We start from the raw sequence: 72,089 nt of genomic DNA on the forward strand, positions 1-72,089 counted from the left end.
GTTGACAGATGTATCTAGTAATGTGTTAATAGAAATAAATCTTCGATAATCTTCAGGTTCTTTCCTACTTTTTTTTTTAGTTCTTTTTGCAAACTCATCAACTTTCACATGTGCACTTTCTATAACTTTGTGGGTAGACAAATTCAAACATCTATATGCTTTACTCTTGCAAGAATATCCCAAAAATATTCTTTCATCACCTTTCACATCAAACTTACCTTTTTCTCGATTCTTTCAAAATGTAACATTTGCTTCCAAATACTTTTAGGTAACTTACATTGGGTTTGTAGTCATACCATAACTTATAGAGGGTTTTGAATGAATCCTTCTTTAGTTGTACTCGGTTCAAGGTATGAACTGCAGTGTTGATAGCTTCCTTCCAGTATTTGATAGCAATGCTCTTTTCAATCATTAAGGCTCTTGCACACTCCATGATAGAACTATTCCTTCTTTCAGCTATTCCATTTTGCTCAGGAGTTCTAGGTGTTGAAACCTGCCTTTTGGTTCTTCTTTCAATGCAAAATTTATTGAACTCATGTGAAATGAATTCACCACCTATGTCTGACCTCAAGCATTTCAGTCTTTTGCCTATTTCTTTCTCTACTCTGGCCAAATAACATTTGAACTTCTCAAATGCTTTTCATTTCTCTCTTAGGTACATGACAGTCATCATTCTTGAGTAATCATCAACAAAAAAAATGAAGAATTTTTTACCAATATAGCTTTCATTTCCAATAGGTCTACACAAATTAGTATGCACAATTTCTAAAACTTCTTTTGACTGATAGTTCTTACTTTTAAAACTAGTCTTTCCCATCTTGCCAATTTGACAATTCTTGCATAGACCAACCTCAGGTTTCTTTATGTTAGGAATGCCTCTTAGTTTCCTAAATTTACTTATTTTCACCAAGTTATCAAAGTTCATATGACACAACCTCCTATGCCATAACCAACTTTCTTTGACTTGAGCAATAAAACATGAACATTCACCAAGTTCAAGATAAAACAAGTTACCTTTTATTTGAGTGCCTAATCCAATCAGCTTTCCTTTGCCATCCAACAGTCTTGCTTTTCCATGCATGAATTCCACTTTGAATCCATTATTGAGTAGTTGTGCCACACTCAATAGATTGTGTTTAAGTCCTTCTACCCAATATGCATTATCACATGCAAGTTCATTGGTTTGTGAGATTCTTCATTTTCCTTTTATGCAACAAGGTACATTATTACCAAACCTCACACTACCACCATCATAGTCTTCAAAATGTTCAAACTTAGTTTTATCACTAGTCATGTGATGAGAACAACCACTATCTATAATCCATGTATCATTTTTGCTCACATGAGAAATAAGTGTCATTTCCTCATCATTATCAAACTCATCTTTTACAGCAATGTAAACAATTTCATCTTCTTCTTCATCATTAGAATCATTAGAATCTTTGGCCATGAAACATGTTTTCTTACCTTTGTCCTTGAATGATTTGAAGTCTTTTTTTCCATTGCGCTTGTGACCTTTCTTCTCATCATTGTTCTGCTTATTTCGGCACCTAGCAGCAATATGTCCAATTTTTTCACAAGAAAAATAAATTAGAGAAACCTTACCTTTGTATTTCCCTTTGCCTCTTGAATATTTCCTTGCTAGCAGAGCTTCAACCACCTCAAGATCACTATCTGAACTCTGTTTAGATTCTTCTTCACTATCTGACTGAGAATTCTTTATCTTCTTGCCGTTTTCCTTGAGTGAAAGCTTGGCTTCAAATGATGATTCAATGTTCTTGGTAGCTGGAACATAATTATCATAGTTATCTAGCTCAAATGTAGTCAATCTTCCAACTATGGCCTCTAAATTTATCTTATGATTTGCTTCACATCTTCTTTCTTGAATTGTAGAAACTCTGATTGCATAAATGGGAAGTAGTGTTCTAAGAACTTTACTTATAATCGTTTCATCTTTGATATCTCCTCCAGAAGCTTTGATTGCACTAACACTTGCTTTGACTCTTTCAACATATTCTGCAATGTTTTCATCTTCTCTCATCCTCATTTGATCGAATTGACCTCTCAAAATTTTTGCTTTGGCTCTTCTCACATTATCATCTCCTCCATAGATTTCCTTTAGCTTGTTCCACATTTCAAAAATAGTTTTGCAATCCTTGATATCATCAAATTCTTCATAACTTAGGGTATATGCAATATCTATCATCATGTTGTTGTCAGTCTTCTTTTCAGCAATATCATTGATAGATAATGTGCCAGTAGGTTCTACATATGATTCATCTAGATATTTTAGTCATGTATCTCCAATGGAAGCCAGATGAAGTCTCATCAATCCCTGCCATGTTGAGAAGTTTCCCATGTTAAGTCTTGGAATTTCCCTCTTGTAAGACATCTTGATCTTTAGCTTAGATCCTTGAAATCTTTTCCTGCAAGCACCAAAAGCTCTGATACCAATTGTTGAAAATGTAGTTGGAGTAACTGAGAGCGGGGGGGGGGGGTTGAATCAGTTACTACAAAAAATAAATCAACAAATCCCTTAGATGTCAAACAAGTTATTTACTGTTGTCACTCGATAAACATTCACAAAAATGTTGTAACTCAGTAGATTAACTTGTTACTAATCTTTAAGAATTCATAATTATCAACATATATGCAAAAGTAAATAACATGAACACAAGAGACACCAGATTTAACATGGAAACCCAATATGAGAAAAACCACCAAGTAACTAGCTACCAATTTTCACACTTATGAAGTGAGCCTTGTTAGGAGCCAACCTTGTTAAAAGTTACAAAACACACTATTAGGTGTGACCCTATTAGAGGATTTAATCACCTGTTAGGAGTGGCCTTGTTAGAGGACTTTAGAACAATTCAATGGAACTGTCCACCTTGTTAGAGGATTTACGAAATGGCTGTAAAACCAACTCTATTAAGAAATTTAGGAATTATTGTTACAATGGTTAGAAAGTAACAATGAAATGACCTGAATAAGATGCAACTGAATTTGTTGATTATAGATCTTTATTCTGCACCATTAGATCCTCCTTGATCAAATATAGCTTTGTTGCTCCTTAATGATCTCTGATCATCCTTCAAAATTTGCTCTTCACAATAATCAGTCCACCTTCACATTCACATCAAATCCATCACACTTAAAATTCGCAACTTGACCTCTCATATATACCATTTAGATTATCAAGTTGGCTCAATTATAAGTCACAATCACCTATAATCATTACCATAGTCAACTGGAAATAATACTTAAAACAATTAAGCATTAAATCATAAATTAACAAATTCCTTTACTAGCCGACCCTCCTCAGTAAACACTGCTTCAGAAACAATTTCCTGCATTAACCATCTCAACTCGGTTAACACTGCAAATTCTGCGAAATCCTTTGGTTGCCGAGTGAACTCAGTAAGAACTGAATTTCCTTTGTTGACCATGAGAGCTCGATAGACACTAATTTCTGCCACATTTTCCTTTGATGACCAAGTGATTTCGATAAACACTGAATTTCCTTTGCTAACCTTGAAAGCTCGGTAACAACTGTCTACACAAGGTAAATTCTGAGAATGCTCGGTAGACATTGTAAATCTTCTTGCAAACCAGCTGAACTCGATAAGAGCCAACAGATGACTTGTATGACATTTGTGTAACATCAAAGACAACACACAATTGGATAATTGTATCCAGCACTAATAATATTATTTAGAGTTTATTATTAGAATAAAACTCTTATGTAATTATTATTAAATATAAATATACAAAAATTAGAATTTTAATTTAATCTTTTAAATTTAATTCTTTTATTTAATTAATTTTTCAATTAATTAAATATAATTAAATATTGAATTTTCTATATACAATTTTCATGCAACAACTTTAAGCAATTTAAATTAAAATATCTTTATTAAATTAATTTTCTTTCTCACTTTAATTAATTATGAGATGTTTTTAATATCATATTTATTAATTTAACTAATAATATTATTTAGAGTTTATTAATTATAATAAAACTCTTAAATAAATTATTATTAAATTAAATATTTATAAATATGCCAAAATTAGAACTATAACTTTATTTTTAAAATTTTATTCTTTTATTTAATTAAATTCATAGACATTTTTAATAATATTATTAACTTGATTAATAATATTATTTAGAGTTTATTATTAAAATAAAACTTCTAAATAATTATCATTAAATTAAATAAATATTAATAGATCAAAATAGAACTTTAAATTTAATTATTTTATTTAATTAATTCATGAGATATTTTTAATATTATATTTATTAACTTAATTAATAACAATATTTAGAGTTTATTATTAACCTAAAACTCCTAAATAATTATAATTAAATTAAATAAATATAAATACGTCAAAATAGAACTTTAGTAAAATCTTTAAATTTAATTATTTTATTTTATTAATTTTTCAATTAATTAAATATCAAATTTCTTTATAAAATTTACATTAAATTAAATCATTAAATTATCTTTTAATTTGATTTAATTATAACAAAAAATCACCACATACCCACAAAACCAAAAATGACAACACAACTGAAGGCAAAAAACATAATCAAACTCCAGGGTCAAAATCAGGAATTCATGTCACTTGACAAATTTTGATGGGTAAACTAACTCAAATACTTGTCCTATTTTCTAGGATAGTTGGCTTAGGGTTTAGGATTTGGACTCAAGAATTACCTCCTCACTTATATCATTGAAATACTGCGATAGAGTACACTCGTCCTGGCAATTCAAGGAAGTTGATACCCGGTATCTACAATCTGCATAAAATCCACACATGTACAAACACAATATTCTAAACTAAATAGGTAATGGTAAGAAGTGATTCATCGTGTAGATCCCGACTAGCAGGTGACTACGACTCCCTTTCTTAACCACATCAGAAACATTGAACATAAAGAAAATATACATGCACACCATACACATGCAAGTATGGAGTATCCCTAGAAACCGCATAAAAATTATTCATCTAACATACATCATTCAATAACTAAAATTCAATACATGAACATATATATCATCATCAAACATAATCATAGCACAGGCCTAAAAGAATCCGGTCAAAACAAATAAAAAAAGTCAAGTAGGGGTAAGCATTACAAGCTTTTCCAAATGGGGTTGCAAGCATAGTGGGTTTGACCATGGAGGAAACTCTGAAGTTAAGTGTGCTCAAGCTAGAGTAGTATTTGGTTGAATGACCTCCCCAAAAGTCTCAGTGCTTCACCTCTATGAGCATCACCTAGATCCAATGAGTGTTAAGTATTCTATTTATTCTCATGAGAGCTGGGTTTCTGTGAACCACCACTCATGAAACATGTGCCAAAGAGTTCGACTCAAAAACTACAAAGTTAAACCCTGGGAGCAATATCACAAAATAAACTATCCTTAAGTTTCAAAAAAATCTTAAGACGTGGCTCAAAATTAGGATGCCAATCTAAATTAGGTTGAATATCTGTTGACTAGATACACTTGGGTCATGTAATTTCCAATGGAAGAGATTTGGTTAAAACCTATTTGAGCACATAATGAGAACTTGGGACAAGAAATCACCTATTATTATTTGATTGAAGTTTTGGCAACTTAGGAAAATTATTATTTGATTGAAGTTTTGGCAACTTAGGAAAAGAATCACCTATTATTATTTTATTAAAGTTCAACCCTCCCAAATTTTACCCTAAGAATTTCTCAATAATCAAATTTTAAAAAATCATTTTTAGAAGAGAGACTTCAAATTTTCAATATGATGATATTTTGCTCATCAACTATATAAGTGTATATGAAACACAGAAAAATTGTTTAATTGTTATACAATACAATTTCAACAATCAATATAAAATTATTTCATCTCAGTTTTTCCACAAAAAAAAAAAATTATTTATACATAAATTTTGTTTTAATGTATATTTTTCAATTTTTTAAAACTATATTAGTAATTTTTTTGGCAATTCACACACACATATATATATAATTCATTATTAAATCAAAAACTCATAGTGATATTTTGTATAAGTTTTGCCTAGCCCAATTGGTGCAGTTAGGAGTCTGCAAGGAAAATTCAGGGCACTAAAAAGACCAATAGGTGTATTGTAGGGCATCTTACTATGCATAAAGGAGTTCTTAAGTTTGAATCGTAGCTGATCTATGAAAATGACAGACCCAAACTAGGAGCTCTAAGCATCAAAAGTGTGGCTTTGAAGGTGTTGGAGAAATTAGCCACACCCAAATCCTAATAAGGAGCCTATGAAAAAATCCTTAATTACTAAGTAGGCTGTTAACACAGTGGTAAAACACCTGAACATGCATATGGATAATAATTAATAACAAATCTCTATAAAGTAGCCTACCTTGAATGCAATACTAGATAACTACAGTTCGTCAAGTCCATCAATGATCAGAGTAGGGAAAATTTCTATATGGGAAGAACCAATGAGCAACTGGATAACTATAGTTGTTTGTAAAAACCCGTGAAATCTAGTGGGTAAAGAATAGCTCTGAGGAAAGAGCCAACCCAAGTAAACTTATCCTCCATTCCTTGAGAACTCTGTTATGTACATGCGCAATTCAAGAATATTAAGGCAAGAAGGTATTAATCCCACTAGAGGGCCTTCGTTTAGCAAATAATTGAGCACTTTCTGTAATATCAGTGGAATGTAAGCTTCCAATCATCACTCGATGGAGGGCGGGTAAGATGCCTCATATATGATGCTATTCAGCTTCAACAAATAGTCATGGCAGAATTTAAAAACAAGTGCTAACTGACAGGTTAAATCAAATCCACAACGAAACACCAGTATCAAGTCTTCAACCATTGCATAAACTGACAGAAACCATTTTTGGATTCAATTTTCCCTACATAACTAAGTTATAAAGTAGCCATCACATGCCTTCAACACATGAAATATATACAATCATAAATTTATAATATATCCCAGGTTGGTGCCTTAGCATCCTCATCTAACATTGTTCAGAGGTGCTTGTGTGCTTCAGAAGTAGCCTTGTGAGTACAGCCATTTTTTGTTTTTAATAACTTACAAGCTTGCAGTAAACAAAGTGGCATGTCTTGCCAGCGGAGGATTTATTCCACTATAGTATATATCTATCTATATTCTAACAATTGGACTACTATTACTACTTCTGCTTATTTACTGCCAAATTACCTTTAGTGGCCCAGTCAGCAGTAGCTTTGGATCCCTTTTCAAGAGCTCCAGAGACCCACATGACTCCTGTGCAGACAAAGGGGTTAACTTTGGATCCCGCAATATTCCATGCATCTTTTCCGAAGCCCACTATTTTGGCTGTGGCAACAGGTTCCACCTCTTTGGCTTTGCTCACTGCCGCTGTTCCTAAAGATGTCACTGTAACTGTAGCATTGGCTCGGATTTTATACTTTTCATCTAACTCTATGGCTTTGGTCCATGCATCTTTTCCCATGGCCGCTACTTTAGCTGCAGTTGTAGCTAAGACTTGATACTTGTCATCCAGCTCTTTAGCCTTCACTATTGCATCTTTACTCAAGGTGTATCCTTTTGAGAGCATTGTTGTAACCACATTGCCTGCCATGGCCACTGCCCGACCAGCAACTTCAAGGTTACTTTCCTGCAAATCTTTATGTTAGGTCGATATTTTAAAAGTTCTCAAGAACCTCAAAACAATTAACAATATCAGTGATGTTTGGATTATTAAGTCGTTTGACATTCTTAATCATTTTTCTCAGTGTAATTATGATTATTCTACCATCATAGTTACCAGAAAACATTAATAGGGGTGTGTTAAAAAAAAGGCATGGCATTATACCAATAAGATTGCTGGCAGAGGCACCATCTTTATGCCAGAGTGTACTACTAACTATGGTTTCATAGACATATATATGTGAAGGGCCACGTAGCTGCTGGATTTTCCTTCTCAAGATAAACATCAGGGCTTATTGGTGTAAAATTTTAATAGAGACCAAACAATATCCCTATATCACTTTCCATTCAGATATGATTATTCCTAGAATATTATAAGAACACATGATGTCTATTAGAAAGAAAGATAATATACATTTCTTAGCAAGCAAGAAAATACATCCACATAGATGAGAGAAACCGAGCAAACAAAAGAAAATAAAGAATTATAATAGCGGAGTAAATGCGTACTTGTTCAACAAGGGCATCAAATGGCGAATGGAGAAGGATATACAAGAAGGAAATATAGATTTAAAGTGCACATACAGAGTGAGACAGAGATCTCAAGCCAAAAGCAGAGCAGATCATTAGCACAAATACAGACAGAGATAAAGGGAATATTAAAGGAAAATATGTAACAGCCCAAGATTATTTAAGTACTGGTCTCATGAGAATCATAATATTCTGCCCTTTCCATTTAAAAGGTTTTATGCTTGCTTTCTATATTTGCAAAAGGAATTTTCCAATGTTTATAAGAGATCTATTTTTAAAACTATTGGGAGTTCATCTCGAAGCAAGTATTGGTGTTAATACATCAATAAAAAACTTGAATCCCAGATGAGGAACAACCTTAAATTGTTATCACAAACACAACTTCAGAAAAATAGGGGATATCGGTGCACTATTTGAAATGCTGTGTCAAATATATTCACAGATGTATTAGGATTTGACAATATCATACTTGGAGCACTTATTTATTCTTGATTGATCTACCATCCTAACTCGACAAACATCACTCTGCTTTATGGCAACCTTTGAATTGTACAGTTTTTCAAAGTTTAGGAATGCCAACATGAGATCTTCTCCAACTTCCATTCTCAATAGCTCAAAAATCTTGGCAACAACTACTCCCCGCTCAAAGCCACCCTTACACATGCAGTTCATCGAGGATGCACAAATGCCACTAAAATTATTGTTGAATTTTCTATAAAATCTCACCAAGCCATAAGATACTCTAGCCTTCATTGTACTTACTGGTTTTGGCCACTCGATGACTGTGCGAACCTCCTCAAGATCCAAATTAATCATGAGATATGATTAGTCCTTAGTATGTCAACTCTTCCCTCTCGAAGCTAAATATCATCAAGTTGATACATATATTTGCTTTCTCAGCTCCATGAAAACCTACTATAATTGCACTACATGATCCTCGTTGGTCTTGTCAAACACAAAATATCAAGTTAGACAACCAAAAACTTACAAAGAAATAGCTTAGAACCTCATTCATCAACCTTTGAGCAGTCGTTGATCCAAATGGCATCAGCAACTATTCATTCAAGTCTTCCTTTGTTTTAAATGTTATCATCCATTCATCTCCCTCTTGGATCTCGATCTAAAATCATATACTCTCCTCAAGCAGTCCATTGGGTTTTTATGCCCATCGAAACCTATCCTTGATGGTAGTCTTCTGAATTGCATTAAAGTTATTCCCATTTTCCATTATGCATCTTTCTTTTGCAGAAGGATGGTGAGAACTACACAAGGACTAAAACTTTCTCTAATCAGACCTCATTATATGATTTATTCAACCTATTTTATCAATTGTGAACTCATTTTATGATTCGTTTCCATGGTTCTTTGTTTGAAAATTTAGAATCTACAATCACATCCTTGTAGTGTGAGATGTTATGAGTAACAATTTATCTAATATTTAAGTGCCAATCATTGTACTTTTTGAGCAACATAGAAATTCTAGGCTCCTCAAAGCTGTAAAATTCCTTTTGCTCCCATACAAGGGCTTTACAACTAACAAAACAATCGTAAAGCTTCCCACCTCCTTGATAAAATCATTTTTCTTATGATAGTAACACCTTGCGTGGACTTTTCCTCATCTGTCATGAGAAGTAACTCAAACTTCTTCCCATCACTCCTGATAGTGAAGAGGTTCTTGCATGCATAATACATTGTGCATAGCCTTCCCAACGACACATGGCATCGTCATATCAGGATCACATCACACCATACCTCGTCTATGTCATGTCCCTTTTTTCAGTCACTCTAAGTCTATAGATACTGCCTTCCCTATTTCCATCTGTTGTTTATTTTCTCTTCTTAAGTATGTTCTTCCTTCCAACTCCATTGTTCCTTTCTTCTTGTCAAAATTTCAGTCTTCTCCTATCACGCCTTCTATCTATTGCCCACTTCACTATTGCATTTGTCAGACTTCTCCATCCTTTTATTCCTACTGCTCAACCCCCAATGCCTCATCTTTTAGTTGAGTGTGGGATTATGGCTGACCTCCATCCTCAATATTCCTACATATGTTTCTGTTTTCCTCAAAAATTCTTATGTGTGTTGCACTATTCCCAATAATCTATTTTTGGCTGTGGAAGCTTTCCTGCCCATTATCATTGTTCAAATTTGAAGTTGTGAGTGTGTGCGGTAGCTGACTTGTTTCTTTGTGAAGGATATAAAAGAGTGAATATTTTCTTCCAAGATCATCATCTAGACTTAATCTATTCCTTTTTAAATCTGTTTTGAGTAGTTGTGTTCAAGCACAAGAATCCTAGGATGAAATCCTATTGATTTCAGAGGATGAACTCATACAACAGTCATTTTTGAGCTTCATTGGACACACTCCAACCGCACTGTATTGATCCAATATTGCTGTTGGAATGAATTTGCTAATTTATCTACTAATATTGGAGAGCTATTTGAATGTAATACAACCATTCATGTAACAAGAAAGAAATTGAGACTTCATTAGTTATTGGTTGTTTATTATAATAAGAAAATCAGGATCAATTTCTATCATTTTCTGTTCAACATGTAATGATATTTCTGATGCATACACAGCAGTTTATAACTTGAGTTATTTAAGATTTTATTGAATATCAGGGGTGACAGTGTTGTTAACTAAATAATGTGTTTGTGAAAGGTTAAGAAATAAATTTTCCTTATTGTATTGAGCGGGAACACTACAATCTACATATCCACCATTTTAAAATACAACTTGAGACTATTTGGTTGGTAAAAATTGTTGTCCCTTCTACAACCAAGGGACAATGTATGGCACGGGGTGTGAAACTTTCTTCAACCCCACTTCTATATGGACATGCTACTTCCATTAATGATTATCTTGCAACAATTTCCTCCTAATTTGATCTCAGTTTGGAAGAGACTCTTCTTCAACCAAGGCTCCAAATCCTCACATAAATTTTAATAGAATTTTGTCCATCGTCACGTTCTCCCCAGCCTATAGGCTTGCACTTTTCTTCCACTAAATGATGAGCTATGTTCTTCAATCTTTGAGACCTGCACGCTTTTTCCCCTGTGCAACCTTATTCTTGCATGACATCTAGACATTCAAATGCCTAGTGACCTGCTTGATCACATTTGAAACAATTCCCATTGATTTCTTTGTGCTGGCCTTGCCTTCCTTTATCTCCATTTCACTTGATTATCTACTCAGAATTCATACTTTCTGCAGTGCTAATGGTTTCTACATTCTCCTTGCATGTATAATTTTTACCTTCTTATCCTTTCCCTTTTCACTACTTTGTGTGCTCTGTTGTCTACAAGACAAGTTCTCCTCCATCTTGAGTGCTAGCCAGCAAGCCTCCTCAACAAAACAAATTGTGAGCAAGCACATCTCATCATGTATTGAGATAAACTGTTTGCATACCTAAATACCTTCTCAATGTGACCTTCCACATGACTAATGCAAATGTATAGCCTATAGAACTCCTCCATGTACTCCTTCATAAACATTTCCCTTACATGTAGGTTTTGGAGCTTCTTGTACATATCTAGTGCATAGTTGATAGGCATATGCTTCTCGTTGAGTTTTAAGTACCATGTGATCCCACTCTGAGAATTTGCCTTTAGTCTAGATGACTTTTTTGGACAAAGTCCCACCACAAGTTGGCATCCATTGCAACTTTGTGATGGAATACTCGACTCTTTTTGGGTCTTTGATTGATCAAAGAAATTATTTAGTATGATGTCCTCAATAACATTTGGATCCATGACACTGACTTGTGCATCACTGACATTTTCCTTCACAACTAGACCTCTTATCTATGCAATTTTACTGACCTCAAATTGAGCTTAAATGGCTAAACATGTTAGTGAGATCTATGACACAAGCCACTTTATGGTTTCTTGCACTTCCTCTTTAACCAACTCTATGAATCCTTTTTTTGGTTCAACTATAATGCAACAAAATTTTGCACAAATGATTGGGTTAATGAAACTCTTGTGAGCTCATCTTAAGGATGTAAAATACTCACTCTAATAGCAACTAGTGTGACAATCAAATGTGCATCAAATGAACAATCAGCAAACAAGTGTGCACAGAACACAACAAGAGATAAACTAGGAAGAACAATGGAGAATAAACAAGAAAACAGAAGTTTAGATTGTAAAGCATGAAAGAATTATAAATGAGCCACCAATATGTGAAAATTGTTAACACCATGGTACTCAAGCCCTTGAAGACAGTATCCAAATCAGCCTAAGCTCTACCAAAACGCAGACTAACAAGCACTAATAGAGCAATCCCCTTTTCTTTCCAAAGGATCAAACCCTTGGATGGCCAAGACATTTTAATTTTTATTATGGAATGCCAATCTCAAATCCAATTGCTGGTGACATAGAGGATAAAAGTGGATCATTTCATAAGTGTGCACTCAAGAGAAAGTCCAATCAGCATGGATGCCCTCTATAGACATAACAATTGACCATCCCTTAACAAGTTTGAACCTGACATTCTTCTAAACTTCTTGGGCAGATAAGTTATTAGAAAATCTAATATTTTCATTTGATATGAATATTGAGATAAAATTACCAGTCTTCTAACAATATGATGTTGATTAATCTCTTCAAGGTGTGCACTAGAAGCAAGTTGCATGGATTGAGAGGTATTTCAAGAGAGTGCCCCTGGCCAAAGTATGTACACAATGCTTCAAGAAAACCATACCAACAAACTTATAGTTTCAAAGACTGAAAAACTACTCAAATGAACAAAACAACATGGAAGTGCAAGTATGCTTGCATTCTAGTAAACTATGAAAATACAATAGCATCCACAGGACAAGCCTACATGTGTGGAGCTACTAACATATTTTCTGGGTTCTGCAAGACGACACCAATCGAAGGATGCCTTTTGACTTAAAATTATTAAGCCTACTCTTGGGGAAGAGATATTAGGTTAGGACCCATAGTAGAAGGAAGAGATGTGATTATGCTTGCTGAAAAAAAGGTGCAAGGACTGCAAAATTCCAAACTTTCAAGAATATAAGAAGGCGTAAGATGAAATGAAGTGGATGAAAATAAATAATACATTGATGGTTGATGATAGTAACAAAAGAAACTTGGAAGAATCATAAAATTTGGAGAAAGATAACCCAAATGAACAGTACTTATGGATGAAGATAACAAAAAATGAGGTTTAGCATTCTAACGAGACACGCTGCACCACAATGATCGAAGTTGTATAATAAAAGGGACTTGAATCATGAAGCTTATATAATTGACAAAAAAAGAGGTACCCCATTATATGACCTTTTAGGGAGATCGTATTAATAGGAAACTTCAATGCAAGGGCAACAAAAAAGTATGCCATCATTTGAGAAATCAAGGTGGAAATATCTGTTTCAGCTTTAGAGAATTAGGAACCCCAATTTTGGAAAGAAATTATTCGATTGCCTAGAAGTCACCACATTCAATGAAGAGTTGTAGTAGCCATTTGGAATACATGGTCTTATCACATGCAATGGCATTATTGTATAAAAATGGCCTTAGGTGAATTTAAATATTTAGCATACAATGGCCAAAGCATGATCAGCTATGCCGCTTTCAATAGAACTTTGAGCCAAGACTAATGAAGATGGACATTGAACTTTCCAAGTAAAAATGGAACTTAGATCATAATCCATTATAAATAAAGAATGTATTCAAGGAATTAATTAGCAGAGTGTAGGCTCTAAACTATTAAGAAAAACCACACACATAACATTATAATGACTCAAAAAACTATTAAATATTCAAAACACCTTTGGTAAAACACTCTCAAGAAGCAAATTAAAAGTGGTATACATTGTACAACATTTATAAAACAGCTAGTTTTTATGTGTTGGTGAGTTTGTCTATTTTTACAACTTTTCCTTTTATTTAGAAGAGAATTCCTTAATGTTGGCTTTGGAAAATGTCTTGTTTATCAAAAAACCCTAAATCTAAAATCCTAGGGAAGCAAAAAAACCTTTGTTCTACTTGTTTTGCCCTTGGATGTTCTTCTTCTTCATTACTTTTTTGCCTTGGCTATGAGGGTCCCCTTTTCCCTTTTTAAGTCGTGCCCCTTTGTTAGGTTTAATCACCTTAAGTTGTGTCACCACATTTTTTATTTTTCTGACCCATGCCCCCCATGTTTTTCCTAAGTGTAAGCACCTTTCTTAGGCCCCTTTAATGTTTTATAAGACTTAAGATCGGATGGCCCGCGTTTAGTTGTTTCCTTGACACTTTCTATGGCGAACATGCGAGATGCGAACATGTAGAGGTGGGTGGGACCACTGCAAAGAATAAAGGGGATAAGATCTACAGTCTACGTTCATTCCCTACAAGACCTTGACTCATAGTGAAGTAACCGGATTATGATGCATGTCTCAAAGGGCCCCATGTCTTCTCTAAATTAATAAAGGAAATTGACGGCACGCATTTGTTTGTTGCTTTGACAGAAGGTTTGGCAACTAAGTGCGATGATGACACGCAAACTTGGGTGGAGTATAGTTTTCAATGGGACCTAATGTTGTCAGTAGTGACCTAAGATATTATTGGGCCACAAAGTTGCTGACATTTTTTGACTGCAAGGAAAATACTAAGGGTGATCGAATGGCTCATGTTCTCTTGCAAAGGATCTTGAGTTTATAGCGACTAAATGTGATGCAGCCACGTGTCTCATCTCTGATGAAGATCCTTCAAGTTGTTTAAGTAATGAATTGGGCACAAGAAAAAATCAATAGTCACAACTTAATCTTGTGATGCATCTGAACCATTGGGTTTGTTTCCTTTGAAGTAGGATCGACGGCCCATGTTGCATCACTTGACTGACACATGAAGATTGAGATGATATGAGATGTTGATGCGTGGCGCTCCTTGAACGGACAATCCTGGCAGTGAGACCTAATGAGTCAGCGGGACCTAAGCGATAATTGGGCCACATTTGCAAACTGTCAAAGGGACCCATACATAAGATGGAATAAGGTATGCCAGGTGTATGAGGAATTGACAACTTGTGTTATCTCGCAAGCCTATGGGCTTTTCTTTGAGATAAAGCGTGATTGCGCCATGTGTCCCACTCAGTGCTGAAGGATCTAAGTGATGATTTATGCACAAGGACATTTTAATGGCCCGGATCTATTGTGGCATAAAGCACATCCGTCCATCCACTCACCAGATAAATAGATGATCAAAGGCTTGCATGCTATCGCATAGAAAAGGTGGTTGCATGGCGATTGAGTGAGATGGTGATATGTGTCCTGCTCTTCTTAGCTTTGAAGACTTTTTAACAGTTGCAAACGTTGTTGCTATCTCCATTCCTGTTGGCTAGGAACTGGGCCCAAAGAGAAAGATGGAATGCCAACGAATGTCAAAGGAGAATTAAGACTACCTGATCTACCAGTAAGATCGCATCTACAATCAAATTTCAAAATCAAAGTAATACTATGGAAAAAGCTTGCCAATTCGAAATTGCAGACATACCACACGAATTGATGAAATAAATGTTGTAGTAAAGAATGTCATTCCTCATAAATGGATAAATCCTTCGGATTCTGATATCAATTGTGAAGAATTTAATCTACAAAGCAGTCGAGATTGCTGAAGCAACTAGTTGGCAAAAAATTTGAAGAAGATAATTGCATAGAAATAACAAGCAATTTGACCTTTTTTGCTTCCTTCCTCTATATATGAACTAGTGAATTATAGATACTCAGTTGTGAAATATTTGGAGCCCCAGTTCAAGCGAAATCTAGAAGGAATAAAAAACCTTGGGAGTTGTGATTAGATAAAAACACAAAGAAGATGCCTCCTAGAAAGGTATTATGGTAAATTTAATTATGAAGATAGGAGGTTGCAAGATGATTTTTTAGAGCAATTGCTCAACTCTAAGGAGGGTAAAGATGCAACAGAATTCTGGAAAACCCTAGGAGAAAAAACTTGAATTGGTTTAAAGGATAGATATGGAAGCATTGTTGACACTCACATGCCAACCAAGGGTTTACAAATTTTTAGATGGTGGTACGGCCAACCAAATGGGGGGAGTCCACTTAGTAATGTATGACAACACGATTTAGGGAAATTGGTAGTCCCTATTGTGTTTTTAGATATTGATTTACTTCTTGAGTTGGTGGAGAAGTATGACCCCATCACATATGAGATCAGAGATATAGATGGGAATATTTTCCTTAAAATTGATGCAGATTCAATTAGGCAAGCTTTCAATTTGCATTCAACTGATGAATTAACTAATAGAGTTGATTTCAAAATGCTTGAGGAAGCTTTTGATCATGCAGGGGTTGACAAACAGCAGAAATTGATCACATCTTTTGTTAAAGAGGTGGATGGTGTAAAGTTGTCACATCTGGCTATCTCATATAGTTTGGGAAACTGTGAGCATTACAATGATGCTTTTGTGAATACACACACATCTTTGTATCAAGTTTTAGGGTTGCTAAATAACATGAAATTTAGTAAGGCCACAATGTGGATGTGTTTTGTACTCCAAAAGGATGGAGAAGCAATGATTTTTTATTTCCCTAATTATTTAGAGAAAAACATGAATGAGGGATTGGCAATTTTGAAGGCATGGAAATCCCCAAACTTCAAATGGTTTTCATTATTGATGCATTTAATTAGTTTCCATAACAAAGATTATTTTGCACAATATATGGACGTAGAATTTGAAAGAGATGGTAAACCACTACTAGTTTAGTTATGGACTACCACTTTGTCTTCCGATTGGGAGGGATCTAATGTTATCCTTTTTAGAATGAGTTTTTGTCTTGAGGAAGAAAACTTTGCAAAATGTGAGGAACTTCCCTCAAATCTTAAAAGCATTTTTGAGACCGATTAACTGTGATGTCAACCTGAAGATGTGTCATCAATAGGGAGATATCTACTTTTATAGGCACACAACAGTTATCAGGATATATGGTTTCCCAAGAAGACAAAATGTGTTGCCCAGATATGTTCCTTTGAGGATGGGATTTTTGGAGGTCATAAGGCAGATTGCTATGTTGCAAGATACTAATTTCTCACCAGCTAAAGCAAGAAAGGGAACTTTCTTCCCCGAGCTCACGTTTTTCCACCACTTTGCAATAATGAAAGGGGGTAGGAATGAATTGGTTCATGTGTTAAGGCCATACCATACAATCTAGATGTCAGTTCAAAGAGGTTAAATGATACTGAAGGTTTTTATGCCAGGTTAATGCAAAAGATAAACATGAACCCTAGGGGTACACATGAGTTTGATTTTTCTTAAGATATAATCAGAAACAATGAAGACTTGGAGTCTCAAAGAAGGAAAAATATTGGTTGGCATGTTTATTTGGATATGTTAAATGAGATTCATGAAGAAGATCCTAGTTATGGCCCTCTCCTGAATTGCAAATATTTGGAGAAAATATTGAGGATAATCTTGAATAATTTCACATAAATATATAGCACAATGAATGAGAAATTGGGGAAGAGAAAAAAGACAAAGCTCATAGTTGTGGATAATGAAGAAAGCCTTAATGCATTATTAGATTCAACTGATATAGTCCCAAAGGAGAAGAGGGGACAAAAAAGGGCCAGAGAGGAAAAACCAACCCTTGCTATTAAGACAAGTGAAGGTCGTGAAAATCAAGTTGGTTTGAGGATATATTAGAGAAGGAGATTGGGAGAAAGGCCTATTGATCCCAACATAGTTAAAGTTCCAAGCATGGAAGCTATCACAGCAGATGATCCAAAAAGGAGATCCCCATCCCCTAAATCTCCTAGTCCACCTCCTATAGCTTCCTAGAAAATAGAAGTTGTGGAAGATATAACTAAAGAAAAGGAAGTAAAGACTCAGGGAGGGAAGCTTACCAAAGAAACAGAGCATACTCAAGAGGTAGAATAGCTAGGGGGGTTAATCTTGCCTTATGATGATGATGAAGAGGAAGAGTATCTTTATACCCCTAAGGAGTTGCTGAGGGGCACAAATCCTCAAAGCCCTATAGCCCCTATTTTTGACATCACCACACAAGAAATAAAAGGGATTTTCCCTAGAGAACTGAAGAAAGAGGCTTGTGATGTAAATGTGGAAGACTATGAATTTGTAAAATCAGTAGCATTCAAGCACTTGTTGTGGCAACATTACAGACATGATTCTCTAAAGAAAGTTGAGGAAAAGAGAAAACAGAAGCTAGAGGTTGACCTAGATGATTTGGAATAGGAAGCAAAAAATAAAATGATGACTATGTTTGAGAATCTCACTCCAGAAGAAGGGAGACATATAGTCAAGCAAGCAAGGGTCTAGTTGTCACCTAATCTCATAATTGTTGATGCCATTGCATTTGATTTGATCATGAAGAATATGAGATTGAGAAGACTACATTTAAAAGGGCTAGAAAACATGTTGAGTGGCACATATTATAGTAAAGACTTGGGTGCCCTGGCAACATGGAATTTTACTGCCTCTAGATCAAAAAGGGGAGATGAGATAGGTATTGGACTCAAAGGGAATATTATTATACAAAGAGTGAATGATGCTAAGCTCTTTGATTCAACTATGAATCTACAAGAACAAGTTTCTTGTCTCCATGATGTTCCCCTAGATAAAGAGAAAATATATGAAGATTTATGGGAACAATACAGACATGTGTATTCTTCTTATGAGCAAAGGACAAAGGATACTATTGATCTACAAAATAAAATAAACTTTTTAGAGGGAAGAATATCTGAGTTCGAGGTAGTTAAAATCCCAAGTCCCATTGAGCCATCTATCAAAAATCAGGAAGGTCCATCCAAGCAACTAAGCATTGTGCCATTTTCCCAACAAGGTTAGTTACAACAGACCCATAATAAAAGAAGCAAAAGGGATGATGCACTGATAAAAGAAGTGGTAGACTTAAAGATGCAGTTAAAAAATAGTAAAGATAAGCATGATTATGATAGAGAAATTATTGTCAAAACTGCATTTTAATGATGCTGCATGAAAACATAAATGCAAAATTATTCAGCCTCCATCAAGCATACAAGATGTTATACTTGGAAATCAGTAAAATGGGAGATGATAGAATGTTGGTTAAGCCAACTTGTCAAAAATGGGTAAACGGGGTGCAAAAAATGAATAAGGTAGAATTATGTGCAAGAATAGACTCTAATGCTTCCTAGAATGTCATATGCCAACCGCCAAAATTGTCAAATCACTTAAGAATTTCTCAATTTTGTCTGATCACGTTGAGAATAGATTAATGGAACTGAAAGATGTAGTAGAGAGTTACTAGGACACCTTGGTCCCACCACTTCTAGATACTAACAAAAATATCAAAGAATTCACTGATTGGAAAGCAAAGGCTATTACTAGGGCAAATGATATGGTAAAAATTATAGCAAGTGATATGAAAATGACACTTTTTCAAGAATGCATTTCCACATAGGTAAATTCTGGCATGTTTTATGAGAATTTTGAAAAGGAAGTTACCCAGGCTACACTAAAGTATAATTCCTACAGACAAGTAGCAAATCAAATCCTCGAGCACACATGGCCAACTGATGATGAATATCATGAGTGGATAAAGAAATATGATCCAGATGATGATTCAAATCACGAGGACCCACCAGAATAACTAATTGTGACGCCAGTTTTCTCTCATGGGTGGGGAATATTTGCATAAAGGTGGTTATATCTCACATGTCACATCAGCATTGTTTGTAATTTTGGGAATTGCTTGTATACTGATGTATGTCATGTGTTTTAGTTGTAACAAGCAAATTTATCAAATCAATGGATGACATGTCCTTTTTGTTGCCTGACGTTTGTTTGCAGCTCGCCTTTATAAGGGAGTTTCCAAGCCTAACAATTGGTCCGAGAATCATTTTGCTGAACTAGATTGTTCATTTTCTGAGTCAGTCCATGTATAGTGTAAAGTGGTTTTCCAAAGTTAAAATGAAAAAGATGGTTAACAGTAATGAGTCTAGTTGAGCATCTCAACTTGAAATTGACATTGAATTGTATATTTTCAAGGAAGATAATACAAAGACATTAATAGAATGGTCATTCAATTTGAATGTTGTCTCTTCTTTGTTACTTTTGATTTTCTGAGATTTGCTAGCGAAGTTTATTGAATCCCAATTATGATTCTTTCTTGGATTATATTTCAGTTTATGTTTTGCTGATAATCCAATGGATTATGTAAATGTTTAATGTGGGTTGAGAGAATTACTGGTTATCATAAGAAGATCTTGATAAGAATGAGATTTCAAATTGAATATTGATTTCTTTCCACAAAGTGTTGAGATAGATCTGATAGTAGATGTCAAATTTCTTTGAGACAACAGCCCAATAGATAAGGCATTGGTCATCATCAAAGTTGATATAGCTTGAAAACTCATATGGTGTATTCATTTATAAATAAATCTCTTAATGTTTCATTGTTGAAGATCTGAAAGTGAGCCTATGCTTGATTCATGGAGCTTTAGGGTTTGATAGAATAGCTATTTTTCATTCTTTTTTATAATCCTAGATTTAGAAGAATCTAAGGCAAATTGTCTGTTATGTTGGAATTCATATTGAGAAATGAGAATTGGAGAGAGAGTGAATTCCTAGGCAAACTTGCCTGAGTTTCACAGAGTTCAAAGCAGAGAAGACATTGCAAGGTCTTGTCAGTTGGTCCTTTTAATTTTTTTTCAGAGTACTTGTTATGGCTTTTAGCTAACTCCTAGATATTCTTTGCTTTTAAAAGGTTATTGAAATTCTGTCAAATCAGGAGCCAACACTATGAATGGCAATAAATTAGTGATCTTAACTAATGAAGCATTGAGTACATGCAAAAGGAGAAACAACAGCAAGTTTTTAAAAAAATCTATTGTATGATGAGTGTAACATAGAAAAGAGAATCTTGTAGGAACCAAGCATGGAAGAAAAAAAAACAAATGGCTTATGAAATATCAGTATATTGGTAACCCTACAAAACTCCATTTTCAGACCTTTTGTAATTGTCAGTTATTATTTAGTAACTCCTTGAGGTCAAATTAGTTATTGTTCTTGCAACCAAAATTTATCAGGATAGATGCAATGCTTCTTTCATGCTATTCCCATGGAGAAGTAAGGAGAGAAGTCTTGAGCCATAAAAACATGAGGAAGTCATTAAGAAGAACCTAAATTGGGACCAAATCAAGAAAACATAATAGAGACTAAGCTATTAAGGAACCAAGCACAAGCAAAGTGTCAAAGCTTAGTACAAATAACACTCAACAAGTTGAAGGTCAAGTCAAACGGCAAGATGCAAAATAGAAGCCTTGAACTTGCACGAAGAAAAGATTTTCCAGTTTGTCATTTAGAATGTCATTAGCACTAAGTGAAAATTGAAGGAAAGATGGTGTATTGTCAAAGCCAAGAAAAAAATCAATGTCTCAATAGGCAAAAATCCACACCACTTAGGTGGCAATTTGGAAAAGATAGAATAAAAATCTTCCAATGACTATTAAGGCACAATTTTAGCATGGTCAAGCCATTGCATATCTGTGCCTAAGTAAGGGAAATCAAAAAGTTTTCACAACAAAATTAAGCATGTATTTGAGTTGGTTAAATCATATAAAATCCACACCAAAGGCAAAGCTAAGTGATTGTAGAAGTGCATTGTTGGCAAAGATATAATAGAAGCTAGGAAAAAGTTGTAGAGGAGTGAAACCCACCACAAGTTACTGCAAATGGAATGCAGAACCCAAGGCCAGCTGAGTTTCGAAGTATTAAATGTATATTGTAAGGGATGTTTACCGCATAGGTTAATTAGGAATTGCATACAGATAATGAACACGAACTCGAACAACAGAACTCTTCTTATTATTTGCATATGCCAAGATTTTACATTAGGTTCCCATCATGATGATTACAATGATCTCGAAGGGAGATATAAATACTGTCCGAGAAACCTTCTCGAAGGTATCCATCGGCCACATACAACATGTCAACTACAATAATAGAACCTTCTGGATACATCCCAATACATGTCGGCCTGACAGCACACATTCTGATACATCGTCGAGAACCTCCCGATACACCGTCGGGAACAGCCTGAAACACCATCGAGAAGCTCCTGATACATCGTCATGAAAATCCTGAAACACCATCGAGAAGCTCCTGATACACCGTCGGGAACCTGCTGATACACTGTCGAGAACATCTTGAAACACCATCGGGAAGCTCCTAATACACCGTCGAGAACCTCCTGATACACCATCAAGAACATCCTAATACACCATCAGGAAGCTCCTGATACACCATCGAGAACATCCTGAAACACCATTGGGAAGCTCTTGATACACCATCGGGAACCTCTCGATACACCGTCGGGAACATCCTGATACATTATTTCCTGACGACATCATTCCCCCCAAAAAGAAAATTTGTCTCCCGACGACTAGACAACAAAAACTGTCTCCTTAGCTAACCTTGATAGCTAACCATGCTGCTTAGTCTACTTCCAACTCTGGGTCCACTGAGCCAAGTGTCGCTGAAGTGCCTTCAACTGGATGATCGGCTCCTCCTGAGCTCTCTACGCATCCGCCAAGACAGCCTCTCGGCCAACACCTACTCCTAGTGCCTCTAGTACACAGACAATCCATGCCTGCAGCAGCCTTAGGTCTTCTCAACTGGACACACTTCACGATTGATATCCGCAATGACTGGGGGTCCAAGGGGCAACGCCCCCGGCGGGGTCGAGGGGTAGCTCGCCGCCAAGACCAAATTAGCACTCCGAAACCCACACAAAACTGCATGGAACACACTATTTCTGCAATTTCATCTGATTCCACACTCTTTTTGGCAATCGCTAATACTTCCCCTTCCCTTTAACATCATCTGTTACTCATTCTGAGCATTCTTGATTTGTCAACATTTTTTTCTTTTCAGAGGGGACCTCCTCTCATCCTACTTTTGGCCTGCATACTGCCTTCCTGTAGGACTCTGTAATGTTGCGATTCATTTCCTCACTGACCACCGTACACAAGTCCTCCCAATACCTTGCGCCATACTAGGACACAGCTTCTAAAGGATGTAATCATGCCGTTGGTGAAAGTACTTAGGCCAGAATGACTTACGGTGCTTCATCTAGGATGTCGTATGGTGAATGTAATGTCGTACGGTGTTTAATTTGAATACTGCCGTAAGGAAGCCGTACGGCTCATTGCACAAACATATTTCGAAATGGCAAGGACTTCTGTACGGTGATAGGACTAGGGGCATTGTACGATAACACAACCTCTCAATGCCGTACGGTGATGAACTTGAGAATATCGTACAGTGTGTATTGCATGCTCCTAAAGCCGTATGGTCACTTGACCGTATAGTGTCTTCTTTTCTTTTCTTTTTTCCCTTTTTCCTTCTCTTTTTCCTTTTTTTTAAAAATTTTTTTATAGTAGATAACTCTGTACAATATTTACATATATACAGTACTTACAGTCGTTCTTGTCTTAATGGTTCATCCACGGAGGTGCGTTACTTCTTTCATGGTAGACATTCAACTTCCACCTATTCACTGCGTTGGCCACCTCCTTTCCATCTAGTATCCATGGTTTTATCGCTCCATTATCACCCACTTCTTAAATTTGGTACGGCCCGACCCATTTAATTTTGAACTTGCATGGTTTGATCTCATTCTGGTCATCGTACTTCAACACCCACTGTCCGAGTTGATACTTGCTACGCCTGTACTGTGTCATCTCCATATCGCCCAGTTTATTCCCGAAGCTCGCTACCATGGACTCCATTAGCTGCCCCTTCTGTCCGTCAATAACACGTCCACTCCATACTGCTGCAACTTTTATTAAACCCTTCCACTTTGTTGCTTGTGCAGACCGTATCGTGTGTCTTCCTTGCTACTGGTACCTTTCTGCTATATTTGTGGTTCGACGTAATACTTTCTTCCAGCGCAGTCGTACAGTAGAATATTTCCTTCTTTTGGGTTCGTACTATATGTTCTGTCCTTCAGCTTCAATCATACTTGCGTTTCCTTCTTCGCCTTTTCTGTGTTGCTTCGAACATTCATTTCCTCCTTCGGCTTCTCCATGTTCCTTCAGACATTCATTTCCTCCGTCGGCTTCTCTGTGTTCCTTCAGACATTCATTTCCTCCTTCTTTCTTACCTTCATCAATCCTTAGCATATTACAACTTGGAAAGAGCTTGTAATCCTCTATCTGCCAGTGGTAAAGACCATTTACTGAATCCAGATCGTCATCTCCTTCCAATCGTAGGACTCCCTCCTGATCGAGTTCCATACTCTGCCTCCTCTCATCCTCTTCTCCTTTGGAATCCAACGATAGAGCTTTTTCTCCAACCATCTGAGTGTGTAGATCGATGACATACTTCCGGCCTTTGCTTTCAAGTGATAAAGTATTTTTCTTCCAATCGTGTTTTGCCTTGGCTTGTATCAGCCACCCTCGGCCCAAAATAGCATCATATCCTCTTTGCTTCAGTGGGATCACGACGAAATCCAACAAGAATGGTTGTGCTCCAATCATCACTGGTTGTGCTGTCAGGACTCCCAATGGCTTGATTCCATGTTGATCGGCTGTTAATAGTTGGAATGTAGGCGGCCATAATGTCGGCTGTCCCAACTTTTTCCAATTGTCTTCAGGCAACACATTGACACCGAACCCTCCGTCCACAATTGTTTTCGTCAATACAGTCCCGAGAATTCCCATTTCGAAGACTGCCAGATGGCGTTCGGATGAGAGGGCTAATAGCATCAGATCTTCTGCACTTGCACCACTTTCCTTCCCCTTTTTGTCCGCTGTACTTGCTCCACTCTCCTGCTCCCTTCCATGTTCTCCTGGTAGTTGAGCAAAGGGAATGATGTTTGTGAGTGCCAACCGGAGCTGAGGCATAGTGAGCAATAGATCACTTATCCTAACGGGTATCTCGACTTGCAATATTTGTCGTACAATGTTTTGTTCTGCGCAGTTCCGTACGGAGGTACTCGACATGTCCTTGAGGTGTGTCGTTTCTATCTGCGTTGCTCTCTAGATCTCTGCCCGTGCTTCCTCTAGTCTCTTCTTTTCCTCTGTCGGATCAAGGTATAGCTTCGTCTACTTTCAAGTGATTGCCAAAACTTCTTCCTTGTCTGTCCCGATGGTAATCAAGTTTACTCCAGACTTTGGGCACTTAGCATCGTCATGATCGCCAGGTCCACACCATTGGCATAGCAACTTCGGTGTGTTCGCCGTTGTCCACTCTCGGGCAAAGTGACCCCACAGATTGCATGTGCGGCATTGAACTATCGGCCAACCATTCGCATCATACTGAATTCAACTCCTTCCACCTGTATTGTTGTTGCTGATATCGTTGTTGTTTTTACTGTGCTAGTTGTTTCTGTATCCGCCCGATGTGGCACCTTCCATACTGGTGTTCCCGTTCCCTCCTGACGGGGATGCCTCCTGCGCGAGGAACACTTGCTGTGGTGTTCTTGATTTTAGGTTGAAAGGACATTCCTTTATCGAGTGTCCCAGAATCTGGCAGATCTCACAAAATTGCTCTTTTGAGAAGGGTCCCTTCGTATGGCCTTCTTTCTTGCACTCTGTGCACCATAGGTCATTGCCCTTAGTCTCCTTGTTCATGTTCTTGAACTCCTTCATCATCTGAATCATGTCCTTTTGGAGGGCACGAACCTTCTTGTTGCTTCCCTCGTCATCGCTATTGTCTTCTCCTGAGGATGCATCGTCATCTGAATCGAACGAGCTATTCTTCTTCTTCTTCTTTGTCTTTTGATCACTTTCGAGGTTCATTGCCCGATTGTACGCTTCAATGTATGTTGATGGTGGCACAATCTTCATCTTCTTTCGCAGCTTCGGGTGAAGGCCTTCCATGAACCATCTTTTTTGGAGCCCATCTGCCGGCTTATTCTCCATTTTACTGATTATGTCCTTCAACCTCCTGGCGAAGACCCGTACTATTTCATTCTTCTTTTGTTTGGTATTGAATATCTCTGCTACAATTTCATTATCATCGCGCAGGAGTTGAAATTTTGTGATGAACTTCTTCTTAATGTTATCCCAAGTGTTTAACTTTTGTGGATCAGTATCAGTAAACCAATCAATCGCAACACCCCGTAGGGTAGCGGGAAATTGTTAGATCCATTTGTTTGTATATGTTATGCCATTTACCCTCCAAATTGTTTCACATGTTTTACAATGTCAAATGGGATCAGCTGCTTCATCACCATCAAATTTAGGCAACTTTTCCTTCGGACCTGCCATTATCACTTTATGTTGAGGGTTTTGTTGTGTACCTACGCTATTTTGCACTCCCATGCTATTTTGAGCACCTGCGTTGTTCTAAGCTCCCGCGCTGTTCTACACACCCGCACTATTTTCTACACCCGCGCTATTTTCGGCTTCTGCACTATTTTCAACATCGGCATTGTTTGCAACAACTGCGTTGTTTTCGACTTTCGCGTTGTTTGGTGAAGAAGAGGGTTCGTCAACTGAAGCTGTCCATTCCAAAAGTATATCTCGGACAAAAGGTCACTCCACGCTCGTGCTCCCTTGGCACTCTGAGTCGTGCAAGTCAATCTTCTGTTAGGATTCTCTTCCCGTAGCGTATGCAGGTTCAGAAACTCCTCCCTTGCTTCTTCCACCAAATCAAGCTATTGTCGAGTCTCCTTCAACAATCCTTTTGCACTCCTATTTCCGTCGGCAATCTTCTGGAATCTCCTTCGGCGCTCTATCTGTTGTGTCAGAATTAAATTCTCCTGCGCGACACATATGTCATCCTTTTCCTTCAACTTACTCTTATCTTTGTTCAACTAATTCGGCATTTAATTCATATCCGCTTGCCTGCGTACCAGGTCCATCAGGCAACGACGCCAAATGTTTACCGCATAGGTTAATTAGGAATTGCATACAGATAATGAACACGAACTCGAACAACAGAACTCTTCTTATTATTCGCATATGCCAAGATTTTACATTAGATTCCCATCATGATGATTACAATGATCCCGAAGGGAGATATAAATACTGTCCGAGAAACCTTCTCGAAAGTATCCGTCGGCCACATACAACATGTCAACTACAATAATAGAACCTTCTGGATACATCCCGATACATGTCGGCCTGACGGCACACATCTTGATACACCGTCGGGAACCTCCTGATACACCGTCAGGAACATCCTGAAACACCATCGGGAAGCTCCTGATACACCGTCGTGAAAATCCTGCAACACCATTAGGAAGCTCCTGATACACCATCGAGAACCTCCCGATACACTGTCGGGAACATCTTGAAACACCGTCGGGAAGCTCTTGATACACCGTCGGGAACCTCCCGATACACCGTCGGGAACATCCTGATACACCATCAGGAAGCTCCTGATACACCGTCAGGAAGCTCCTGATACACCGTCAGGAAGCTCCTGATACACCATCGGGAAGCTCCTGATACACCGTTGGGAACCTCTCGATACACCGTCGGGAACATCCTGATACATTATTTCCTGATGACAAGGGACACATCCTAAATAGTATATATAGATGAAAAGATGTTAGAGACACGAAAAAATAAGAGGTGAAGAATAGAAATAAGATAGGAATTAGAAGTTAAAGGGAATATATTTAGGTCAAACATTGTTGTCTCAAATGATATGAATATAAAATACAGATGCATTATTAGTGCATATTTAATCTGATTTTTTACTAAGGTTAATTCTTATGTTCCTTAATGGTAGTGAAGAATTATACAACAGAAAAGAGAGCCCACCAATAGTTTATGCACTTCAAAAATTTAGACAATCTGTACCATCTACATCATTTACTTTTTATACCAATGAAGTTTGGTTCGCCTGCTTGGGATCCTGATACTGGTCCAGTTTGAACTAGATTTGAGTTCAGGTCTGGTTTGCCTATGAGTTCAAATAGGGTTCATTCCTAGGTAGGCTAGTTCATCTTCACCAAACCCAATTCTAACTAGGGCAAACCCAGGCAGACCAAGTGTGAACTAGGTAGAATAAATCTCAAAATTATGTAACCGACATCTTATTTAAATGGTGAAATCTAATTGCCAAAAAGGTAAAGACTTTTGAAATATCTGGATCTTTTTATAATTACAATAATTTTCGTCTTCCCACTAGAGCATGACCTTGAGTGCACTACCTTTTTTCCATTTCAAGTCAGTAGTTACTAAAAATTGGCTATTTGTTTTAAGAGATTAGGCTGGGACATATAACTGAGGGTTGTGGACACAAACGTGATGAAGGTACCCCGCCCTTGGTAGAACATATGTTGTCAAATATTGGGTTTTATTCCTTTCCATGGCTACTATGGAGTAATTCTATTGTGTCTAAACATGGCTATTGAGAGGTTTTGTTCTGGTTGTTACTACTAAATACTGCAATCGAACACAATGTCATCAGTTAATTGAATCTTTCTGAATTGACTCACTATAGTCATTATTTTCTTGTAATAAAAAGACCTACAAAATAAATGAATAGGCAATTAACAAAGCACTGAGATGTGAATGTGTTCCTTGACACCTACTTCTTTGGGGTTTATATATTTGGCAATCTAACATATTCTATTCGTCATTTTATCTTTATAATCATCTCATGCTTTTCTTCTTCTTGGTCAAGTCTTACCCTAGAAGCCTCTACTGCCAATTCAACAGTTCTCTATACATTCATCTCAAGTATTTGTCTATTTGAGCTCCTTCCAATAGTTGAAAATTGAAACAATGAAACTCAATATTATCATTTTAATATTTTGATGTTGATATGATGCTATGATTACAAGTTTATAGTGTTTTTGTTGCTTATATGATACTATGTGACATTCTAATCTTAATTCACGCTTCTAGGTATATATATATATATATATATATATATACCTAGAAGCGTGAATTAAGATTAGAATGTCACATAGTATCATATAAGCAACAAAAACATATATATATATATATATATATATATATATATATATATATATATATATATATATATATATATATATATATATATATATATATATATATATATATATATATATATATATATATATATATATATATATATATATATATGTTTTTGTTGCTTATATGATACTATGTGACATTCTAATCTTAATTCACGCTTCTAGGTATATATATATATATATGTATATAAGCGTGAATTAAGATTAGAATGTCACATAGTATCATATAAGCAACAAAAACATATATATATATATATATATATATATATATATATATATATATATATGTTTTTGTTGCTTATATGATACTATGTGACATTCTAATCTTAATTCACGCTTCTAGGTATATATATATATATATATATATATATATATATATATATATATATATATATATATATATATATATATATATACCTAGAAGCGTGAATTAAGATTAGAATGTCACATAGTATCATATAAGCAACAAAAACAATATATATATATATATATATATATATATATATATATATATATATATATATATATATATATACCTAGAAGCGTGAATTAAGATTAGAATGTCACATAGTATCATATAAGCAACAAAAACATATATATATATATATGTTTTTGTTGCTTATATGATACTATGTGACATTCTAATCTTAATTCACGCTTCTAGGTATATATATATATATATATATATACCTAGAAGCGTGAATTAAGATTAGAATGTCACATAGTATCATATAAGCAACAAAAACATATATATATATATATATATATACAGAGAGAGAGAGAGAGAGAGAGAGAGAGAGAGAGAGAGAGAGAGAGAGATGTTTTTGTACTAACAAACCCAAACCCCATTTCAAAATTTTGTCGTACTAGCAAACTAGTTCTTCAAAGCCAAACTAGCAACTTAGTTTCATACTCATCATGAACCATTGAAGTATCTCTTAAAAAGACCAATAGCACAGATAAGAATATGCAGACAGCTACTATTATTTCACAAATTTGATTTCAACATTATGGTGAAACCAAGGAAAAACATTCAAGGCCCTAACTACCTTTCTATAATTGGAACCAGAGAAGAACTAGATGACTAGGCAAAAGGTCTCCCTGGCGCAAATCTGTTAGAGCAACTATGGTACCACAATAACTTTATGATGTAGCAATGTTACTATCCATAGGAGAATTTCCACAAAACATGTCATTGAAAAACAAGTAAAATCTTTTGCAAAAATCTATACCCTACGCATTAATTGAAGGAGAGTCACATCAAATAGGGAGCAATAGTACTATTAGAAGGATAGTACATGAGCATGAAAGAGAAGATATATTTAGGGAAGCCCATGAAGGAATATCAAGTGGTCACCTTTCAAGGGAAGGTACCAAAAATAAAGTAAATTTAGCAAGACTTTGGTAACCATCTCTTCACAAGAATGCCAAGCAATATGCTAAATGATGTGACATTTGTTAGAGGGTAGGAAAACCCACTACAAGATACGAAATGCCTGTGCAACCTGTTTTACAACATGTACCATTTGAAAAGTGGGCTATAGATATTGAGATCCATAGATTCACTAGCAAAACATTCAAAAGCCAAGTTTATTGAGTTCAATATTTAACCGAATGAGTAGAAGCAAAACCAACAAGAGATTGTATGACAAAAACTATCGTAAAAATTTATACATAAAGATATCATAACAAGATTTGGTTGTTTAATGAGTATCCCCAACAATCAAAGGAAACACTTTATAAATAAGGTAATTGTGAAGCTACCAAGAAAGTTTTATGATAGAACATAACAAAAGTACTCCTTAGTCTTACCATACACAAAAAATGGTGCAACTGAGGCTCTTAATAAGATCATAGGCACCACATTGACAAAAATGTGTGACAACTTAACAAAACTGATTGGACTATTAAGGTACAATAGTACTATGGGCATATGGAACTACACACAAAAGGTTTACAAAATTCATCCCATTTTAGTTAGAATATGGGTAATTTATAAACTTTATAGTCACAAGTTTTTGTATTGCACTCACTTTGAAGATAGGTGAGGAAGATTCCTTAAATCAAGGCTTGGAAGAATTGGGAAAACTGGATGAAAACAAACTATTGCCAATATATCATAAGAATGTAGAGATGAACAAACAAAAGGCTTCGGATGATAGTGACTTATGACAAAAGATCTTCGACAAGGATAACATGATGCTACTATATGATAGTAAGTTTAAGAAACAAGGGAAATCAAAGGTTGGATGATTGGGCCCATAATATATTAATGACATATTAGATTCTGGAGCAGTCAAACTAAGGTGATTGGATAGAAAAACTATTAATGTTACATCAATAGTGCATGCACTAAACATGACCATCAATCCCCAAGATGAAAGTAAGAATTCATTAAACACATATTATGTAGTATATGTATTATATCCACATGATACATGTATTTTATGTGAAATAAAAATAAACCATTATCCAAATGGCTGCAAAAGTGTGGGAAGACAGAAAATGACAATTATAATTATTGTTGCTCCCACCATTAGCTAACTATAAACTCACACAGCATCTCATTACTCATCGCATATGGTCTCCCACACATCACAATTCATTTTAATTGAAACCTTTGCTTTTCCTCTTACAACCTAACTTCTCCTTTACAATGTGACAATGGTCTCACGAGTCCCCATAGATATTTCTCAAAAGGCCAAGCTTAAATACAAAAAGCTCTCCTACAAGGCGATCAAAATAGATCTTGACAAGACCTTTTATAAATACTTGTACATGTATTTTGGAGGATGTGCACAAATACATACACACGCCACTCATTAAGATTGACCACTGTAATGTCCTCATTTTTAGCAGGTTCTTCCAATTGGCCAGGTTAGTTCACCATCGCGACCTTCGTGAGTTGATAGTGGGATTTGAGGGTCATAGCCTATGGTGTGTTTTGGCTCTATTTGAGGGACATACTATTTATAGTAAGTCAATCTGTTGGTTTCAATGAGCTTAGTTAAGTTAGAGGAATTGAAGGATGCTCTCAATTTTTATTTCGGGCTTCCAATTTGAACTCTAAGAATTGTGGAGGGAGTGTCTATTCATTGTAAGTCACCCCGTCAGGTTCATTCATCATCTTTCATCATCAGGATCACTTTGGTGTTGTCAGATTTTGATTATGATGCCTCTTTAGTAGTTTTTGCAAGATGCGTGAATTATTATTATTATTCATATAAATATGCTGAGGTTTCTATTTTTGATAGAGTTGTTGGTTGGTCACCTCAGTATCATAGCTCATTGAAACCGGGACAAATAAAATTAAATCATGGGAACAAGAAACAGTGGCCTTACATGTCAGAATTTTAAGTTATGGTGGAAAAGGTCATTTTTGGAGCCAAAAGCAATTAATATATCAGATTATAATGGCACTTTATTATATTTTAATGTTGCGTGTGGGAAACTTCTTAAGTGAAGTTCATTTGGGAAACTTTGTGCCATTTGGAGATTATAAATATGAGCCCATTTGATGAGTAAAGCATCCGATTATTTGATTATCTTATCTTTCTTTGTTGTCTTTGTGACACTTCTGAAGTTCTGATTTTTGTGCCCTTGCTGAAATATAAAGGTTTGGGATCTATAGCTAAAGTATTGTAGATTCAATTATGAGAATTATTCCAAGATTGGTTGACAAATTGTGCTGAGGTACACAATTTGTCATTCCTCCTGACTGTTGCTACTGTTTCTAAGGAGAGGTTTTAGCTGGCTGAATTTGTAAAGGAAATCTGAGCTTTCAGATGTCATTATTGGCACTTTCCCAAGCTGCTGCAATCACAAATCTGGGCATCTAGAAACTGATCGAAAATCTGGTTTTAATGCCATTATCTAGGAACTTAAAGGGTTGCAGTGTTGAAGCCATTGTTGGCATTGTTGGTGACTACTAAAGGATGCGGGCCTTTCTTATACAGGCTGTGATTGGTGTCATTTAAAGCTCAAGGTGGAATGTATTCAGTCTACTGTAAATTGGAATTATATCAAACATTTCAAGTTCCCCTTATATTCAATTGTTATTTTCAATTTCTGAAACAATAAATTTGCAAGTAATTAATTGCAAGATTGTTTAGAATTTGATATTTGGCATTATTAGTTGTGAGTTATTTACTTGCATATTCTAGTATTTGATATACACCAAAACATTCATATATTCTGAAAAAACACAAGATTGCAAGACATTTCAAAATAAAAACAATCTTATCAAACATTACAGCAGTGTGAGCCAGTTGAGTTATTACAACCACATTAAGTGAAGCCCTTTCTTTTCGTCCCACAACCTACATTCTCTTTTACACTCTGAAGATGGTCACATTAGCAAAAACCCAAGCCCGGATACAAGAATCTCCCCTATAAGGTGATGGATGTAGATCTTGGTGTGGCCTATAATGAATTTTCTTAATGGCTCATCCTTAAAACTTTAAAAGGATATGTATTCAAAGATTTGTAATCATCTTATTGGATGCCATTAAATATATGTAAGCAATGGTTGTAACTAATCCTAATAAGGTTTATTTAAATTATCTTGGTTGTTTAGTTCAAATCAATCTAGGCCCTTCATTGTAATTGAGAGGTCTAGAAAAGGCTTAGCCTTCTCATTTGTAAATTGATGAGACATAAATAGGCGTAGCAGGAGGAGATCAAAGATTGTTGCCAAGATTATGTTGAAGATAATATATATTTTTCATTGAAAATATGGTGGATCCTTGTGTGTTGCTTCTACATTTTGTATGGTTTATAACTTAATACAATGCAAATTTTAGATGAAGTTCATTGATTATGAAGGAGAGATGTGGAGATATGTGTTGAATTCCTTCATTTGTATCATTTGGAGTTTGTTGATTGAAAACTGTTATGTATGGTTAGTCTGAACTCCACTTAAGCACAAGTTTGATTGTGGATGTTCATTTGGATTGTGCCAGTATTGGGTATTTAGATGAATGTTTACAATATGAAATCCTTTGTTACCTTTGGAGATTGCGTCATGTTTTGTCTAGTTCTTTCTGTATACTGAAGCAAATCTTGATTTCAGGAATCCTAATATCCAAATATTATTTTATTGTTATCATTGTTCACTGTAAGTAACTTATATTCTCTTAACTCCTTATCCTTTTTTTTTTTTAAAGTTCAAGTGAGTTGAGTTCAATTTCCAATCCCTTTACAAGAAAATAATTGATCAAGTCCAATAACATTTATGTAAGTCCCCTTGTGATTACTAGCAATATCACATCATTTCAATTGAATTATATCCAATGCAAAGTCACTAGTATGCATTGTAAACCTTGGGGTTGCTTCATTTGGTCATACATTTGTTATGTTGTTTAGCATTTGAAGTTTCCTTGTTCAAGAGAAGATAGGATACTTGGTAATTTGTTCTACATGTTGGAGTGGTCACAAAACTCACATCAATAGGTAGAAACAAATCAACATAAGTAGGGACACATCCCTTAAAAACAAAGGGACATGGCCCTAGCTATGAGAGATATAAAAGAAGAGAAGTTTATTTGAGGAAAGGGAAGAGAATAAGGAGGATTAGGATTGCTACTTATTAGTAGCAGATCAATCAAAGTTATCCAGCAACCAGCAGTTAACATTTAGAACAGTAAATCACATCAGCATCAAACATCAAGGAACTCAAGGCATTCCACACATTGTATTAATAAAGAAGTCGAACCACATCAGCGAGAGCCTTATATCAGCAGAATTACAGAGGCAAGTAAGCCAAGAAAAGTTTGAAGCAATTCACAGAATCTATATGCAAGAATACATCTGCATATTGGTAGGCTAAGTTTATAGCAGATCTGCCTATTTGCAACTAATGGTCTGATACACGCAGGCATGCACACACAGACATACGTACGTACGTACGTACGTACATACATGCATACATATATACACAGACATAGATACGCATGTATATATACATACGTAATATAGTACGCAAAGATAAATATTCATAATAGAATCCGAGATGTTTTAATAGTCTGAAACCCACCCGGTAAGGTTTGAGGTGTAGGGGGACAGTATAAGGATCATGTAAGGAGGCCAAATAGGATCACATGGACAACCAAGGAGGCTGGGAGAAGCACTTGCATTGGGTAAGGAGGCCAAGTAAGGGTACTTGTGTCATGTAAGGAGGCTGGAAGAAGCACTTACATCCTATAAGGACACCAAGAAGGGACTTGCATTGTGTAAGGAGGCTGGAAGAAGCATGCACATCCTATAAGTAGGCCAAAAGGCACCTGCATCATGTAAGGAGGTTGGGAGAAGCACTTACATCATGCAAAGATGCCAACAGATCACTTATATAGGATCAAGAAACCCCCTAACAACATCAACCCAAATTCTACAAGGTGGTGTTGTGAGGTTTTCACACCATCACCCCATTGCAAATAAGGACTTACTCTTTTCACTTGTCGGCTAGTTGTCCTTGGTAGTCTTAGTTCAATAGAAATCTTCAAGTCTTTGAGTCTTAGAGATGAATTTGAGCAACTTTGGCTCACTAGGAAGTCAAGTCAGTCAGGGATATGAGTGAGAGTTGGGCCAAGTTAGTAAAGGATGTGGAATTGAAGTTGAAATATTTGTGATGAAATGAATTAGAGTCTTGGAAAATCCTTGTTTCCAATATAAAATTTATCTTGGCAAGTCAAGAAAAGTTGTGGAAGAGAACATTGATGGAGACATGATGATTCCTAAGATTTGGTTGAGACTAATTTTTCTTTAAATCTCCCAAAATCAAAAGTCTCTGTTATAACTCCTATGAATCTAAAGCCACTCTCAAACTTCCTGACAGAATTTATATGTTATATTTTGTTAAAATCTTCCATCCTCGAAACAGTGAGTCAACACTTAGGAAAAGTTTTGATGGACCACTTGGTTGAGCCCAAGGCAGGTTAGAATTTCGACCCCCTTAGGGCTCAAGAGCCCAAGAGAAGGTGGAATTCTGGCCTCCTTGGGGATCCTCAAGCCTAACCAACTTTTGATTTTCTCCCTTTCTTTATAAGGCTCTAAACTTTGTAAATTGTGGCATAAAAAAATTTAACTTGCAATTAGAGATGACAACTCAAAAATGAACCTGCAATCACAAGTGTAAGGCAATAGGAACCAATGATTTGACACTTTGAAATTTTTTGGAAGTCCAACTTGGGCAAGCCCAAGTAAGTTTGGAATTCTGACCACCTTGGGACTGAAGGAGCCCAAGTCCTATTGGAAATCCACCCTACTTGGGCTCCATCAGCCTAAGACTTTGCTTGTTTCCACATGTTGCTCTCAATAGTTTAAGACATGAACAAAAGACACGATGAAGATTGAAGGGCTGAAAAAATAAGGTTGCTTGGGTAAGGAAAGGAGAAATTTGATGTCATTTGTTGTTAAGGAATGAACAGATCTAGCCAATGCATTTAGATTTGAGAACAACCCTGAAACAATTTGCAATTGAAAGTGCAATAGATTAAGAGCAAGTACAACGCATGACAAATCACTTTAGCACTAAGCATTTTGGGGGGGAATGCAATAACTTGGGTGAGCCTATGAGAGGGTGGGAATCCAACCTCCATGGGACTCAAGAACCCAAGAGAGGGTAGGATTCCACCCTCCTTGGGGCTCCATGCCCAATAAATATTCCATACTCATCCAGCATTTAAAGAAAAACCTAAGCATGAGGGTTGAAGCTCTGAGTGAAAGTTAACATTTGTGGGGTATTTGAAATGATTGAAAGACAATGGTAAAATTATGTGTTTCATGCAATAGAAGAATGGAAAAATAAAGTGTAATATTCAGTTGAAATAACAAAAGGATGATAAAATCTATCAGGAACCAAATTGGAAAGCCTTGAACTTGAGATGTCTAAGTGCAAATGAAAAGGAGATTGAAACTCACCTTAAGGCTTGAGCCCAAGGCAGGGTAAAATTCCATCCTCGAGGGGCTTTAAAGCCCAAGAAAGGTCAGAATTCCAACCTTGGTTGATCTCCATACCCAGCTGCCTCCCTAACTTCACCCAGAACTTGCACTAAGCCAGGACATATGAAACTGATTGAAGGCATTCAAAATCAAATTGGCAGAGGAAACAAGAAATCAGTTTTGCAGAGTCAGTAAGGCCATACCTTGGTAAAGGTTTGTACTTGGCTTGTTTTGTTTTTTTCAAGAAAATTTTGCTTGGGAAGAGCCCAAGAGATGGAAAATATCTGACCTCCTTGGGGCTCTTGCACCAAAGAGAGAGTAGAATTCCACCCTTCTTGGGGCACTAGTCCCATATCTTACTATCAAACAAGACAACCAATGTACATGTTAAGACAACGTGAAACATAAAGGGGTTGAAATTCACTATAGATGTGATTCACATAAGGAGATGATCCATATTTAGAAAATTGAGGGAAGTTGGGTATAGATCTAGACATGCTTATGAAGTGAAATGAAGAAATTGAGTTAGAATATCAAGAGTTTTGAATCAAAAATCTAGAAAATGAGAGGCAAAGGCATGGAAATTTGAGGAAAGTTGAAAGTGTCAATGTAAGTTCATACTTGTCTTAGGCCAAAAGCCCAAGAGAGGGAAGGATTCTAACCTCCTTGGGGCACTTAAGCCCGAGAGAAAGCCCTCTCTCAAGGTCCTTTATTCAATAGCAGTCAAATTGCAAAGTCAATCGATGTGCCTTCTAAAACTTCATAAGTGCAATTCCAAATGTTTTTTGTATGAGATTGGACTCAATAATGAGGCAAATAATTAAGTGCATGGGTTAAAATTTTCTTAGAATTCAAGTGATTTAATTAAATATGCCAAGTCAGCCTGCCTGATTACAACCTTGAAAGGGTGCCATTTTATTTTAGTTATTTAAGCAAAACCCAAGTTGGCCCCCTAGATGGATGTGTCCTTTCATCCAACACCTATATAGATGCACTTAGAAAATTCATTTCAGATGCACAAACCATTCAATCAAGTAGTTTGATCATCAGAAAAGAAGATTGTTAAGGGCATACAAGTGAATTTTCATATCAGAAGATGATTTGGTGAAGAGGCTAGATATCATTGAAGCCAGCTTGGAAGGATGTCAAGACTCAAGCACTTCCAAATTTAAAATTCAGAATTTGGACTTCAGAAAATGTGCAAACTTGTAGATCTAGGCAAGGAAATCAGACTTTGAGGCAAATACACACAATCCTTAGACTCTGCACCCAGATTTTTAATATCAGCTGGAAAGGTAAACATCTATAGTGGGATTCTAAAGGGGAATTCAGGTGGACTTGGGATTTTTTTAATATTGATGCATGGGTTACTTCAAATGCAACTGAAGTGCTAGGATTATATAGAATGATTTAGATTATTTATGCTCACCATTTTGTGAATTAAATGCAAATATCCTCTTATTTTTGCAAGGTGGGAGCTGGAATGAAAGAAGATGACAAGAAAGCATGTTTTCTAGAGGCATGAGCATGACATCAAGTGAGTTCAAAGCGAAAAATTCAAGTTGCAAGTTGTTCATCAAGGAGATAAACGGGTGTTCAAGATAGAGGTTTGAAACAAAGGTGCTCATCCCAGTTCAAGGTTGTGCCAATGAGAAGATTTCCAAATTTTGAAGATGGAGAAGTGGAATTAAACAAAAGATTGGAAGCTAAGAATGCTAATGTGGTGCCTATCCATTTCCAATCAATCAAAGAACTCAAGTCTCCACATGTCAAAGATCAACTGATCATATTATGCCAAGTATACATGTGAAAGGCATCCGGTGCCTCTGCCTAGCCTCTTTTTTGATTGGTCAATAAATGTAATGTAATTTTCTTATCAGCCCACAAAGGGTGCTCATTTTTAATAGGCCAACATTAAATGTTTGTTGCTGGAAACCCTAATTAGTCTTGGCACTTGATCTTGAATTGATCTTGACCTTTTATTGTAATTGAACAACCATAAAAGGCCAAGGCCTTCTCATTTGTAAGTTATTAGATTATAGATAGAAAAGAGAGTAGGAGATACTTGAAGAAATTGTTGCCATAATGCTATCAATGTAATTTCTAATTCATGGTTGGTCCTCATGGTGGATTACTTTTCTTGCTTTGGAGTATTGAATATTTTCTATATTTCCTCACTTAGAGTAGATTTTATTTTATGGGGGTTAGAAGTAGTGTTTAGTTGAATATAAGATATTTTGCATCTTTAATGAACTTGTTTAGACCAAACCACTAGCTTCTTGTTGATTGCAGGTTTTCCTTGAGCAATTCAATGACATATTTATGAGCTTCATTTTTATTATTTCTTGCACATTGATATTTGTCAATGGATAGTGATAGTTTGGACATCTTAATCTACCTTAGGAGATCACACTATTTTGTTTGATATTGATGGCTAAAGTAAATAAAGAAGAGTCACAAAGACATTCATCATTTCATACATTCTAGGAGTAGAATAGCTTTCTAAAGCCTTTCCCTTTGCAGTTTTTTTTTGTTTGAAATGGTTAAATTAGTTGATATCCATTGAATGAATAGTGTAAGTCCCTTCATGATAACCAAAATATCACATCATTATAACTGAGCGAAAGTCCACAATAAGAAGGAATTTCAGGGCTGTCTCATTTGATCACACAATCCATGTCAATGGTTTAGCATATGAGCATTTTTATTCAATAGAGAGCAACGAGATTTGGTGTTTTATCCTAGAACACTAACTATTTGATTTTGCATGTTGTAGTGGCATAAAAATCACATCAACAAGTGGCATGTGTCTTTTATGAGGAAGAGACATTGATGGGGAAAGCGGGTACAAGAAAAACACTAAGCAAGCCAGAGGAGGGCTCTAGTATACATCCACACTTGGGCATAGTGTAGAAATGGCTTTGGGCAGATCTATCCAATCACTTGTCTAATCTTTAATATGCTTAAATAATGTTATTGATAGTTTATGATTATGATGTGATCTAACACTAATGATTGAATGGATATATAGATGTATATTTGTATATGTTATTTATATTATAATGGTGGACTTCAAATTCAGGATCATGATATTTGAAGGAATATCTTGTTAAGATGTAACCTTAACCATAATTTTTGCAATTGTGCTTTTAGATAAGAATCTAGGGAAAATTAGGAAGGGGACATCACATAAAATAAGGACTTTAATCTCTAATATTACACAAAAATAATGGCGTAATTCAAGATGGATTCCCCAACATACTAACAACTACAATTTTCATGCCCCGCTTAAGTGGAGGTGCCAATAACTACCAAATTATTAGGGCCAACATTTTCCCTCCATGCTTATTTAGGATTAAAGTGGAGTGTAGAATCAGCAGTTGAGAAGAAAAAGGGAAATGGGCAATAGGGAAGGAAAGCTTTAAAACTAAACACTCTACAATTGATCATTGCATCACTCTAGAGTATCTGATCGATTTTGTTTTGGGTAATAATTGACAAGAAGTTTTTCTACTTCATTGATTTCATGAAAACCTTAACATACTTCCTAGCAGCAACGATGGAGTGGAGTTGAGGAAATTGGTACACTACATCAGTATTGAGAAACAACTTTCATGACTTGTGATTAAGTTAAAAATTGTCAAAATGTTATACAAGCAATGTTGGCATCAAACTAGGTTTCATATTATTCCCCAAAATCTTTGGATTAGACAACACCAAAATAGAAGAGTGAAAAGAAAAAAAATTGGAGGTGGGGACATGCACTTGGTTAGATAAGTCATGAAGTTGCTTGCATATGCTACTGACCTCCTTTTAATTGTAAAATCAATCCTCAGTTATTGACAATGCTTGAATTAGGGATCCAAGTTGGCATCAAGAAAACTTAAGTCCCAATTTTCTCTCTATGCAGATACACTTTCTATTTTAGAGCAAGTTGTTATAGCTAACAATAAAATATAAGTATCTTGTTCCTGTTTTCCACAGTAAAATTTGTTAGGATTCTTGCAAGAAGAACAAAACAGAAGGATGCAAAACTTATAATCAATATAGAATAGATAAGGATATGGAAGAGTTGTGGAAGGTTTTTCAAATTGAAATACCACAAGGATTCTTTTGGGGTTGCTTGCCATGCCAATGGAACTATAGAGGTGTGGATTGTGGAGTATAGGGTGGCAATACGTTGGACCTAGATAGTTAATATATGAGAGAATTGAAAAACCCACAAGCAATTCCAATATTATATCTTAGCTCTAAACAAAATACTTCACTAACACAGGTACCTCTTCTTTGAAACCAATGGCTTTAAGTTGGACACTAGGTTACCTAGAAAACATAATAGACAAATATTAACCTATGCTAAAAAATGGTAGTGTAAAACAGAGTTAGACAAGACAAATTGATCGGACTAAACAAAATCATAGATTGTAGAGTATAGGGTAGCAATACATTGGACCTAGACAGTTAATATGTGAGAGAATCAAAAAACACTCCACCACAAGAAATTCCTATACTATATCTCAGCCCTAAATAAACTACTTAACTAACACAGTTACCTCTTCTTTGAAACCAATGGCTAAGCTAGCTACTAGGCTATCTAGAAAACATAATAGACAAGTATCAACCTATGCTAAAGTATGGTAGTTTAAAACAAAGTTAGATGAGACAAATCGATCGAACAAAACAAAAATCAAGTGGATAAGTAGGACATTAGAGAACACAAATAACAAATATTTATTAGGAAATTAAAAATATGTGAAAATATTTGAGCTATGTGGTCAAAGAAACTCACCAGGATGAGAGAGCCCTTAGGAAACTTACAATGGAGGCAGAAATCAAATGGAATGAAAAAAATGCCAATAGTTCAATTATAAACAAACTCTCATCAACTTTGATGTAAAAGAGATGGGCAAAGTCCAAGGAATAATGGAAGACAAAATATGTTTATTGTGTAACTTTGGAGCTGTGCAAATGAATGACTCTACATATTGAGTGTCCAAGCTACAATGGTATAAGAATCAAATGCATCAATAACCTGAGGGTTGACCCTTCAACAACTCAAGATAACAAAATCTCAAGGGTTTAAAATTTGAATTGTCTCCTTGCAGTTTTCCATCAAAATGGCTAATAGAGGCACTGGAAAATGAACTCTCGGAAAGACAAGGATGAAAATCAATGAAAAATAAACAAGGAACATGAATATTGATTTTTTCTTAGGATTCATTGGGTTGCAGGAGTGGTAAAGGCATGTCCTCAACTTTTACCAGAACAATTAAATCAAACTCAATGGAATGTGCTTTTGTTTTTGGGCACTTGAAAAACGGTGCAAGTCTTGGGTGGACTAAGACACACAAGAAACTCATAGCAAACTAACAAAAAGTGATTAGATAACTCAATGTGATGTGCCACATGAAAAGGGTTCAAGTCTTGGGTGAATTGGGACATATAAGAAATCAATTAGGAAACTAAATAAATAGGTGATAAATCTATCTCCACAATTAACAAGGAAAACTGACTGAAAGCAACACCTTCAGTTATTCTAAGCTGATCATGAAGGAAAAAAATTATTTTTTCTTCAAAAGGAAAACAATAATTATGAAAATGTGTGATTATCATATAGAAAAAGAAAGTGAGCATACTTTTGGTTTGTCCTCCTCATTTTCCTGCCATTCTACTGGCAAGTTGGTGTAAGTTTTGGTGGCCATTGATTGCTTCTTCCAGCGCATAACTGCATCCTCAGATCCTCCCCATGGAACTATACATACTTCTTGACCTCTGATGCTTGATCCCTGTCCAAATATTCACAGAGGCAGAAAAAACACAAATTAATAGCCCTGAATGATCAACTAATCTCCTTTTAAATAATATATAATTTCATGACTTTACTGATTTGCAAGAAGAAAACTTACACTCAAGAGAACGGCAATTTCTAAAGCATAAGGCTCCTTAAAAGTCACAAATGCAACTCGTGCATACTTTCCAGCACTACCATCATCATTCCGAAAGAACCAACAGCCAAGATAACTTAGGGGTCGTCATTTAAAAAAATAAACCTTGTGCATCTTAAATGAAATTACTTCTCTGTTGATCAGTAGTCTCCACTTATACAAAGAATAAAACCAGAGAAGAGAACATATTTGTGGTTTATGCCCTATCCTCTTTACCAATTCTCATATTTTAGATTTGACAATTTGATTAAACATTTAAAAGAACTAACCAATTGTTAAAATTTTAGTAAATTCTGTATATTGAATCTTGATAATTAAGTCTATATATTTTATCTAATGCATATTATACATTTGGTGTATGCAGATGTCTGATCCTGGATGACTAAAACAAACAAAATCTTCAAAGACTAATACAATGAATATTGTGATTTCTGTAAATCTTCAGCGCTGCAGCTCAATATCAACACCTGACTTCCATAATTTTTAATAGACGTAAACAAGAATATTGTGAAGTCTCTCTTGGAGGAAAGGATTTCGAAGACATAATGACCTTTACTCTCTGAGCCAAGAGATTTTAGCTACATTTTAACTGGACTGTTTGCATAGAAAAAGTACCAATAGGTGGCTTGGAGAACGAATTTCCCTACAAAATAAGCACAAGAGCATATCCCTGTGGATTCAAAACAAAAAGGAAATTTCTCCACATAATCTTGGTCCAAACAGTAGATTTACATGGACACCAAGTATAAGATCCTAAACAATCTCTAAAAAGGATGGAAAATAATTGAATCAGTTCAATCAAAATCACTTGTTAATTGTGACAGTATATCAAATCTAGTTGACTGAAACAAGTATATTTCATTTGGGGTAAGCTCCATGTCAATTCATCAGGTGCTTATATAAAAGGGTACATGTATATTCTATAAAAAACAATGTTAGTCATAAAAATATAGGATGCTTTGAAATCAATGAAGATCTGTAGTCATAAAAATATAGGATACTTTGAAATCAATGAAGATCTGTATTAGTCACAGAAACTAAGAAATCATGGATCGATAGAAAGAACTTGCCTATGGAACAAACCTCGGTAATAGACTTAATTCAATTTGAATCAGCTATGTAAACCCAAAAGAAAAAATGGATTTCAATCGCACATGAAATAACCCTGTGATTACTTAGAAGGAACGAGGATGATACCCATAGAATCAAAATTTTCCAGGTAAGAAATTGTTTACAAGAATATCTGGAGGACAGCTTACTTTCTAGCCGATGGTATTTGAATAGAAGAATAATTGAAGAAAATTCTTGTTTGAACATTTTTCTGTTCTGTCCTAATTCAACTGAATGGCCTGAATGCCGTACCTTTTTCATTTTTATCTTTTTGGCACCCAGAATCTTCTAACAGCTGTAAATTGAAAGAACATAAACAAGGAAGTTCTTAAATGAGTTCTCTGAGTAATTAGATGTAGGAGAGAAGGAAAATGGTTACAATTATAGGTGCATCACATCATTTGGTATCAGAGATAAAGATTCCGAGATGGTAAAAAGAGTGACTTGAGGAAGCCAACGAGTAATGGGAATTGAATGTGCAAGCAGTCATGGTTAAAATGCCTTTAAAGTGCAGTGCCGGGTCCACAGAATATGAATTAGTTTAACACAACAGCTGGAAGGATTGCAGTGAAAAAATAAGGACGAAAAGAAGACGGGGATAGAAATTAGAGGAGTTGAAAAGGTTAAAGGCGCCAGAGAGAAAACATCCCAAACATCCAAGAGGATTTCAGGAATGGTAAATGAGTAGAAGAGCACGAACAAAAAAATATCAAGTAGGCTCCGAATGCTAGTTAAAAAGTAGAGAAGAAACCAAACAACTGGAAGGTTTGCAGAGATGGTAAAAGAGTAGTGATGAAGAAAACCAACAGTTGAGAAGAGGGTGACAGAAGTAGACTTTCATTCCAAAAAGGGTATAACAAAGGATGATGATTGAAGTGAAATTTTCATGAAAAACTACACTGGAAAAATGGTCATTAACAGTTTGTATAGATTTTGAGCTCTTCTTTCTCACGTGCAGAGTGTATGGTCCCTTCAACGTCATTTTATCTTTAAAAAAAATAGTTTGTTGAGATTTTTCTTTATTTAGACCTAAACTAAATATTATATAAAGCAAATGTTCTTTGAAACATAGCATATTTTTACACAGTTTTCTCAGATTTCATAGCTACTGATTAACTAATGTTTTAGTCGAAGCTTTATAACAACAAAACCAGCTTAATACAATGAATCAATTCTCCACGAATAAGAGTTCATAAAAGATTCTTTACAATAGATCGAGAAACATTGAAGTCCATTTATCCGAACAGATCAACTTGACTTCAAAGGTGTTTTTTCGCCGATATGATTGACAAAAAAATCTTCCTTCCAAATTGATGATCTTAAAGAAGAATAAACAAGAGATACAGAAACCAAATTGGGTATCATAAGGAAAAAGTTTATCTTTCTAGCTTTACATTTAGTACAGTTCCACAATAGCAGAAGAAGTCTTTAACATCGTTTTCGGTTGCCTTAGTAGATAAATTACAGACTTGGACGATGAATTTGTCTGCCATGCACTTCTTCGTTCTCACTGCCACTCAAACCAAACCAGGAAGTCAAGCAACGCCATACTGCTGATCTTCTATTTCAATGTTAGCCTTGTGAAAGCAAGAAAAATTCTTTGAAAAATAAGTGGTGCACGTAGAAAAGGAGGGAACATAAGAAATAAAAGTAAAAGTAGTATATTAATGTATGAGTATTCAAAGTAGAATTTTCTTTAAAGAGGAGGGAACAAAGATATAAAACTAGTATATTTATTTAAGAATATTCAAAGTAGTATTTTTAAATTTTTTTTAAAGGATATTCTTATCCAACACTGATTAATAATTTAAAATAATATAATATTTGGGAAAAAAATAATGAAAAGAATGGTAGAAATTTAAGATTATAAAGTTTAATATCAACAATACATTATACAAAGGTCAATGATGAATAAATATAAATGTGATTCTCATCTCATGAGTTGGTGAGGTTCAATAATATCTATTAACAAATTAATAATTCATAGAATTGTTTTACTTGGTTTTTAAAAATTAAGAATAAAGAGTTCAATATACAAAGAGAGACGCAAAGTATCAGAAACAAGAGGCCAAGCCCCACCCCAACAAAAAGAGTCTACATAGGCTCAAACTATCAAAAAAGAAGAGAACAACAACCACTAATGAAGCACATCCTCATAGGTATCAATCCAAGTTGTCCAGGCCATAGGGCCTTCCATCCAGACTATACTTTTCTGCTCATGAATCTGCTTTAACATGTATATCATATCTCCAGTATTTCCTTGTTGAATCCTTTTTACTTCCTTTCTGATAAGATTGATTGTGTGATTGAATGTTTGAAGGTTATCCAAATGCATCCTCGAGAAGTAACAATTATTCTCCTCGTTATCGAAGAAAGTAGCATGACCATCCTTTAGGAGTCTTTTGAACTTATCCTTATCAACTTTCATAGTGATCTGAACTTGTGAGAAAAATTTTAATTGTCTTACTTGGTTGAAAACTATTATACTTTTATAGAAAACATATAATCTTGGAAATTTGGAATATTGTAAAGATATGAAAAAATAAAAAAATAGATATTGTATGGATAAGAAAGAAGCAATAAATAAATATTGTATGGATAAGGAAAAAGAAGTTCATAGATATCAAATTTAAAAGATCTTTTTATATTCTTCAAGAAAAAGTAAAAAGAAAGTTGTTATTTCTTATTGAAGAAGGAAGAAAATTGCAATCTTATCTTTTTCCTTTTATGATAAGGAAAAGTGGAGAATAATATCTTTCATCATTCTAATAAAATATTAAATGATAGTTTTAACATGTCATTAAAAAATAGATCTACATTGTAGAGGTTTGTAAAGGATTGTAAAAAGAATATGTCAAATCAAAATTAAACTCAATAAAGAATTATTCTTAATCATTACAATATAATTAGTTAATATATAATTATAACTAGTAGTAATATTTACATGTCCTTAAAAAATAGATCTACATTGTAGAGGTTTGTAAAGGATTGTGAAAAGAATATGTCAAATCAGAATTAAACTCGATAAAGAATTATTCTTAATCATTACAATATAATTAGTTAATATATAATTATAACTAGTAGTCACATGCTTTTGTACATGTAACGAGTGTGTAGATAGGAGATGAGACTTAAGAGAAAAATGTAGAATGAACATTAAATAATGTAAATATAAGTTTTTTTCAAATGAAAATAAAAAAATAAAAAACTTGAAGATTAAAATGTATAGATATAAAATTTACAATATTTAGGAAATTTGAATATTGAGAAACATGTTCAATAATTTCAAGATTTTACAATTAAATTCAATTTATCAAATATGAAAAAAAAAATCATTTAAAAAAAAATCAAAAAAATTTATTACAAAAAATTAATAAGAGAAATACAAAAAATAAAATAAAAAAAATAGCGACATCTCTAACAAATATTCTACTGATTAAATAAATTATAGAAACTGAAAAAATAATATTTAAAGAAAAAACTAAACTAATATAAAAAAATAATTTAAATTAATTTAAAAACTAAAACTTAAATCAATTTAAAAAATCAAAAGTTTAATAAATAGAGATCACAACATAATCTAATGTGGAGATCACAAGTAATTATTTTTTAAATAAATAAGAAAAAAATAATAGTTAAAAGTAGATATTTAAAATATAATCTTATGTATGGATGTTGGTTAATAGCTCCTAATTGTAAAGGTTCGTGTGCCTTTAAATTCTTTAAGAAATTGCAGCATTTAAAAGAGCAGTTGAAGGTGTGGAATAGGGAAGTATTTAAGAACATATTTGCAAAAAAATTAAATTTGGAAGATCAGTTAGAAGATGTCAATAAAGTGGTGATGGAAGGCGGGATGGATGAGCACTTGTTTCTAAAGGAGCAACAACTTAAGAAGGATTATGAGGATGTTTTACTCAAAGAGGAAATATACTGGAGGCAAAAATCTCATGAAATATGGCTGAAAGAAGGTGATCGTAATAATAAATACTTTCACAACTTAGTTAAAGAACGAAGATATTCTAATAAAGTATTTTCTATCAAAAGTGTTGAAGGGGAAACTCTCACAGATCAAACCCGGATAAATGAGGAAGCAGTAAGTTCCTTTCAGAAACTCATAGGATCTACTCATGCTATGATTGCAAAGGAGGATTGTGTAAGATTTTTGAATGGGGTACCTAAGTTAGTCATAGAGGAACAAAACAAGATGCTTGCTCAACCGATTTCTATGGAGGAAGTTAAATCAGCTCTGTTTGGTTTAAGAAAGGATAAATCTCCAAGTCCAAACGGATTTCCAGCCTTCTTTTTTCAAGCTTAATGGGACATCATTAGACAAGAGATTTGGGAGGAGGTTGAAGAATCCAAGAGGATGAAATTTGTTTTCAAAGATCTGAACAATACTTTTCTGGCACTCATCCCTAAGAAAGGGGAAAGAGAGACTTTCAATGATTTTAGGCCTATAGCTCTATGTAATACAATATATAAAGTGATTGCAAAAGTGATAGTAAACAGGTTGAAGTTGGTGCTCTCAACAATCATTTCCTCGGAATAGAGTGGATTTGCTCTAGGAAAATCTATTTATGAAGGCATCATTATTGCATGTGAAGAAATACACACTTTGAAAATGAACAAAGATCCGGGTATGTTGTTAAAATTGGACATTCACAAAGCTTATGATAATGTGAATAGGTTTTTTTAAATGAGAGTTTTGGAGAAATTTGGCTTTAGTGATTGTTGGTGTAAATGGATTTTTTTCTTGCATTGACTCCCGACGCATTTTTGTTTTGATGAATGGTAGTCCTCAAGGTTTTTTTGATATGAAAAGAGGCATTCATCAAGACGATCCTCTTTCCCCTTTTCTCTTTATTATACTTGCAGAGTTTCTTGGAAGATCAATATCTAAGGCAAGAATTGATGGCAGGTGGAAAGGTTTGAAGGTGGCAAGGGGTGTTGATGTTGTAATACATTTGCAATTTGTTGATGATAATTTTCTAATGGGTGAAGCCAGCATAAGGGAGGCTAAAAGTATTAAAGTTGTGCTGGAGGATTACAGTAAAGTGACGGGGCAATGTGTGAATTGGAATAAATCAAAAAATTTCTTCTTCAACATAGCAAGTAAGGTTCAAAATAAGATTTGTCGAGTGTTAGGAATGAGACAAGGTGTGCTGCCTAACTAATATTTAGGCATACCCCTATTTCAAGGCAGAAGTAGTGCTACTCTTTAGAAAGAGTTAATTGATAGCTATGTTAAAAGATTGGATGGGTGGAAAGGGTGGTGGTTAGCCTTTGCGGGAAGGATTTTTCTCCTTCAAATAGTTATCTCTACAATCCCAACATACTCAATGAGTTGCTTGAAAATCCCGATTGAGGTTCTTAAATACATTAAGCAGAGAATCCAGAAGTTCTTATGGAATGGGGCTCAGGATGAAGAGAAAAGTCCACTGATTGCATGGGACTCTTTGTGTAAGCCAAAGAAATTAGGGGGTGTGGGTCTTAGAAGGTGGAGAGATGTTAATAAGGCTTTGGGAGCTAAACTGATTTGGGAGATGCATGACAACCCATATCAAATGTGGGTCAAAATCTTACAAGCCAAGTATTTAGACTCTAGGGATCCCCTACATATTTTAATAGTGAGAAACCCACCCAAAGACTTGGCTGTTTGGAATTTTATGTTGGAATGTAGGCCAATTATCACTAATCATCTCTCTTGGCAGATAGGGAATGGTGAAAGAACAACTTTTTGGCATGATTCATGGAATGGTTAAGAAAATTGAATGAGTGAGATGGTTTGGCTAATCTCATTTCAATCATGGAGGATTTGTGGGGCACAACTGTAGATAATTATGCTAAGGAAAAACATACAGAGCTGGGATCAAGCTGGGTTTGGAGAGATCCTTCAAATTTAGAGATATCAGATGAGATGAAAGCTATATTGAGAGGCATTTTTCAAGAAAGGAAGATCTTTTTAAGCAACAAGGAGGATAGAGTGATTTGGTGTGCCTCAAAAATTGGACAATATTCTGCAAAATTAGGGTATCAATTGAGTGGAGGGGAGCATAACTTGGAAAGATGGCCTCATCATCTTTGTTGGAATAAATTATGCATGCCAAAGGTAGGGGCCTTTGCCTGGTTAACCTTGAAAGGAAAAATTTTAACTGATGATAGAAGATATAAATATGGATTTGTTGGTCCATCAAGATGCACCTTATGCATGGATGCGGGGGAATCAGCTAATCATTTATTAGCTCAATGCAATTTCGCACAACATTGTTGGGCAAGGTTGAAACAACATTTATGTTGGTGAGCTCCTCTTCCTGGATCAGTTAAAGGTATCTTTCAGTGTTGGCCTGAACACTTCCAAAAATCCATTTGTTCAAATATATGGAAAGTTAGCCCAGCTCTGGTTACTTGGGAGATTTGGAAAGAATAGAATAGACATATTTTTCAAGGGAAGATGGAGAATGTTGACAGTATTTGGAATAGAATTCACCATTCTATTGAAAAGTGTATTAATGCAAATGGTGCTCTAAAACATTTAAGGCTGAGTTTTAATTACTGGGATAGCAAGGTTCAAAAGTTCTGGACAAGAATCAAAATCAATTGGAGTAATGATGGAGATTTGGATAGAATTACAAAGGTGGATAGAAAGGAGATCAGATGTCATAGACCTAAGAAGGATTAGATCAAAATTAATTTTGATGGAACATTGAAAGGCAATAAAGGGCTCTCAAGGGCAGGAGCAATTGCGAAAAATGATAGAGGTGAAATTATTGGTTTTGCAGCAAAGAGATTAGCAGATGGATCGAACAATATGGCCGAAGTGGAAGCAGCAATGCTAGCAGTTTGTTTAGGCAAAATATTAGATGTCAAATACTTACATTTGGAAGGAGATTCAAAAATAATTGTTGATGCAATAGTTAAAGGGACAATAAAATCATGGTTTTTACATACCAAAGTTCAAATTATTAGAGAGACGTTGGGCTCTTTTTTGGACTTCAAAATAAGCCATACATATAGGGAAGGAAATAATGATGCAGACATACTGGCTAATTGGGAAACTACCTTCAATTGCATAAATGAAATAGAGGTGGATGATCTACAGATGATGGAAAGTGAGTTTGAGTTGGCGGCAAAAGAAAAGTCATATGGCATGTCAGTTATTATGACTGATATGGGAATGTAAAGGAAAGAGAACATTGGTGAGTGATACTTGGCTTTTACAGGGGCCTTTTTGTAATATTATATTGTTGCTGGCAATATCCGTAGAGGGATTATGGTGGCAAGCTTTTATTACATAATCGAGAGGCAAGATCTCGCATGTGCAAAGAAAGCATTAATACTTGGTTTCGAGGGTGGTCTGTTCAAAGCGATTTTATTAAAATTGGTGGTTGTCACAAAGAAGACAAACGCTGTGAATATGGAAGCAACCTTCGCACTTGATTCCAATAGGGAGATGAAGGCCTTCAAAGGGCCAGTGAGTAAGGAACGTATGAAAGGCCTTCTCAAGATCAAAACAAAAGCTATAGTGGAGGCGATGTTGCAAGTGGTGGGATCGCAGTTTCAAGAGAGGGAATTTAAACATCACTCCAACCTTGAAATAATCGCGATGGTGATTGCATGGGGCTTGGAGTTGAGTAAGTTGATGGATGAGGTGTGGTATGTAGGTAAAATGCTTTTTGCGGAGGACATGCTAGGCAGTTTGGACTACATTTTGGACTGGTCAGTACTTGGTATGGGAGTGAATTTAGCTGAATGTTTCCAATAGGAGGATGAAAACTGTCAATTTGGATATGTGTCATTTCTCTGATGGCGAGCAAAGGCCGACAAACCTTCATTATATAAAGCAGCAATGGAGGCCTGGGAGAAGATGCTGGAGGAAATCCACAAGAATGAAGGCGGAGCGTCACAGTTAGGGAATGAGTGGGCCACTTTCCTTCGTGGAAAATGTAGCCCACAGGGTTGTCGATCCTCTTTGGAGATTGGTGGATAATTCCATAGGCATGGAGGAGGCTAGTCTACATATGTTACAATAGAGAGGTAGCGTAGTACTAAGCAGCCATTTTATAAACGGTGGTATACTGGTTAATAGGTTTTAAGCAGGTAGAAGTAGGATGGTTTTTTGATATGGACGGGTATTTGGTAAGGTGGATAGTTTTAAGTATGGTTATTAAATATGGTTTATGGATAGTTTGTGGTTTGAATATTGATGTACTTAATATATGTAACTTCTTTTTATTAATATAAATATTATTACCGACCAAAAAAAATAAAAATCTTATGTGAACAAATTAGATTATTAATAATATTTAATTTAAATAACATAATATTTACTAAAAAAAATTAAATAGATTAATAAATATTATTTATTTAAATTAAATTTATCAAATATGAAAAAATTAATCATTTAAAGAAATCCATCAAAAAATCTATTATGAAAAATTAATAAGAGAAATACAAAAGAATAATATGTCTAACAAATATTCTATTGAATAAATAAATTATAGAAACTAAAAATAATATTTAAAAAAAAAAATTAAACTAATATAAAAAATAAATTAAAATAATTTAAAAACTAAAATCTAAATCAATTTTAAAAATCAAAAGTTAAATGAATAGATCACAACATGAGCTAATGTGAGATCACAACTAATAAAGAGAAAAATAAAAACAATAGTTAAAAGTGAAGATAACAACTAATAAATATCAAAACAAGAGTGTAGGTAAATAGTTAACGGGAAGGATTTTCAATTTTCTAGCCAAACTGATAACTTTTCAGCCAACTTGTGAATTTTCTATCAAAAATTTAATTTCCAAGAACAAAGTTCCCACAAATAGCTTATCTGCTAAGTAATTATACAACTAGCAGTCGCATGCTTTTGTACATGCAACGAGTGCACCGATAGGAGATGAGATTTAAGAGAAAAATGTAGAATGAACATTAAATAATGTAAATATAATTTTTCTTTTAAATGAAAATATAAAAATAAAAAAAGTTGCAGATTAAAAAATAGATATAAAATTTATAATATATAGGAAATTTTAATATTGCTTAAGAAATTTGTTTAATAATTTCAAACTTTTACAATTAAATTCAATTTATCAAATATGAAAAAAGTAATCATTAAAAAAAAAACCCATCAGAAAATTTACTACAAAAAATTAATAAGAGAAATACAAAAAAATAATATGAAAAATAGTGACATCTCTAACAAATATTCTGTTGACTTGAAAAAACAATATTTAAAGAAAAAACTAAACTAATACAAAAAAATAATTTAAATTAATTTAAAAACTGAAACCTAAATCAATTTAAAAATTCAAAAGTTTAGTAAATAGAGATCACAACATAATCTAATGTGAGATCACAAGTAATTATTTTTTAAATAAATAGGAAAAGAAAAATAATAGGTAAAAGAAGATATTTAAAATATAATCTTATGTGAGCAAATTAGATTATTAATAATTTTTAATTTAAATAATATAATATTTATTAAAATCTTTTAAATAGATTAATAAATATTATTTATTTAAATTAAATTTATCAAACATGAAAAAAATTATTTTAAAAAATTCATCAAAAATCTATTATGAAAAATTAATAAGAGAAATACAAAAAAAAAAAAAAGTCTAACAAATATTCTATTGACTAAATAAATTATAGAAACTCAAAAATAATATTTAAGGAAAAAATTAAACTAATATTTTAAAAATTAAAATCTGAATCAATTTTAAAAATCAAAATTTAAATGAATAGATCACAACATGAGCAACTAATAAATTAAAAAAAGAAAAACAATAATTTTATTTTTTTTATTGGTAAACAGGCAAGGCCTTGATAATTTTTATTAATAAAAAATTATTTACAATAGCATACCACCATTCAAATGGGCACTGGTAGGAAAGAACGAGGAAGAAAACCTCCAGTCTAGCTCGGGACCATAGTCCTTTATTGTTATATTATAAAAGGGGCATACCCTAGTTAGATTATCAACAATACTTATTATTACAATAGAAAGATCTTATTACAAAAAAAAATTCTAATTACAGCTGAGACCTCATTGAGGATCATTCCATCCACTTCTCTTTGTGTCCTACCATTGAAGATAAAAACGCTCACCCTACCTAGCTATCTTGTCAAACAAACCGCTTAGTAATAATACTACAATAAAAAAAAATTAAAAATTAAAAGTGGAGATAACAACTAATAAATATCAAAACAAGAGTTAAAAGTGGAGGGAGACAAAAACTACCAGTAAATAATTAACGGGAATGATTTTCAATTTTTTGGCCAAACTCTTGCAAATTTTGCACTAAAATTTTAATTTCCAAGAATAAAGTTCTCACAAATAGCCTATCGGTTAAACTATCAGCTAAATTAAATCAAATTAATATATAATATATATAATAATACTTTATATTCAATAATTCTTAATCATAATTAATATATAACTATAATCATTCTTAATATTATATTAAAATTTTATATGTGATAAATTCTAAATTATTGAATTATAACTTATAATATATTAGTATAATGATTATAGAATTAAATAAAATTAATAGCTATTATATTCATTAATTAAGTCAAGAGGCTTTATACAACAGTAGCATTCATCAATGTAAACATTTGACGATTTAAATAAAAAAATTGATGTTCATTAGAATTTCTTTTGTTGAATAATGTTATTTTAAATTTAACAAACTATTTTAATATTCTATTTATTTCACAGCTTGACACATAGTGATAGGCTACACAACCATATTGTTACATTAGAGAAAGAAAATTTCCTATATGTTATTTAATGATTTTATATGTTATAAATTTAAAAACATTCTTGTGTTCAACAATACATCCATAAAGGTCTAGGTCTCTTAACCACATGAGCTAGAATTTGAAAGGTGGCTTTTGAGGCAACCAAGCTAAAGAAATAACAAGCTTTATGGGCCAATTTTTCGAATCTCTCCAATCTAATATCTCAAAACTGGAAGACCATAATCCGCCCACCCAAAAATAGGAAACCATGAAGCGATCTTTTGGTACCAAAAGTAGGACTATCATCTGCCTAGCAAAAATATACATTGTATACAAGGGATATCTCTGCCCTTAGCTTGCATCAAAAGAGGTAGACATGTGAAGCAAAAAGTTCAAAGGATGGGGAGATGGTTGCCCTCTCCTAGTAGTTTTATGAAAATTAATATGGATGGCTCTTTCAAGGGTAATCTAGGTCTGGCTGGGATTGGTGGGATTGGTAGGGATTCTTCTAGATCAGTGGTTTTTATTTTCTCGGCTAATAAAGGGATGCAAACTATTAATAGGATGGAAGGCTTGGCTATCCTATATGCTTTGAAGTGGGCTTATGCTCTTGGGTGGCGTAATGTGATTTGTGAGGCTGACTCTCAGGTCCTGGTCAATATGCTCCTTGAGAGGAAGATTTTTTATGTTAGCTGGCAGCTGTCTACTATAGTGCAATAGATATTACAGGTTAGCTCTTTGATGGATTCAATGTCTTATGCCCATATTCCAAGGAAATGGAATAAGGTAGCCAATTGTCTGGCAAAATGGGCGTCAGAAAATATAGATGGCGAAAAGATTGATGAGTGGGAGTACATGCCCTACGAGTTATGTCAGGACCTAGAGAGAAATCTTACAGAAGATGTAAGTGGTACTGGGGAGGGATGATCTAGTTCTTGCCTTTTTGTGGTCTCTGGTGGTTCCTGGGGCTTTGGCCCTTTATTGTTTTGTATTGAGTTGTTCTAACATTCATTAAAGTTTTTACCCCTCTTTTTTCAAAAAAAAAGTGGATATTTAAAATATAATCTTATGTGAACAAATTAGATTATAAATAAATTTCAATTTAAATAACATAATATTTACTAAAATCTTTTAAATAGATTAATAAATATTATTTATTTAAATTAATTTATCAAATATGAAAAAAAATCATTTAAAAAAACCATCAAAAAAATTATTATGAAAAATTTATAAGGGAAATAGAAAAAAATAATATGTCTAACAAATATTCTATTGACTAAATAAATTATAGAAACTAAAAATATATATTTAAAGAAAAAAATTGAACTAGTATAAAAAAAATAAGTTAGAATAATTTAAAAACTAAAATCTAAATCAATTTTAAAAAGAAAAAATTGAATGAATAGAGATCACAACATGAACTAATGTGGACATCACAACTAATAAATAGAAAAAGAAAAAGAAAAGTTAAAAGTCGAGATAACAACTAATAACTATCAAAACAAGAGTTACAAGTGGAGTGAGATTTTAAAAACTAGCCAGTAAACAATTAGCAGGAAGGATTTGCAATTTTTCGGCCAAACTGACAAATTTTCCAACCAACTGACAATTATTCCATCAAAAATTAAATTTTTGGGAACAAAGTTCCCATAAATAGCTTATCGACTAAATTAACACAACCTAGTAATGCTAGGAGTCTAATGATATATTGACATATATATTAACTAATGATTATACATTACCATTAATATACATAATAATAGATTGTTCATTTATAAAGATATAATGGAATATTTGTATATATTATTGATATGGTTTTCACATTTAATATTACTAGATTTATTACAATTTACCTCAAACTGAAACTTTTACCTCAAACTGAAACTTTTATTAGTTTGGGCACACCCTTGGTCATGACTTAGATTAGGCTAAGTTGAGACTCCACGTGACCAAATGGTAAGTATTTCTTAAGCATGATTTTTTCCCACTCCCTTATATCATTCCTTACTTCTTTTCAACTCACATCACCCAACTCATCATTATTTTCTTCATTCGCCTTTGTTGTATCCTGTCATTTCCAAAGATGGGCTTGGAAACTTCGCAAAAACTTTACTTTTAAATTTTAGACTGAATGCCTTGTATCACTTATCCCTTTCTATCTTTGATATCCCCATTTTAAAAGATTTAATAACAAGTAATTATCAAAATAATATAACTATATTACTATAGCTATATCTTGATGTATTAATAAAAAAATATCATACAATAGTAATATATTATAATAAATATATTAATCATAAATAATAATCAAAATATAAAAATATAAAAAATAGATAAGATAAGTCTAATATATTCAAATATTATATAATGTATAAATATTTATATGAAATATTTATTACAAAATATAAATTAAATATGTATTATTATAACCTAACTATAATGAACCAATTAATTACTACCCAAGGGTCATGACTATTGGAATTATAGATGGAGTAACTGAGGGGGGGAGGGGGGTGCGGGCAGGCGCGATGGGGTGAATCAGTTACCACAAAAATAAATCCAGATCCCTTAGATGTCTTAAATAACTAGTTACTATTGTCACTCGGTAAACACTCACAAAAATGTTGTAACTCGGTAGATTAAATTGTTATTGATCTTTATACATTCATAATTATTAACATGCATGCAAAATTAAATAATATGAACACAAGAGACATTAGATTTAATGTGGAAACTCAATATGGAAAAAACCACCGAGTAACTAGCTACCAATTTTCACTCTTCTAAAGTGAGCCTTGTTAGGAGCCAACCCTGGTAAAGGTTACAAAACACACTATTAGGTGTGACCCTGTTAGAGGATTTATTCACCCTATTAGGAGTTGCCTTGCTAGAGGTCTTTAGAACAATTCAACTAAACTGTCACCTTGTTGGAGGATTTACAAAATGGTTGCTAAACCAACTCTGTTAAGAGATTTTGGAATCACTGCTACAATGGTTAGAAAGTAACAATGAATTGACTTGAATAAGATGCAACTGAATTTTTTGATTACAGATCTCTATTCTACACCATTAGATCCTCCTTGATCAAGTATAGCTTTGCTGCTCCTCAATGATCTCTGATCATTCTCCAAAATTTGCTCTTACAATAATCAGTCCACCTTCACATTCATATCACATCAAATATATCACACACTTAAAATTTGCAACTTGATCTCTCATATATACCATTCAGATTATTAAGTTGGCTCATTTAGAAGTTACATTTACTAATGAACCATACATCAGTTGGCTACAAATATTACATTAAACAAATAAACTTTATTTCCCAAAACAATGAAATCCTTCATTGGCTGACCCCGCTCAGTAAACACTGCTCTAGAAACAATTTCCTAAGTTAACCATCTCAACTTGGTTAACACTGTAAATTTTGCAAAATCCTTTGGCTGCCGAGTGAACTTGGTAAGAACTAAATTTCCTTTGCTGACCATGAGAACTCGGTAAGAACTATTCTCAGCCATATTTTCCTTTGTTGACTAAGAAAGCTCGATAAAGTTTAAGAACTCTCAGTAGACACAACAGTAGACAAGGTAAAGTTTAAGAACAATTCTCAGCCATAACAACTGTCTGCACAAGGTAAAGTTTAAGAACTCTCAGTAGACACTGTAAATCTTCTTTGCTAACCTTCTGAGCTTGGTAGACTCTATCTTTTCCCTTGCTGACCAACTAAGCTCAGTAGACTCTGACTAATAACTGATATGACATTTGTGTAACATCAAAGATAACACACAATTGAACAATTGTATCCAATAATCTCCCTCTTTGACATTGATGGCAACACAACATGTCATAGCAGAATGAAATTTGGAAACAAGTCTTTTCTGATAGAATGCTTCTCCCTCTTACATTCTATTCCACAAACTTCAATTATCTATAGAAAAGCTCTCCCTCTTTCATAGTAATCTCTCCTTGCATAAATTTTCTTTCTTGCAAATTTCAGAAAGATATGACAGTAAACTCTCCCTCTTTGACAACACATGCCAAAGACAACACAACTTAAATGAATTTCAGTGTACCTTAAGTACTGATTCATATGCAATGTCTTCATTACTTTGCTGCATCAACTGATATATCTTCAATTATGTTCCTATTGATGCATCACTAAAACTATATTTTAGTGAGATTCAAATGGGGGAATGACCCCTAACTTACCTCTTAGATACAAGAATGCATCCTTAGGTAAAGACTTTGTGAATATGTCAGCAATTTTTTCCTTTGTATGGACATATTCCAATCCGATCTCCTTATCCTACACCAATTCTCTAACAAAGTGATACTTTATAGCAATATGCTTGGTTTTTGAATGCATCACTGGATTTTTGGATATGTTAATTGCACTTGTATTGTCACAAAACATAACAATAGGTTCTTTGATTTCTTCCTTCATACCTTCTAATAACTGTTTAAACCAAACAATGTTTAAATAGTTTACTGTTGCTGCAACATATTCTACCTCTGTTGTGGACTGGGATGTACAATTTTACTTTTTACTTGTCTATGAAACCTACCTCTTTCCAAGAAAGAAAGCTCCTCCACTTGTACTCTTTCTGTCATCAACATTTCCTACCCAATCTGCAACAATAAACACTTTTAAATCTATATTTCCTCCAAGTTTATATCACAATCCATAATCTTCAGTGCCTTTCAAATATCTCATGATCTTTTTGATTGCCATCATGTGGATTTCTCTTGGTTTTGCTGAAAATCTTGCTACAACACCAACTGCAAGGGAAATGTTTGGTCTTGTATGCACTACATACTGCAACTTTCCAAACATAGATCTATACAATGTTTGATCCACTTCCTTTGATTCATCATCCTTGGTAAGTTTCAACCCAATACACATAGGAGTCCCAACTAGTTTACAGTCTTCCATACCAAACTTTTTCAGTATCTCCTTGATGTATTTTGATTGAGTGATGTAGATACCATTTTTATTCTGTTGAATTTGGACCAACAAATAATTTGATCTCACCAAACATTGACATTTCAAATTCTTTGTTCATTTGCTCTGAGAATTCTTTACATTGATCATCATTTCCTATAAACAAAGCATTATCCACAAATATTTCTGTCAAAACAATCTTATTATCTGGTCCTTCCTTGATATACAAGCTATTATTATCATTAGTTCTTTGAAAACTAATCTAAATAAGATAGTTATGCAGTCTTGCATACCATGCTCTAGCGACTTGTTTCAGACCATACAATGCTTTATGTAATTTGCAGACCATGTCCTTCTTATCTGGATCAACAAAACCTTTAGGTTGTTCAATGTAAACCTTTTCATCTAGTATACCATTGAGAAATGTTGACTTGACATCCATCTGATAAACTTTGAATCATTTGTATGTAACATATGCAAGTAAGGTCCTGACACCTTCCATTCTTGCAATAGGAGCAAAAGTTTCTCCATAGTCTACACCTTCTTCTTGAGAGTATCCTTAGCATACCAGTCTAGCTTTGTTTCTTGACACCTTACCATCTTCATTTAATTTATTTATGAATACCCACTTAGTTCCAATCACATTTTGTCTTTAGGCCTAGGTACAAGAGTCCATGTTTTGTTTTTCTCTATCTACTCTATCTCTTCATTCATAGCCTCAATCCAACTTTGATTTTCTAATGCATCTTTAATACTTCTAGGTTTAAAATCAACAAGTAAGAAAGTACCTTTCAACTTAGTTCTTGTTATAGTCCCTTCAGATTTATCTCCAATGATCTAATATGGTTCATGATGCCTCCTGACATACTTAGCTAATAAAGGTTCTTTTCCTTTTGAATGCTTTGCATTTTCATCCTCTTGCACTTCAGCTTCAAGTTCAGATTTTAATGTCTACAACTCGAGTCCTTCAAACTTGGTAGGCATTGGCTTGGTAGTATCAGAATGTGACTCAAGTTCCTGTAGCTTGGTTTGAACTTCTTGTAACTTGATTACTGAAGATTCGATAATAGAAGATTCTTGATTGATAGGTGTATCTAGCACTATATCAGGTTCAATGAAAACAAATCTCCTATAGTCTTCTGGTTCCCTTTTGTTTTCTTCTTCATTTCTTTCTACAAACTCATCAACTTTCACATGTGCACTTTCTATGACTTTGTGAGTAGAAAAATTCAAACATCTATATGCTTTACTCTTGCAAGAATATCCCAAAAATATTCCTTCATCACCCTTTACATCAAATTTACCTTTTCTAGATTCTTTCAAAATGTAACATTTACTTCCAAATACTTTTAGGTATCTTACATTGGGTTTGTAGCCATACCATAACTCATAGGAGGTTTTGAATGAGTCCTTCTTTAGTTGTACTTGGTTCAAGGCATGAACTGCAGTGCTAATAGCTTCCTTCCAGTATTTGATAGCAATGTTCTTTTCAATCATTAAGGTTCTTGCATAGTTCATAATAGATATTTTCCTTCTTTTAGCTATTCCATTTTGTTTTAGATTTCCAAGTGCTGAAACCTGCCTTTTGATTCCCCTTTCAATGCAAAAGTTATTGAGCTCATGTGTAATGAATTCACCACCTCTTTCTAACCTCAAGAATTCTAGTCTTTTGCCTATTTCCTTCTCTACTCTATCCAAATACCATTTGAACTTCTCAAATGCTTATGATTTCTCTCTTAGGTACATGACAGTCATCATTCTTGAGTAATCATCAACAAAAAGAATAAAGAACTTTTCACCAATATAACTTTCAATTCCAATAGGTCTATACAAATCAGTATGCACAATTTCTAAAACTTCTTTAGATTGATAGTTCTTACTTTTAGAGCTAGTCTTTCCCATCTTGCCTATTTGACAATTCTTGCATAAACCAACCTTAGGTTTCTTTATGTTAGGAATGCCTCTTACTTTCCTGAATTTATTTATTTTCACCAAGTTATCAAAGTTCACATAACACAACCTCCTATGCCATAACCAACTTTCTTCCACTTGAGCAATAAAACATGAACATTCACCAAGTTCAAGATAAAACATTTTACCTTTTGTTTGAGTTCCTGATCCAATCAACTTTCCTTTACCATCTAGCAGTCTTGCTTTTCCATGCATGAATTCCACTTTGAATCCATTATTGAGTAGTTGTGCCACACTCAATAGACTGTGTTTTAGTCCTTCTACCCAATATCCATTATCACATAGAAGTTCTTTGGTTAGTGAGATTCTTCCTTTTCCTTTTATGCAACAAGGTTCATTATTACCAAACCTCACACTGCCACCATCATAGTCTTCAAAATGTTCAAACATAGTTTTATCACCAGTCATGTGATGAGAAAAACCACTATCTATAATCCATGTATCATTTTTTTTCACATGAGAAATAAGTGTCATTTCCTCATCATTATCAGACTCATCCTTTACAACAATGTAAACAATTTTTTCTTCTTCTTCATCGTCAGAATCATTAGAATCCTTAGCTATGAAACATGGTTTTTTACCTTTGTCCTTGAATGAATTGAAGTCTTTCTTGCCATTGCATTTGTGACCTTTCTTTTCATCCTTGTTCTACTTATTTGAGCACCTAGTAGTAATATGTCCAATTTCTTCACAAGAAAAAAAAATTAGAGTAACCTTAACTTTGTATTTCCCTTTGCCTCTTAAATATTTCCTTGTTAGCAGAACTTCAACCACCTCAAGATCACTATCTAAACTCTATTTTGATTCTTCTTCACTATCTGACTAAGAATCCTTTATCTTTTTTCCTTTCTCCTTGAGTGAAATCTTGGCTTCAAATGTTGATTCAATGTTCTTGAGAGTTGGAACATAATTATCATAGTTATCTAGCTCGAATGTAGTCAATCTTCCAACTATGGTTTCTAGATTTATCTTATGATTTGCTTCACATCTTATTTCTTGAATTGCAAAAACTCTAATTGCATAAATGGGAAGTAGCATTCTAAGAACTTTACTTATAACTCTTTCCTCCTTGATATCTCCTCCAGAAAATTTGATTGCACTAACACTCACTTTAACTTTTTCAACATATTTTGCAATGTTTTCATCTTCTCTCATCCTCATTTGATCAAATTGACCTCTTAAACTTTCTAATTTGGATCTTCTCAGATTATCATCACCTTCATAGATATCTTTCAACTTATTCCACATTTCAAAAGCAATTTTGCAATCCTTGATATCATCAAATTCTTCATAACTTAGGGTAGATGCAATATCTATCATCATGTTATTGTAAGTCTTCTTTTCAGCAATATCATTGACTGATAATGTGCAAGAAGGTTCTTCATATTTTTCATCAAGGTACTTTAGCCTTGTATCACCAATAGAAGCTAGCTAAAGTCTCATCAATCCCTGCCATGCTAAGAAGTTGTCCCTCTTAAGTCTTGGAATTTCCCTCTTGTAAGACATCCTGGTCTTTAGCTTAGATCCTTTAAATCCTTTCCTACAAGCACCAAAAGATTTGACACCAATTGTTGGAATTATAGATGGAGTGACTGAGGGGGGGGGGGGGGGTGTGAATCAGTTATCACAAAAACAAATCCAGATCCCTTAGATGTCTTAAATAACTAGTTATAGCTATCACTCAGTAAACACTCACAAAAATGTTGTAACTTGGTAGATGAACTAGTTATTGATCTTTAAGCATTCATAATTATTAACATGCCTACAAAAGTAAATAATATGAACATAAGAGACACCAATTTAACATGGAAACCCAATATGGGAAAAACCACCAAGTAACTAGCTACCAATTTTCACTCTTCTGAAGTGAGCCCTATTAGGAGCCAACCCTGTTAAAGGTTATAGAACACACTATTAGTTGTAACCTTGTTAGATCATTTATTCACCTTGTTAGGAGTGGCCTTGCTATAGGTCTTAGAACAATTCAACTGAACTGTCACCTTGTTAGAGGATTTACAAAATGGCTACTAAACCACCTCTATTAAGAGATTTTGGAATCATTGCTACAATGGTTAGAAAGTAACAATGAATTGACCTAAATAAGATGCAACATAATTTTTTGATTACAGATCTCTATTCTGCACCATTAGATCCTCCTTGATAATTTATAGCTTTGTTGTTCCTCAATGATATCTAATCATTCTCAAAAATTTGCTCTTACAATAATAAGCCCACCTTCACATTCATATCACATCAAATCCATGACACACTTAAAATTCGCAACTTGATCTCTCATATAGACCATTTAGATTATTAAGTCAACTCATTTAGAAGTTACATTTACCAATAAACCATACATCACTTGGCTACAAATATTATATTAAACAAATAAACTTTATTTTCCAAAATAATGAAATCCTTCATTGGCCGACCCTACTTGGTAAACACTGCTCCAGAAACAATTTCCTGAGTTAACCATCTCAACTTGGTTAACACTGCAAATTTTGCGAAATCCTTTGGCTACTGAGTGAAATTAGTAAGAACTAAATTTCCTTTGCTAACCATGAGAGCTCGGTAAGAACTGTTCTCAGCCATATTTTCCTTTGATGAATGAGTACGTTTAGTATACACCAAATTTCCTTGCTAACCTTGAAAGCTCAGTAACAATTGTCTACACAAGGTAAAGTTTGAGAACGCTCAGTAGACACTGTAAATCTTCTTTGCTAACCTTCTAAGCTTGGTAGACTCTATCTTTTGCCTTGCTGACCAACTGAGCTTGGTAGACTCTGACTGATAACTAATATGACATTTGTGTAACATCAAAGACAACACACAATTGAACAATTTTATCTAATAATGACTATTGGCCGCCATTAGAATAACATATATAAAATAAAAGAGAAAATACAAAGAGGGAATAACTATTGGAAAATAAGTGAAGGAAAAATCTAAAATCTGGAGCAATTGATTAGGGATGTCACAAATGGTATCAAAACATGATCCTGTCATCCTATATTCATAGAAATTCATATTAAATATTAAAAAAATATAGATATTAAAAAAAGAATATACTTGTGTAGAGACATATATATATATATATATATATATATATATGAGAGAGAGAGAATCATAAAACATCACCTAAAATCGACAATAACTATCACAAGACTACTGTAGCAACAATGCCAACTTAAATTAGAAGTTTGTAAAAGGCTTCATGAAGGAAGAATTACAAGCACAACAAAATATTGAGGAGAGAGAAGTAAGTTGGACCCACCACTTAGAAAGAAAAGTGATTAAGGAGCATGAACATAAATAGAAAGGACAAGTGCTCCAAAGAAATGCATTTGTTAACTGTTACTAAAATTTTATACATGCTAAAAATTTTACTTCAAGTAACATCATAGAAAGAATAGTAGAAGAAAAAATTCATTTTCTATTCACATTTCATCATTTTGCAATCATATATGAAATCATGAGCAAAAGAGATATGATATTTATTGTATAAATCATCTACTGATATGTACAATTTTCATTTTTACAAAGTAAAAAAAGAATAAAAATGATGGAAATGAAAAAATCTCACACAAGCTATGAGTCTGACTACTACTTTTATACATATTGAGAATACGAAAAATATAGCACAAGGAGGTAGAGTCAGATGTAACCAGTCATCACCTTTTAGCCTTTGACTAGTTAAGTGTTCTTGATTGCCACTCCTGGTCCAGCTTTCGATCTGATAAGCTTTGAGTCTTCATTCTCCTGCATGAGAAAAATGGGGTTAGATCTTAAAAGATCTAATTAATGATTCATTATCTACAACTATGTAACCACACATGCAATATTTTGCCTATTCTAAATACATATAAAAATAGAAAAATAAATTCTAAGTGCTTTAATGCAAAAAACAAAAAACTGTAATGTTAAAGCGACATATTAATTTTGATATGAAACCTTTAATTATAGTCAATAATAAGCATTTTGATTTCACAAGCACTAGGTGCAAGAAGGATAGTTCATGAGTGTCATGAGCCCGTGCTTGAACCTCATGAAATACAATTTCAAACATCATAAAAAAAATTAGAGTTATCAACTATAAGTCAGTCATGTGATGCCAAGACATCTATAACTTACAATCTTTTGATTGTACCATACTTAGAGGAATATCAAATTTATTTGAAAGCTATAGCTGATTTACTACATAAAGCTGGAGATATTGATGATATGCCCAGCTGGAAGCGATTGTTGAAAGCTAAGGTTTATGTTTTCCTTACAAATAACTACTACAATTTAGGTGTTACCTAGCTGAACCTACATATACGATGCCTATTGATCCAAATAGGACCATTATTAAAGATTATTTTACCAAAAAATTGCTAATAGTGAAGATCCAGAACATGAAATGGCTCCTAAATCTGATACAGAAAGTAGTAATGATGAGAAACCTCATAGCTTGATCAATCTATGAAAGAGATGAGAGAGGCTATTGATAATCAAATGAAAGTTACTATGCAACTAATCAACTATACAAAGAGTGGGAAGAAATTTTGGAATACTTTCCATCTACAGCCTATGTGTAAATAGAACAAGAAGGTGCACCACTAGTGAAAACAACTGCTGCAAATGTTGATGGGGCTATTAGAGAGCTTCTTGGTACCAAAAAAACAAAGGATCTATGGATAAATCATTCCAAAGAAGTGCTTCATAAGCTTCACATAAAAATTAATTCTTCTTGGAAAGCAATCCAAAAGATTTTGGAATCAGGAGAGCAAATAGGTTTGAAACATTTCAAACCTATAAAATCTTTAGCATATGGGGACACAAAGAGTGTCCATCTAGTGGAATTACATAATGGTGGTGACTTATTTGCAATGAAAACTATGGATAAAAAAATGGTATTGAACCACAATAAGGGTCATCAAGTTTGCATAGAAAGAGATATTCTTGACATGGTGGACCATCCATTCATTCCTGCTCTTTATGCCTTGTTCTAGACAAAAACCCATATATGCCTAGTAATAGATGATTGCCCTTACATTGGGGAGTCTTTATGCTGATTGACAGACAATCTAAAAAAAATTCTTCAAGAAAATTCAATCTTTACAATACCTCCAGGATTAGCATATGGTTCTACAGGCAGACCCCCTTCTATTCCTCCCAATGCCACCATTCAGCTTGATGTGGAACTTGTCTCTTGGACTAGTGTAGTCGATATATGCAAGGATGGTAGTATTCTCAAGAAAATAATTGTCAAGGAGAAAAGGATGAAGCCAAATATGCAGATGAATTGAATATGAAATATGAAGCTAAACTTGAGGATGGAGCACTTGTGGAAAAAAAACAAGAGAGGAAGGTGTGGAGTTCTATCTCAAAGACAGTGAAACCTTTGTCCTTCCATTGCAAAAGCAGTGAAAACAATAAGCAGAAGGGATTTGAAGGCAAGAATACTTTCCAATTTATAGTAGGGGAAGAACACATTATTTCTAGTCTAGATAAAGTTGTAGCAACAATGAAGAAGGGAAACAAAAAATAGCATTATCTTTAATGCTTAATAGAAAATCCTTCAGCAATGGTTGCCATTAAAGTAAAAACCCATTTCAAAACTATGAAGTTTCAATTTTCAAAGGAAAATTTATCAGTTTGCTGTTAGTTTCAACTTGATTACCATGAACAGCAAATACAAGCTTCATCTTCAAACTTCCAACAAATATGATAAGAGTAGCAAGCAACAACAAATCATACCTTTCAAATCTCGACAACCATATGCAAAAAACCCAATGAATCTTCCTCATGGCAACATGAAAGAAATCGATAGGAAAAGACCAAAAAACCCTTGTTTCTCCCTTCACCTCTATTCTAGAACCTTTGAATACAAATGAAAATGATAACCTTTTAGGATTTCAAACCATATATCCTACCCTAAATTCCTTTCAATGTTCTTTTGAAGTCCGCGAGTTCATAGATGGGGTCTTTTTTTTAAAAACTTTGTATTTATTTTAAGTGAAGGGAGGGGTTTTTATGGGTATTTAATTTTTTTTCTTCTCTTTTTTGCACGCACACACACACACACACACACACACACACACACACACACACACACACACACATATATATATATATATATAAATTTCTTCTCTTTTTTGCATATATATATCATTGTAAAGAGAATATATTTAAATGACAATTTTATAAGTCCTTAAATATGTTTTTTCTATTTTTAATGCAAAAAGAGGGTAATTGAATTAATTCCATATTTCATGGTCTTAATTAAAAGAGTTGTCTTGAAAATATTAAGAGTCCTTATAGGAGGGAATATAGAGTTTGGGGGTCGAATTTGTTTTTACCCTGGTAGTCTAAAGAGATTTATGATCAGTTGGAGTGTTTTGGGGCAATTTCTGCTGAGTCATAGGTTTCATTATGGGTTAGTAAATTGTAATGAGTTATGAGACTTCATTTTTGGGAATTTCTAAGCCCTCATTTTTGGGCTATCTTTCTGCATTCGACCCAAGAGGTTGAATTTGTATTTAGTGAGTATTTTGTACTCATTTTGGTAGTTCTGATTATGCAGAGAAGTGTTTTGAGACTACTTCTGAGTCCTTAACTTTATTTGTACAATTTGTAATTCATTTTTGGAAATTCAATACAGATGACAGTAGGTGTGATTATGTTAATTTGTGTCAATTGTTAAGCCCTCTTTCTTCCTATAGTTTTGTATGTGTATCAGAATGATTTGATAGAATAACTTGTGAGTTGTTATTGTTCCTTGTTAGTTTGTCTCATTTCAGCACCTGGTTGTAGGAAAGTAAGTCTACCTGTAGGTTGTAATTCATGTTTTTTAAAGTTAAAATTGGTTAAAGAGAGGCATCTATATTTCTCCTTTTGCTGATTTACTTTTCAAACCTTATTACAAATTATTTATGTAGATCTTTACAAAAAGATGTGTTTTGCATGTACTCCAAGTAGCTATATAATCCTCCTCTATCAAGTGTGTTTGAGTTTTCATCATCACTTTTGGTGTATCACCCATATCTTAGTTTAGGCTATTGATTTTAGGTTTATTTATAGAAATTTCTCTCCTTTTCCTTGCAAGTTTAGATTAAGTTCATGGAGATTTCACTGAATATTGAATAGGAGCCAACCTAGAACCTGGAGGTCTCACTTTATTTGCATGTCCCACATAGTGAAGTGTTTCCCATGTAAAGTCAAGATTGCTAAACTCTTTCAGTTCAGTATTGGGTGCAAATTCTGATACTTAATAGTTTTGGCACACCTAGTGGAACACAAAGGTCCTCATAGTTCTTGCTGGTTTTAATATGCATCCAGTAGGTTGTAGACCTTTGAGAGGTCATTATTTTGCATATCTGGTGACTCAAAGATCATATCTACTGGTTTTAAGAAAATTCAACACTTAAAATGGATTACCATCCTCCATTTCATGAAATTCTTCCTCCATTCTCTGGCTATATTGTTGGTTTCATGCTAGAATTCAAAGAACAACATTCATCTTATGCTCACCACCAACCCATCCTTGCTGAAGGATTGTAGAAGCATCAATGTGCATACCAATAGCCTCAGGAAGAGATGCATCAACATAGATTTGATATGCAACAAGAAGAGCCTAGTTTTCAAGCTCATACCCAATAGCAAGAGATGTTGATTATTCAGGAGCAACATCATAAAGAGATGGAAGAGTAAAGAAAATACTATGAAGAGCTATTGGAGACACAGAAAAAGCTTATGCAAACACAAGCAAAGGAATAATTTGATACTAGATGGAAGTAGTATGAAGAGGTCATTATAGGACAACAAAAAAGTTAGGCAGCCCTTACAAGTAGTCTCACAACATTGCAAAAATTTTATAAGGAAGAAATGATAAATATTACTACTGTCAATAGACTACAAAAGAAGAAGATTTTCAAAGAACATTAAGAGTTCATGAAGAATTTCATGATAAAAAGCTAGAGGAGTATAGTGAGAAAATGGAACTCCTAGTTAATGAATTCATGAAGAACAAAGAGGCTCAGGATCATCATGAAGAAGCAATTGCTCAACAAATTCGAGAGAAGGAGAAGAAAATGAGATTGTTACTTACAAAAGTACAAGAGCTAGGGGCTCAATCAACTATCTATTTTCCTGTTCATCCTATGAGTGAAGAAGTTCCTAACCCTGTGATTCCAAGTTTTAAGGTAGAATTTTCTTCTCAATCTCCAACTCAATTTTTGTAGCCAAAAATTTCATTTTTCAAGGCTCATAGTTCAACTAATCTAATAGAGCATCCCCTAGAAGAACCCTTGAGTGAGCATAGATAGCCAAGCCATCTTGTTGGTTCCCCTATTCAGTCATGTCAGGTACCTATTAGTAATCAAGATTTTTAGAAAACATCTTAGTTTTCATGGACCAAGCATCCTGATTATGAAATGCCAAATCTTGTCAATGATGCCTGATGTGAGCTAATCCAAAATCAAGAGATTGAAGATGAGGTCACTTCAGCCCATTCAGAAGTACAGAATGAAGAAATAACTATGGAAGCCTAGTTGGGACAGCAAGTTTGTGAACAACATGATGGAGAAGCTCTATTAGTTGTAGGAAAAGACATAGGTAAAGAAACAATTATGTGTTTCTTTGATGAGTTACCCTTATTTATGGAGCAAGAGGAGAATATTGATGTTCAAAACATATTCATCCAAGATTTGCAACAGAAGGACATAAATGATGAAGTTACACTTGACAAAGTATCCATTCAAGATATGAAAGATGACAAGGTTCTAGGAGAGGAGTGTTTTGATAGCATTATCAAAGATTTTTGTGAAAATCTTGGCATTGAAATTTTAGGTTGTAAGACTATTGAAGAAAGCCCCATATTGGAAAACACTCTTCTTGAAGATTTTCTACCTAAGTTCAAATTTGAACCTATTGTCAAGAAAGTTCTAATGGTTGATAGCTTAGATAAGCTATTGAACAGTTTGACAGAAGATGGTGAGTCTCTAACTCAGGAGGAGGAGATGAAATGGAAAGTAATTATGGAGGGGAGTCATGATGAACTGAAACAAGGAGCCAACATGTTAAGTGCAAATTTTTTCATCTCCAGAGGCTGTCCCATTAGGCACTTAGTAAAAATGGAGGCTAGCCAAGAAAAACCAGCCATGTTTGTGCTCAAACATGAATATTCAAATGAAGCTGAAGCTAAAGCTCAACTCACTTATCTACCCTTGGACAATGGAAAGAAGAGTTTTTCGGTGGAGGTGAGTCAATTTTTTTATGTTTTTCAAGAGATCATGCATCAATTCTTTATACAACTACATATACTTCATTTCTTATCAGTTGTCATCACACATGTATAGTATTATATCCTAAAGAGGAACAATAGCTATTTTAACTATCCAATGAATGGATTTGTTTGATCATTTGTTGTGTTGGTTAGTTTAGGGTAGGTTAGGTGTTTTTTTGTTTTTCCTAAGTTTTGTTCAAGCACGTGTCAAATTTTATTTTCTATCCTAGGTTAGTTTCTTGTATTGTCTTGTAGTTTTAGATTCGTCAATTTGTTAGTTTATGTTGCTAAGTAGTCATATTCCACCCATTTCATTTATGCATACACAAATGTATGTGTTTGAATGCCTACTTGTATCCTGTACACACATACATACACATATACATATTGTTGCAAATATACATGTCTGGTTGCTAACCATACATATATGCATATCCATGTATCCACTACATAAATGCATCCATTTAAATCCATGCACTCATCCTCACATAACCAAAATGGTCAACTCTGATAGTTTTTGACTCCTAAAGTTGATACTTGAGTTTTGACCCTGCATACATGTCAACCCAATAAGAGTTTTAAGTCTTATTAAGCTCACATGCATGCATTCAAAACTGAACCAGAAACTTTAGAAGTCACTTTGTGTCAAGTCTAGGTGCTAGGGATGCATAATTCAGACTCTATGCTCAATTAATAAGAGCAAATTGGTCAAATGTCAAGCAGGCAAACATATAGCAGAGGTCACCAAAAATGTTACTAAAATTTTACACATGCTAAAATTTTTACTTCAAGTAACATCACATAAAGAATTGCAAAATAAAACATTCATTTTCTATTCATATTTCATCATTTTGCAATCATATATAAAATCATGAGCAAAAGAGATACGATGTTTATTGTATAAATCATCAATTGATATGTACAATTTTCATTTTTACAAAGTAAGAAATGAATGAAAATGTTGGAAATGAAAAAATCTCACGCAAGCCATGAGTTTGACTACTACTTTTATACATATTGAGAATATGAAAAACA

The 72,089-nt window shown here is 34.2% G+C and overlaps 1 protein-coding gene across 1 annotated transcript; it reads right to left on the bottom strand.

Annotated features, from left to right (window-relative positions):
• Positions 1-6,865: 6,865 nt before the first annotated feature.
• On the bottom strand, positions 6,866-45,714 carry LOC149540767 (uncharacterized). The gene is made up of 4 exons (XM_089799710.1): positions 45,506-45,714; positions 42,975-43,052; positions 42,705-42,854; positions 6,866-7,637 (listed from the first exon to the last, which is right to left on the bottom strand). Exons 1-4 carry the CDS (start codon positions 45,614-45,616, stop codon positions 7,170-7,172), a joined length of 807 nt encoding a protein of 268 aa, XP_089655836.1. The 5' UTR covers positions 45,617-45,714; the 3' UTR covers positions 6,866-7,169.
• Positions 45,715-72,089: the final 26,375 nt, after the last annotated feature.

Source organism: Cupressus sempervirens, chromosome 9 (assembly GCF_028749045.1).
Source record: "Cupressus sempervirens isolate cs-2001-9-10 chromosome 9, ASM2874904v1, whole genome shotgun sequence".
Classification (NCBI taxonomy): domain Eukaryota; kingdom Viridiplantae; phylum Streptophyta; class Pinopsida; order Cupressales; family Cupressaceae; genus Cupressus; species Cupressus sempervirens.

Coding starts and splice junctions, on each gene's coding strand:
- LOC149540767 (XM_089799710.1), bottom strand. CDS start 45,616: ATGGCAGACAAATTCATCGTCCAAGTCTGTAATTTATCTACTAAGGCA. Junction 42,855..42,974: donor AAATTGCCGTTCTCTTGAGT/GTAAGTTTTCTT, acceptor ATATTTGGACAG/GGATCAAGCATCAGAGGTCA. Junction 7,638..42,704: donor ATGAGGAGGACAAACCAAAA/GTATGCTCACTT, acceptor AAAGATTTGCAG/GAAAGTAACCTTGAAGTTGC.